This window comes from Phaseolus vulgaris, chromosome 8 (genome assembly GCF_000499845.2).
Source record: "Phaseolus vulgaris cultivar G19833 chromosome 8, P. vulgaris v2.0, whole genome shotgun sequence".
Classification (NCBI taxonomy): domain Eukaryota; kingdom Viridiplantae; phylum Streptophyta; class Magnoliopsida; order Fabales; family Fabaceae; genus Phaseolus; species Phaseolus vulgaris.
Window position 1 is genome coordinate 28,082,556 of NC_023752.2, and position 72,089 is coordinate 28,154,644.

General features: G+C 40.6%; 2 protein-coding genes across 4 annotated transcripts; both read right to left on the reverse strand.

Annotated features, from left to right (window-relative positions):
• Positions 1 to 1,558: 1,558 nt before the first annotated feature.
• On the reverse strand, positions 1,559 to 33,482 carry LOC137826906 (wax ester synthase/diacylglycerol acyltransferase 11). Of its 3 annotated transcripts, none has more exons than XM_068633063.1 (7): positions 33,237 to 33,482; positions 30,669 to 31,235; positions 4,187 to 4,253; positions 3,575 to 3,681; positions 2,527 to 2,736; positions 2,127 to 2,264; positions 1,559 to 1,888 (listed from the first exon to the last, which is right to left on the reverse strand). In XM_068633063.1, exons 1-7 carry the CDS (start codon positions 33,402 to 33,404, stop codon positions 1,724 to 1,726), a joined length of 1,422 nt encoding a protein of 473 aa, XP_068489164.1. In that variant the 5' UTR covers positions 33,405 to 33,482; the 3' UTR covers positions 1,559 to 1,723. The 3 variants fall into 3 exon arrangements, 2 of the variants coding, with proteins under 2 accessions (XP_068489164.1, XP_068489165.1); XR_011083618.1 differs by having other exon boundaries at positions 1,735 to 1,888; positions 2,535 to 2,736; XM_068633064.1 differs by lacking the exons at positions 3,575 to 3,681; positions 4,187 to 4,253 and having other exon boundaries at positions 1,578 to 1,888.
• A 29,887-nt stretch (positions 33,483 to 63,369) lies between these two features.
• On the reverse strand, positions 63,370 to 63,993 carry LOC137824877 (uncharacterized). The gene has a single exon (XM_068630557.1). It carries the CDS (start codon positions 63,991 to 63,993, stop codon positions 63,370 to 63,372), a length of 624 nt encoding a protein of 207 aa, XP_068486658.1.
• Between the last annotated feature and the right edge of the window lie 8,096 nt (positions 63,994 to 72,089).

Sequence of the window (72,089 nt, forward strand, 5' to 3'; positions counted from 1 at the left end):
CATTGTTTCATTACTAGCTGGTCACAAACCCATAGGATACTGATGGGTTTATAAAATAAAATACAGGTCCAATGGGAGCATCAAACGATATAAGGCGCGCTTAGTCGCCAAAGGCTACACACAAATGGAAGGGATTGACTATATTGCGACTTTATCTCCTACTACTAAACTTACGACATCACATTGTCTTCTGACTGTTGCAACTGTTAGAAATTGGTTCACCTACCATCTTGACATACAAAATGTATTTTTGCATGGTGACCTTCATCTTTCATAGTTGTCTTGCTCTGTGTCGATGATATACTTTTAACAAGAAATGATGATATCGAAATCAAGCATCTCAAGGAATTTTTTTCTCCAACACTTTTGAATCAAGGAACTTGACACCTTAAAATATTTTTTGGGAATTGAATTTTCTTGATCTAAACATGGCATTTTTATGTCTCAAAGAAAATATACGTTGGACATTTTGGACGATGGGGCAAAATCGGAGAAGTTCCCCATGAGCAAAATTTAAAAACCACTATGACTGATGGTGATTTATTACATGACCCAACTAAATATCGCAGGTTAGTTGGAAGACTCATTTACCTCATCGTCACAAGGCCATATATTATCTACTCAATTAGAAATTTAAGCCAGTTTATGAAAGAGCCTCACAAAACACACTAGGATGCAACATTACGGGTTCTGAAGTACATCAAGGGGACACCGGGTAAGGATTATTACTTCCCTTTGATAACGATCTTAAGATGAAAGCCTATTGTGATTCAGATTGGGGAGGATGTCGTACTACTCGAAGATCAGTCAACGACTATTGGATTTACCTGAGAAATTCATTGGTATCTTGGAAGTCTAAGAAACAAACCAACGTGTCAAGGTCATATGCCAAAGCAGAATATCAGACCATGGCGAATGCTTTTTTGGAGCTAACATGGTTACATTATATCCTGCAAGACCTAAAGGTTTCAATTAGCATGCCTACACCTTTGTAAGCGACACTCCATATTGTAGCGAATCCTATATTTCATGAGCGTAGGAAGCATATCGAGATAAATTGTTACATCGTACGAGACAAGTTGCAAGTTGTGACGATAAGTCCATCACATGTCTCTTCACATTGTCAGTTAGCAGATATATTTACTAAGCCTCTCGAAAAAGATCAGTTCGTGACTTTGCGAAACAAGTTGAGAGTCAATGATATTTACTCACCAACTTGAGGTCGAGTAATGAAATTATTATATTTTTCATATATATATATATATATATTTAGAAAGTGTATCAATGTATAATGTGCGTAATAAAAATAAGACAATAGTTTAATGTAATTGTTGATAGATAGACATAATATATGAAGTAGTAAATTATATGGAGCATATCTCTCCAATATGATTGTATATAAATAATAGGCATACGTTGAATAAATATAAAAAATATATTTTTCATAATATTTGATAAAAGAGAGAGAGGTAAATTCAATCTTCGAATTATTTTCTTATTCTAAATTTTATAATATTGTATATACGTACGTTCATGGTTTGATTTGTGATTGAATGGATGGAGTAAAATATACTCTAGTACTTTTTCCAAACTGTATGAAATTTACGAGTAATGTATACAACAAAATATAAGCTCCGAAGTTATTCATATAAATTCTACTTCAAATGAAAAATAATAAATGCCTGCCAAATTTGTTTAAATCTCATTATTTAATGTTGTACTACTAAACTAGATCGACAATGTTCTTTCTCTGGACAGCATCAGTGATGAGTTTGAGCGATTGTTCTAAATCATCACAAAGAAGATAAGGATCGGGAATAACAAGTGGGTCCACTGCTAGAGAAATGGTCATCTTGTTTGCATAACTCTGGAAATGGATTGTAAGTGCCTGTCAAAGAAATAAAGAAGGACTTGCATTATTCTCATAATTTTTGTCCTCTATCAAATACCGAATTGTTTAACAAGTTAGATCAAATATATATTATTAGAAAGTGTTTAAACTTAACTTAATTTTATAATAAATTAAGATTTGTACTCACAATATTATTTTCAAGTTAAGATGTACTAATTTATGTTTAAAATTATATATTTATATGAAGAGTACATATAAATGATTCAATACTTACGTTAGAGAGTCCATAGACCGTAGGAGCAATGTATGCCACGGGATGACCATAGAAGCTAATTTCTTCCACGGGACCAGCCACATTAGAGAAGGCTATGGTCGTGTTTAAGAGAAGTCTTTCTGTCATCGCAGCAGCAACCTACAAGAAAGTCCAAAATAAAATAATAATATTTTTTTAATATAAAATTTTGATGTTAATCATTATCAATATGATATTTCAGTTAATTGATAACTCAAAATTCAATAATCATTAATCATTACATGAAAAAATATTAATAAATAAAAAAATAATTTATCTAAAATGAAAAAAACATAAAGTAATAACCGTGTTACTTCATAAATGTAAGGTTTGTTTCAAGTAATGCAGAATGTGTAGCACTGAGATATAGCTGAATGTTTACCTTGGCACCTAATAAATTATGTACTGCCTTTGAACAAGTGTAGGAGCAAATTGCTTCCAATGAGTGCTTCTTTCGGTCGATTCTATCCTTAGCTTTACGAATATATTCTAATGGATCTTCATACAGAGCAATATGGAATGGGAGGATGATGTATCCCATACGATTTCCCCATTTTACTTTCGATTTCTCTGCCATCATATCAGCTAGATCCTAATTGGCACAACAATCGTTAGGACTTTTTTTTTCAACATAAATTAAAAAAATAATAGAGGACACTCTAACTGCTTCTGATTTTACAAAATATAATCAGAAAATACAAAACACCACAGTGTAAAATGTATTTACACTATCATTTCTTTACAAACTACCATATATATGCTAACTACTAATTTGTTAATATTTACCTTGTCATTTGCATTTATATGACACCGTAAAACTATTATAGAATGAAAATTATATATATATATATATATATATATATATATATATATATATAAAGATAGAGAGAGAGAGAAAGATAGGGTTTCAATAACTTTTTGTCTGTGAAGTTTTTAAAGGACTTCTGAACAAAACATCATTTCCTTTCTGTTCCAATGCTCAATCAAAATTTTATTTTTGTTTTGATCCTTATTATTTATTAACTTTTTATGTTAAGAAAAGAATTGTTCCTTAAATAACACGTCAGCATAACATATAATTTTTTTTCCATTTTTCATCCTTAAATATTTTGTTCTATTTTTATGCTTTATAAACATTTATAGTATTTTATACTTTATTATTTATTGACATATTTAAAGTGAAAATGTGAATGGCTAAATTATTTTATGAGAAGAAAAAATAATCAATATGATATAATAGAATAATAAATCAAAAATATCAATAAATTTTTAATATAAAAAATATTCAATTGTATGATAATTAGAAATACTTCATAATACATTGTGGTAAAGCTAAACTCCACAAAGGCAATATTAAACTATTATTTGTTGAATATTTCATATAAGAAAAGATTTCCAAATGGAACTTAATATTCGATAACTACACTCACCTGTATTCCACCAATAGGTCTAATGTTAACAAGAACTAATGCCCTAAGGCGAACCTTCTTTAGGAAACTTGATCTCTGTTTCGCAACATTGACATTTGATTCCAGATCTGCTTAAGGTCAAGTACGAAAATAATTTCTTATTTGTTTGAGGACAGATAATTTGAAAGCAGGTATAAAATCATTTAATACTAATTAATTTAAAAAAAAAAATAATTAATTACTATAATAATTAAGTTAGATATTAGTTTATAATTAAAAAAATATTAATATTTAAAATAGTTTTTATTATTAATAAAATTTTATAAAATAATTTTTAAATTTGATATAAAAATTAACTATCAAAATTTTAATACTGATTACTTTAAATTCTAAATTAATTTTTAATTTAAAATTATAAATTAATTTAGAATTAAAATGATTAGTAACTAAAACTTTAATAGTTAATGTTTGATACCAATTTAAAAATTGTTTTAAATATTAATATTTTTTTAATTTCTAACATAATAATATAGTGATTATTTATTGTTGTGTACATAAGTTGTTATTAAATGATTTTTTTACAATTAGTATAAGTTTCAATAAAATTGAACTGCAAGAAATATAAAAGATTACCATATGCTCGATTCAAATAGCGAGTGAGAGCGGCTTGTGTTACTCCCAACAAAACATCATTCACGGTCTAATTCAAAACATTTAACAAACAGGAAAAAAATTAACAATAACTTGTCTTTTTCAGGGATAGTTGTGCATAATTACAACATGTTTACGTGCAAATACATTATAAAAGAAGAATACTAAGGCTTCAAAAGATAATTTATTTAAGGTAGGAGTGTGAAGTAATCTTTTTGTTTCTTTAAGAAAGGAAAATATCCTGTCCACACTCATTATTTTTAACAACTTCTTATAATAAAATATTATATTAAAATAATAATTATAATAGATATCAATTAAATATTATAATAAAAAAATAATATATAAAGTTTAACTTGGAAGTAAGAAAAAAATAATGATGTTTATTAATTATTAGATCTTAGTCAATGCATTGGACCAGAGCGCTCAGAGAGGAAAAGTTCTGTTCGGTTGCGGCACTAAGAGGGTGTGCCTTGAGCAGAATATTTTCTTATTGAGTATGCTTTCAGTTGAGATTATATTCTCGTGATAGAAAGTTGTTACAAGAGGTAGGCTATAAAAGGAACTTGAGATTTCAGGTTAAAGGTACGTTGTTTCTAAGACTGAAACTAGTTACTTCTTGTTTCTTGTAAGTCTTGTACTGACTAGATCGTCAGAGTGCAATCAACAGGTAGAACCCCCTCTGTTTCAACGGAGCCGTGTTCCGACGCAACAAAGGGAAGAACATGTTCCAATAGAGACAGACGGAGCTAGAGCTTGTCATTAGAGTCAACCGGCGAACAGGTCAACCAGCAAGAACATTTGGCGCCCACTATGGGACCCGATAAAACCAGGTCCCACCCGCAATTGTGCTCAAGCTTTTAGGCATGATGAGGAATACAAGGCAAGGTCTATCAGGACCAGAAGGGAGTAACAACCCCACCATACAACAACTCATGGAGACCGTTAGCGCTCTTCAAGAGACAGTGGCAACATCTAAGGCTGACCAGAAGAGGCTCATGGCGAAGGTTCAAGATGAACAGGTACTTAGGCAAGACCAATTCAGGGCTGAGCTAGATGCGTCACGAGCAAACAACGAGGAGCTACGCAAAGCCAACGAGGAATTGCGTAGGGACGTATAATGGCTGGGAGAGCGCTCCACAGGAGAGCGAAGCCCAACTATTCAAGCAAGGGCTCGCCCCATGCCATTCTCACATGCGATCATGGACATCGTCGTGCCGACTAGTTTCATGACGCCTAAGATTGTTTTTACAGGTACAGAAGACCCGAAGGCCCATCTCACAACATTTAACGCTCAGATGATGATCTCGGGAGGAACGAATGTTATGCATTGCAAGATGTTCATGGGCACATTCACAGGCACAGTGCTATAGTGGGTCGTTGGCCTCCCAGATGACCACATCACCTCTTTCGATCAGTTTTCTTCATTGTTCAGGGAACAACTCATCGTCAACCGAGCTCAACCGTCTGTCCCTTTTGACCTTTTCAGGGTGAAACAGAGGTAGGGTTTGTAGGGAAAACCTTTGAAGGATTTCTTGGACAAGTTTGGGGCGTTCGTGGTAAAGCTCCAGACCTAGGACGAGGCTTTGATGGTCCATGCCTTCGGGCAGGGGATCATGTCAGGGTCATTTAGTGACTCATTGATCAAGAACCGGGCAAGGACCTTTGGGGAGATCCGACGACGAGCTGCTGCCCACATCACCGCAGAAGAAGCTATAACAGTAAAACGTGAGAGCACCTACACAAGGCAAGTCAAACCGAGAGAAGGCGGTCGAGCCCAACCAATGAGAGTGCATGAAGCTGTGACCGAGAAAAGGTTAGACACCCGGCGAACACCTTATGTGTCGAGAAAGAATCAGTCTTGGTCGAAGGCGAAGGACGACTTGCCTTTCCGACCCAAGTTCAAAAATGACTTACAAGGAGTTGCTGGCTATGCCAGGTATGGCAGACAAGTTGTGGTTCCCCCAAAATCTGATAGGAATTTGGGGCCACGCAAGGAGATCTGGTGTGAGTTCCACAAGGCCTTCGGGCATGATGTGGAACACTGTATAACCCTGGGCTACCAGTTAGTAGGACGGATAAAGGATGAGTTCCTGAAGGAATACCTGGAAAGGAGCCAGGAAGGATCGAAGGAGGAGCTACCATTAGCGGACCAAAGGCACGAGGTGCCTGTCCATGGCGAGATTAATACCATATCGGGAGGATTTTCAGAAGAAGGATGCACCGCCTCTAAACTTAAGAAGTACGTGAGGGAGGTGATGACGGTAGAGACGCAAGAGCCTGATCAGCCGGCCGAGCCCGACCTCTGCTTTACCAACGCTGACTTGAGAGATGTAGTCCCACATGAGGACGATCCAGTGATGATCTCGGTCATTACTGTGGGAAGAAGAGTACACAGGGTCCTCATCGACCAGAGGAGCTCGACCGACGTGATGTTTTCGGTGACTATAAACAAGTTGCAGTTGTCGTTTGACCAGCTGAGACCATACAGCGGCTGTTTGTTTGGTTTCGCTGCAGACTAGATGGAAGTAAGGGGACATGTGAAGTTGAGGACGACTTTCTCAAATGGCACCTCATCTCGCACAATCAGTATAAGGTATTTAGTTGTTAACAAAACTTTGGCTTATAACATGCTTTTGGGCAGACCTGCCTTGAACAGGTTAGGCGCGGTTGCCTCAATGAGGCACATGAAGATGAAGTTGCTCTCCCTTGAGGGAGGAGTAATCGTTATCAAATCTGACCAAAAGGTGACGAGGAAGTGTTATGAGAATAGCCTGAAAAACAAAAGAGGAGTATGTGTGGTCGCCGCCCAACCACAGGGACCCGATGAGACCACTCGTGTAGAAGTCACCAGCGAGAGGTGACCTGAGCCTGCAGGTGAGGTTCAGGAGAAAGAGATTAAAGGGAAGAAATTCAAGCTTGGCACGTCACTGGACCAGGAGATGCAAGATCAGATCGTCGGGGTAATAGCGAGACACTTAAACGCTTTTGCATGGTCTGCTTCAAACATGCTCGACATTGACCCTGACTTCTTGTGCCACCGACTCACGATGGACACAAAGGTTAGACCCGTGATACAAAGGAGAAGGAAGTTCAATGATGAGAGACGCCTGGTCATCAAGGAAGAAACCCAAAAACTTCTAAGTGCTGGCCACATAAGGGGGATCCAATACCCTGAGTGGTTAGCGAACATAGTGTTGGTCAAGAAGGCCAATGGGAAATGGAGAATGTGTGTTGATTTCACGGATCTGAACAAGGCATGTCCTAAGGATTCATATTCTCTACCTAGTATTGATGCCTTAGTCGATAACGCTTCGGGTTGCCGACTTCTCAATTTTTTATACGCATTCTCGGGGTACAACCAGATCCGCACGCACCCCTACCATGAGAGCAAGACTGCATTCATGATGAAGCTCTCCAGTTACTGTTACAAGGTCATGCCCTTTGGGCTGAAGAACACTAGCGCAACCTACCAGAGACTGATGGATAGGATTCTCGCCCCTACGATTGGGTGAAATATGCAGGCATACGTGGATGACATGGTCGTCACCTTGTAAGAGAGAGACCAACATGTTGCGGATTTGGAAGAGCTATTTACCATAATAGCTAAGTATGATCTGATATTGAACCTAGAAAAGTGTGTATTCGGGGTAGAGGCAGGGAAGTTCTTGGGATTCCTACTCACTAAATGGGGGATAGAAGTAAACCCCAATAATTGCATGGTGATCATAGGGATGAGGAGCTCTGCCACTGTAAAGGAAGTACAACAGTTAACTGGGCGAATGGTCGCCCTATCCCGGTTCTTATCAACAGGAGGAGATAAGGGGTATCCTTATTTCTAGTGTTTGAAGAAGAACAACCGCTTCGTGTGGACTAGCGAATGTGAAGAGGCGTTCCTTAAGTTGAAGGAGTACTTGGCTAGCTCGCCTGTCTACTTTGCAGTTACAGATCGAGCGATCAACTCGGTCATCGTGCAGGAACATGATCATGTTCAGAAGCCCATATACTTCATCAGCAAGGTGCTATAGGGGCCGAAGGTACGCTATCAGGCTATCGAGAAGACAGCCTTGGCAGTCGTATTCATAGCTCAACGACTCTGCCACTATTTCCAGAGCTTCACAGTGATTGTCATGACCGACCTTTCAATTCGTAAGGTCCTCTAGAAGCCTGACGTAGTAGGTCGGATGGTGTGATGGGCAGTCAAGTTATCCGAGTTCGATGTACAGTATGAAACCAGAGGGCCTATTAAGGGCCATGTTTATGCTGACTTTGTGGTGGAGCTCTCCTCGGAAGCCACTCAGGTAGATGGTGGAGATTTTCAGTGGGTTCTCTCCGTGGATGGATCTTCTAACCAGCAAAGTAGCGGAGCTGGTATAATACTGGAGGGACCAAATGAATTGTTGATCGAGCAGACCCTTAGATTCGCTTTCAAGGCCAACAACAACCAAGCTGAGTAGGAACCGCTGGTAGCTAGGATGTTGTTGGCCAAGGAATTGGGCGCTCGAAGTTTGCTGGTAAAAAGTGATTCATTGTTGGTGACCGGGCAAGTCACAAGTGAGTATCAGGCCAAAGATCCGCAGATGTCTTCATACTTAAGGTATGTCACACTTTTAAGGGAGACTTTTCCCGTGTTTGATATAGTCCATGTTCCGAGGGAATATAATGCTCAAGCAGACCTGCTGGCCAAACTCGCTAGCTCAGCCAAGGAGGGTCGCCAAAGGTTAGTCATTCAAGAGACTCTTAAGTCATCCAGAACCATTGTAGGTTGTGCGGGAGAGGTCCAACATGTGGAGACTTTGGAGGACGTAAGAAGAGGCATTGATCATTGACAAAAGAAACGCTAAAGGTGCCCAAGGTAAATGCCTATGGATTGTTGGGAGAGGAATCGACGGATGTTTGCCAGGTCGACGTGGGCGAAACTTGGATGACACCATATTAGTGTTACCTTGTTGATGGCATGCTCCCAAGGGAGCCTGTGGAGGCTAAGGTGATCAAGAAGAACTCAGGCAGGTATACCCTGGTAGATGGAAAACTGTTCAAATATGGCTACACTCATCCTATCCTCACCTGTGTAAGCAGGGATCAGTGTACGCGCATCATGACAGAGCTCCATGAAGGCATCTGTGGAAGTCATGTTGGGGGACGAGCTCTCTCTTTAAAATCCGTTCGGGCGGGGTACTACTGGCCGACCATGAAGGAAGACTGCAGAAAGTATGCACAATGATGCGAGCAATGTCAAAAACATGCTGATTGGCATCACACACCCCCGTAGGAGTTGCGATCCATACACACCCCCTGGCCTTTCTACACATGGGGAATAGACATCTTAGGCCCTTTCCCACCAACGATTCGTTAGATGAAGTACCTGGTGGTCGTCATTGAGTATTTCACCAAGTGGTTAGAAGCTGAACCAGTTGTGCAGATAACTGCCCACAGGGTTCAGTACTTTGTATGGAAAAATATTGTTTGTCGTTTTGGGATCCCAAAACATTTAGCGTCTGACAACGACACCCAGTTCGCAAGCTAGCAGCTATGCAAGCTATGGACAAAGCTCGACATCAAGCAGGTGTTCTCCTCGGTAGAGCTTCCTCAAACGAACAGACAGGTTGAGTTCGCTAACAGAGTCTTGCTCAGGGGCTTGAAGAGGAGGTTGGAGAAAGATAAGGGGACCTGGGCAGAAGAGGTGCCTCGAATCTCGTGGGCCTACTACACCAGTCCATAATCCACCACAAAGGAAACGCCTTTCAGTTTGTTGTATGGATCAGACGCCATGATCCCTGTAGAAATCCAGGAGAATTCGTTGCGATTCCAGAACTTCGTGATAGAGGAATCTAATGAAGGGAGGAAAGTGAACTCAGACTTACTTGACGAAATATGAAAGCAGGCACACGTCAAAGTCGAAGCTTTGAAGAGAAAGGTCGAACAGAAACAAAAGTCTAAGCTGAGACCTCGACAGTTTCAGATTGTCGACCTGGTGATGCGAAAGGCTCACCTCTACTAGTTGGAGAATAAGCTGTCTCCCAAGTGGACCGGCCCATTCCGCGTGGTAGAAGCACTCGGAAATGAAGCTTATAGGCTCAAGACTCTGGAGGGTGGAGCTATACCCCGAACGTGGAATGGGGCCAACCTCAAGTTTTATTTTAGTAAATATATTTTGTCGATCTTTATGAACAATTTGAATAATTAAGGAGACACTTTTTTTTCCCTTATGGGGGTTTTTTAATGAGGTCGCCCAATGAAAAACTATTCTTGGAAGATGTTTCGCCAGAATACTCCGTTAACACAAAAGAAGGTGACTTGACCGGTATGTTATCCGAGTAAGCGCAATGTGTGAATGATTGACAATTAAACAAGGTCGCCTATTCCTCTGGTAAGATTATGAGGTCTAAGTGACTTGACAACCATACCATTCAGATGGGTAAACCTTTTCTCAGTAAGATTTTGAGTCTAGAAACCCTGAATGGACTTAAGATTATTTAACCAAGGGAAGGTAAGCCAACCTACCCCGATGTGGAAGAGTAGACTTGGTGTGTAAGCCAACACCTAAGTCAGATACTCCAAGAGATAAAAGTTGTTTAAGGGTAGACATGGTGTGTAAGCCAAGACAGATACTCCAACCGAAAGGCTCTAATAGAGTAGACATGGTGTGTGAACTGACACCCACGTTAGGTATTCTAAAGGCAAGAAGTTACAAAGAAATGTCGATGACTAGATACTAGGTAAGACTACCTACCTTGGCAAAACGCCCAAAATAGGCTCCCTATGCGACTTATCCCAAGAAAGACAGCCTTTCCTTGGTAAGATTCCAAGCCTAGGAGCGTCAAAGTCCATGCCGATTCATATGAGATGGCTTTTGCTTAGTGAGACTCTGAGCCTAGGTACCCATAATCGTAGATAGCCATAACTAAGATTGTTTGGCTTAAGCTGGGCAAGATACCTGTTTCGATAAGATACTGAGTCCAGGTACCCTAAGTATATGTCCCGAAGTAGTACGCTTTCTCCTCAGTAAGATTCTGAGTCAAGAGGTACAAAATCGCAATTAACAACAACTAAGAGCGCGTAGCTAAAGGTATAGAAAGAAACCCACCTCGGCGTTGGTAAAACCTACAGAACATGGAAGCTTTGATGAACCAAATCTGTGAGAAAGGCTTGATGCTTTGCTGCTTTGATTGAAGCTTAGTTCTAGGGGGTTTAGAATTCTTGTAAAGATCATTCTTAATCCTATGCACAAGCTAAAGCAATATGTTTTAAAAGAGAAAAACAACCGGTTGAGTTCACGATATAATCGGTTGTTTTACACTTAGCTTATTTGAAGGTTTCAAAATTGTTTTTGACTTGGTTGACTAACTGTCAAAACCAATTCAACCGGTTAAAACGACATTTCAACCGGTTGGTTGTCACATTTCTTAACAGCTTTTCAAAAACCTGTTAAATCTGTTTTCAGTTGAATTAAAACTGATTTGGCTCATGATTAACTGCCTAAAACAACTATATTTAAGAACTATAAATATGGTTTCTCTTTGTATTAAATAAAACACAGAAAGTGAGATTGAAAACATTTTTTAGAAGAGATTTGTTCAGAGTTTTGCAATATTGCCTAAAGGTTGTGCATTGGTTCAAGAACTAATCATAGGAGCTCTATGATTCCTAAAATACCAGGTGTAATCTGTTTCTTTTTTATTCTTGCAATTGTTACTTTTCTATACTAGTAAAGTTTGTAAACCTGTAAGGCCAGAGGGTGTTCTGACCGTGGTTGTGTGAAAGGAAAAGAGGGTAAATGTTCTTGGGTTATCAAGATCACCTCTTTGTGGCTTTGAGTGTGTGTAATCTATGATTGATTGCTAGTGGGAAACCCAGTGGTTGTTCCGGGAACTGGATGTAGCTCAGAGGTTGAGTGTACCAGTATAAATTGATGGTGTAATCTCTCTCTCTCTCAGTCATTATAAACTGTTTGATTTGTTTTGTTGTTTCTGCTGCTATAAACAACCAGTTAAAACGAAGTTTCAACCGATTGTTTTTCTGCAAACAGTTTCAATTGCTTTGTTTGTGTTGGCTTCCTTGATTACTCTTTCTGTGATTGTTTGTTTTGCAAAAATATTTTGTCAAAGAATCCACCCCCCTCTTGTTTAGGCCATTAATTCTAACAATTGGCTTCAAAAGCTAAGTTATTGAAAGTTATTCAAGTTCTGTTTTTTTTTTTTAAATCCTTTAATGGCTAGCAAGTTTTCTTTTGGGGAAGGTGCTTCTTTAAATAGACCACCTCTATTCTGTGGTGAGAATTATCAATTGTTGTGTATAAGAATGAAACTTTTTGTTGACTCAATAGATAGAAAAATCTGGGATGTCATTACAAACAATGCTTTCATACACCTGCCTGAAACTAATGTTGTCTTACCTAAAAATGAAAAAGATCATCTTGATTGTGTAGCTAAGAACATCTTTATTTTTGCTCTTGATTCTAATGAACTTCTTAAAGTTTTAGAATGTGTTTCAGCTAAAGAGATGTGGGACAGTGATTCAAGAAATTGTTTTTTAGAATGTGTTTCATAAAGATTCAAGAAATGGTTGGTTGGACAGTGATGAGTCCTCTGCTGGATCATCCTATGCAGATTCTAAAATGGATGTTTTTCTGATGGCAAGAGAAGAGTCTGCATCAAATAATGTAAGTATATCTACCTCTACCAAATGTGATTGTTATTATCAACTTCTTGAGGCTTTTAAAGAAACTCATGAAGAGGCTAACAAATTAACCCTTTCAAACAATCGGTTGAAAAGTAAAAATAACTGGTTGAAAAATAGAATCAAGGTTTTGGAAGAAGAATTCAACAACTCAAAAACTGATTTTGAAAACTTAGAAATGATTTATCGAAGTTCTTCTTGAAAGTGTGAATCTAATTCTTGCAAAAACTGTGAATCTCTTCAAAAGAAAGTCTTGTATCTTGTGAAAACTATTGACAAAATTTTAAAAGGTAAATCCAACCTTGAGAGTGTTTTAGCATCTCAGAGTTGTGTTTTTAGAAAATCTGGTTTAGGGTTTAACCCGCAAAGCAAGAACAATGGTTGTTTGAAACCTTTTTCAATCATTACAGAAAATCAACCGATTGAAAAGTCCAAACAACCGGTTGTTTGTTGTTTCTACTGCATGAGAAAGGGTCACTTTGTCAGATTTTGTAAAATCCGCAAAGTTTCTGTTCCTAAAGGTATCCTAAAGTGGGTTCCCAAGAATCCTAAGGTTCCTAGCAATTAGATTAACATCCATGGACCCAAATTTATTAGGGGACCCGATCTTGCCACCTGTTTTGTTTTTTGCAGGATTTCTTAATGAGAAAACAACATGTATGGTACTTGGACAGTGGCTGCTCCAAGCACATGACTGGAGATGCATCAAAGTTTGTTAGCATCACTCTTAAATAAGAAGAGCATGTGACCTATGGAGACAATAACAAAGGAAAGATCCTTGGAAAAGGCACCATAGGTAATGAAAACATATTTCTAATCCATGATGTTCTCTATGTGGAAGGGCTCAAACATAACCTACTCAGCATAAGCCAGTTTTGTGATAGAGGATACCAAGTCACATTTAGAACCAACTCATGTGAGATTCGTCTACCAAACTCAAAGGAAGTACTGTTGGTTGGTAAGAGATCAAATAATGTCTATCTACTTGATATCTCTAAATCTACATCTATTGGTTGTCTTTCGACAAAGAATGAAGAATCATGGCTTTGGCACAAAAGAATTGCACACATACATATGCATCACTTGATAAACTGATTTCAAATGATCTTGTTATTGGCTTACCCAAACTCAAGTTTGAGAAGGAACATGTGTGTGAAGCTTGCCAAAAGGGGAAACAAACAAAACAATATTTTAAACTGAAAAACCTTGTTTTCACCTCAAAACCCCTAGAACTATGAGCCTTGGAGGGAATTATTATGCCCTTGTTGTTGTAGATGATTTTTCTAGGTTTACATGGACCCTATTCTTACATTAAAAAAGGGAGGCCTATTCTGATTTCAAGAAGCTAGCAAAGAAGCTACAAAACACCTGTTGTAGCAACTTTGGAGTAATTAGGAGTGATCATGGTCAAGAATTTCAAAATGAGAAATTCAACAACTTTTGTGACAAGCTAGGCATCTTTCACAACTTCTCTGCACAAAGGACACCTCAACAAAATGGAGTGGTGCAGAGGAAGAACAAATCACTTGAAGAATTAGCAAGAACAAAATTGAATGAATCATCCTTACCTAAGTGTTTTTGGGCTGATGCGGTAAGTACAACATGCTACGTGATGAATCGTGTTCTTATCAGGCCAATTCTGAAAAAGACTCCATATGAGCTGTTAAATGGAAGGAAGCCTCAGATAGGACACCTAAAGGTATTTGGATGCAAATGCTACATCCTAAACAATGGTAAAGAGAATCTTGGTAGTTTGATGCAAAAGCTGACAAAGGTATTTTCCTTGGTTACTCCCTATCTAGTCATGCAAATAAAGTTTACAATAAGAAACTTATGACTGTTGAAGAATCTGTGCATGTTGTTTTCGATGAAACTAACAAGTATGAGCAAGGTCTAGCAAAAATCAGTACAAAAGAAGATGAGCATAATATCTTTTTGATGGATCTGGAAAACTGTACAGAAAATCAACCGGTTGATTCAACGAAACAATCGATTGGAAATACGCAACAGTGTGATGTTCCAAAAGAATGAAGGATCCCTAGAGATCTCTCAGTTGAAAATATCATTGGATAGATCAACAAGGGTGTATCAACAAAAAGGAATGTAGCAAACATCTGCAATCATACAACATTTGTCTCCAAGATTGAACCAAAGACAATCAATGATGCACTTCTACCGACCAGTCCTTAGACTTGGGCGTTGACAAAAGTCATGGTGGGGCCCCGAAGACTGGGTCCACTGGGAGGCTGGGAGGATGGGCCAGAGTCTCGGGGAGCTCGCGGGTGAGGGTAGCCGAGGAGGGGGCAGCATCAAGGCACGGGGCGTGGAGGCCTCATACCTCGGTAACCCAAATAATAAAGATGAGCCGAAAAAGGTGGTTTCCAAGCCACATTCCAGGACTCAGTAAGGGAGAAGTCAATGTCACAGACGGTCCGTGCATGGGGGTGTGGACGAGGCGGTAGGGTGCGCCACAATCAAAGAGCCCCTGGGAAAGAGACGACTGGTAAGAGTCACGTCCCAGGGGTGATCTGCATGCATGGCACGTGAATAAGATAGGGCACTCCTAGGGCGGATGACCCAGAGGTTGGGTGCATGAGTTGACACCCAAGTAAGGGGATCTTGCACACTAAATGGCCCTAAAAGTGGGTGATAGTGACGCAAAGACGCACCTACAGTAAGCCTAAGTCACAGTTAGCGAAAGAAGCAGAAACACTAAAGAGTATATAAAGGGTAACGGCCAATATAATAAGGTAAGCAATTCTAATGCGAAAGCATACATAAAGCTCTCAGAGTTTAGAGTTTTTTGGTGTTTCATTGCCCGGAGTTTGACTTGAGTGTCAGAGTGCAAACGGCCGCGAGGGCGCCCGTTGTCTCTTGTTTTTTAGGTGATCCACAGGGAGGAAAGCACTGTTAGAGTGGAGGGAGTCCTGGACGCAAAGGTGGTTGTGAGTGCACGAAGACGTTTGGGTGAACCGACGAGAACTACACTCAAAGATGAAGACTAAACTACTGCTATGCATGAAGAGTTCTGTACAACATGGAAGCTTTGATGATCCAAATCTGAAGTGTAGGGTTGATGCTTTGCTGATTTTGGTTGGAGCTTAGTTCTAGGGTGTGTAGAATTCTTGTACATATCATTCTTGTCCTATGCACAAAGCTAAATTAATCTACGTTAAAAGAGAAAAATGTTTTTCTAAGCAAAGAGAAAAATAATCGATTGAAATCACGATATAATCGGTTGTTTTACACTTAGCTTGATTGAAGGTTTTCAAAACTGTTTTTGACTTGGTTGACTAACTGTAATAACCAATTCAACCGGTTAAAACGACTTTTCAACCGGTTGATTGTCTAATTTGATAACAACTTTTCAAAAACCTGTTAAATCATTTTCAATTGGATTAAAATTGTTTTGGCTCATAACTACCTGGAATCACTAGTTTTAAGAGCTATAAATATGGTTTTCTTTGGATTTCAAACACAACAACACATAGACAAGAAAATGAGATTGAAACTGTTTTTGAGAAGAGATTCAAATCAAAGTTTTACAAGATTGCTAAGTAGTTGTGCATTGGTTCAAGATCTGATCATAGGTGCTCTGTGATTCCTGAATTACCAGGTGTAATCTATTCCTTTCTTATTCTTGTAATTGTTCTTTTCTAAACTTGTAAAAGGTGTGTAAACCTGTAAGGTTAGAGGGTGTTCTGACTAAGGTTGTGTGTGTTGAACAAGATGCTCTGATGTCTCCAAATCCAAGAGGAAAGATTGAAGACCTTGTTGCTGGATGTGTGTGTTGTCTAGTTGTTTGAAACTTGTTAATTCACTCCTTAAGATGATCCAAGTTCATTTGAATCTTTAACCTTTTGAAAAGATGAGTTTTCTAAAATGCTATTGAAATTTCAACAGGTTGAAATTTTGAATAGGTTGTTTTACCTTAGTAGTTTTTGAAAAGGTTTTGAAAAGCTTGACTTTGCTGTCAAGTCAATTCAACCGATTATTTTTCTAAAAACCTGAACAAAATTTTGATAAGTGGTTTTAATATGTTTTAAATGACCCTAACTACCTTGGCTCCTTTATTAAATTTTTTAGACCACTTGGTTGGTCTATATAAAGGTGGTTTTACGCTCCTAATCTTGGAGTAAGAAAAAAAGTTTATCAAAAACAGTTTTCCAATATTTGAAAGAGCTTTGGATCATTCTTAAGTGTGTGGAATAGGATTGGGTTGTAATTCTGAACTTTAAGCTTTGTAATACCCAGGTGTATTTTATTCCCTTCTTCCTTGATTACTGTATTTCTGTATTTGTGTTGCCAATGAATGTTATGTGTTCTTGAGGTGTTCAAGATCAACACTCTTGGTGTGGTTTGCCAAAGGTAGTGTGTTTCTTGAGGGGTTCAAGGTCACTACTTTGGTTTGTGGTGTTTGTAATCTGGTTTTGATTGTATAGTGGATTACCTAGTGATTTCTAGGGACTGGATGTAGCTCTTGGTGTAGGATTGAACCAATATAAATCTGTTTGTGTGATTCTCTCTTTCTCTAATCTCACATATATCTGTTTTAAGTTGTTTTTATTGACTGCTAATAAAAACAACCAGTTGAATCACAAAAACCATCAGTTTATTTTCTGGAAATCAACTAAAACAACTTTGTGCATTGCTTTCCTTAGTTTCTTTCTCTGTGATTCTTCATTGACTTTAATTATACCTTCAAAGTTTGAAATTTAATAAACAATTCACCCCCTTCTTGTTAAAGGCCACATATTCTAACAATTGACATCAAGAACAAGGTTCTTGAAAGTTATTAAGCTTTGATCCTAAATCATTTTTAAATGGCTGAAAAATTTTCTTTTGGGGAAGGTGCTTGTTTAAACAAACCACCTTTGTTTTGTGGTATGAACTATGAACTGTGGTGCATAAGAATGAAATTCTTTGTTGAATCTATAGATAGAAAAATCTGGAATGTTATTACAAATAGCTATCTCATGCCTATATCGGAAAATGTTTCTTCTGAAAGAGAACATCTTGATTGTGTAGCTATGAACATCATTGTATCTGCACTTGATTCCAATGAATTGCTCAAGGTTTCAGAATGTAGTTCTGCCAAAGAAATATGGAGTACCCTTGAAGAGTATCACAAGAATCCAAGGAGTGCCTTGATGGACAAAGAAGAATCTTTTGCTGAATTTTTCTCTTCAGAATCCATAAAGGAGGTTTGTCTTATGAAAAAAGAAGAATCTGTATCAAGTCAAGTTGCTGGGAACAAAAACTGTCAAAACTCAAGTGATGAGAGTGAAGAGGAAACATTTAGGTTGCTGTTTAAGAAATTCAACAAGTTCCTAAAGAAGAGAAACAACAAAAGTGACTCATCCAACATGTATGATAGCAAGAAACCTACCGAGTTTAACACTAACAAATATACATGCTTTGGATGCGGTTAATAGGGTCATATTAAAACTGAATGTCCCAACAAAGAGAGGAAAAACTTAAAGAAGTATGAGAAGAAAGGAAAATCAAGAAGAGCTTACAATGATGACTCATCAAGCTCCTCTTCAAGTGACGAAGAAGAAACAAATTTATATCTAATGACAAGACAAGAAAGTGACACAAGCAGTGTAAGTTCAAGCACTTCTATTAATTTTGAGAATTATAGTCAACTTCTTGATGCCTTTAATGAAACTCATAAGGAAGCTAATAGGTTGGCCCTTTTAAATAAACGGTTGAAAGGTTTAAACAACTCGTTGGAAAATAGAGTCAAGATCTTGGAAGAAGAGTTGAACAATTCAAAAACTCTTTGAAAAACAACCTGTTGTTTTGTCGAAAAAACCGGTTGAAATTTGTCATTACTGCATGCAAATGGGCCACACTATTAGATTCTGCAGAGTAAGAAGGTTTTCTGCTCCCAAAGGTATTTTGAAATGGGTTCCTAAGGAATTTAAGGTTCCTACTAACATCATTGGACCCAAATTTATAAGGGTACCAAATCTTGCTTCTTAATCTTTTCTTATAGGTATCCTTGGCAGCCAAGAATCTTTTTTGGGCTTGAAGAATGACTGCTAAAGGGAAGAATATCAAGAGTAAAGACAATCTTTGTACCTACACTTTTGAATTCTATATGTCTTGAAGGGTTCTTTGAATGTCAAGAGACATCCTTGGCACATGCATAATGTTGATCAAAAGAAACTTCAAAGAGAGTATGTGTGTTTTTATTTCTCAATTTATGTAAGTATTCTTGAATCAAGTGTGATCAAAGCTTTGAAGAATCCAAATCCTAGCGTTTGATGGATGGTTGAACTGGCTTGGAGTTGCTGATGTGTTTTAGAGTAGGATCTGGGGTAGTTTATCTCCGTAATCCACTCTTTGTTGAATCTAAAGTTTAAGTGTTTTCAAATCTTTCAAGTTTAAAGTGTTTTTCAAACTAAGTGAAAAACAACCTGTTGTTTTGTCGAAACAACCGATTCTTTAATACTTAGGTGTTTTTGAAAAAGTTTGAAAACTGTTTTAGATGGTTGACTTGCTGTCAAACCAAAACAACCGATTGATTCACTATTTCAACCGATTGTTTGTTTGAAATCCTAACAGGAATAGTTTTGTTAGTTAAGTGAGCTTTAAATGATTTTATAACTGAATACGCTCCTGCTTTAAATGCTTTGACCAAGATTTGAATGATATAAATAGTTTGTTAATGTTTTATAACAAACAACAAGAAAGAAAAACAGATTTGAGTTTTTCAAAGAGCTTTTCAAAGATTTGTGTTTTCACTTTGAGCTTTGGTTATTCAAGAGAGAAGTGGAATAGGATTTCTCTGTATTGATTTGAGTTGATTATGTAACAATGTAATTCGTTCTAAAGAATTGTGTACATTCTGGTGTTGTAAAGCCAAGAAGGGTTGTGTGCTCTTGCGGTTGTCAAGATCAACATTCTTGGTGTGTGTGCTGAGCCAAAGGAAGTATGTTTCTTGAGGGGATCAAGGTCACTTCTTTGGTGGTGTGTGTATGTAATCTGGTTTTGATTACTTAGTGGATTCTCACTGGTTTCTGGGAAACTGGATGTAGCTCTTGGTTTAAGAGTGAACCAATATAAACTGTTTGTGCATCTCTCTCTTCCTTAAACTCTTTAAATTCAGTTGTTGTTATATTTACTGGTATAAACAACCGATTGTTTCTGCGAAACAACCGATTGTTTTTCTATTGCTTTACTGTGTTGAGCTTTGTTTCTTGGCAAACTGAATTCCTAATCTGGTTTCTTGTAAAGAAATTCATTCTAGCTGAAAAAGTTTGTGAAAACCCCCTTTAAACAATTCACCCCCCCTCTAGTTTAAAGCCATACATTCTAACAAGTATGCCTTGTGACCATATGAACATCTCAAAGTCTTCTTTTTGGGTGAATCTATTGGGGTTCTCTGTGCAAAGGTATGAACAAATTGCATACTGCATTTTCATCAATTTAAAAGGTAATTTTTGGTTATGAAAAATGTTCTTTTTGCTGTCACAGTAAAACAATCGATTGTTTTTTCGAAACAACCGATTATTTTTCCTTTGGCACCTTTTTATAATGCTGCCAAGTTTGCTTATGCATGATTAAACCATTCCTCTTTTTCAAATCTTGATTTTGGAAAAATATACATTGAATGTGCCTCAGAATATGATAATACAAGATTATATCCACTTGTTTTCTTGAAAGCTCTATGTCATGTTCTATTCTTTAAATGTCAACATTGTTTGTACTGCTGGACTACTGTATTATCATTCTGATTTTTGCTTTGTACAACCCTTCTCATTGTCTATTTGTGAGAACAAATAGGGGGAGAAGTCTATGCTTGATTTGGTTGTATAGATAGCTTTAAAACTGTGCATTATGTTGTTGCTATTATGCACTTGAAAGCACTTGAACACTTCACTTTTATCTGGTTTTTCTACTAATGTTGTATATGCAGAAAACCAGTTTGTGTGTGTCTTGTTATCTTGCTGCTATACTTGCTTTGTATATGCATCAATTCTGTGTTGCAGGACCTTTCAAGTACAGATACTATGTTGAAGACTAATCAAAGCGATGCTTCTTATTATGGTTTAAGAGCATACACCTTACTCATATTCTTGAAAAATCAAAACTCATGACCTATGTAAAGAAACTTCAAGAATAAAGAGTCTGATGTGGTGTTGTTGATTACTTATAACTGTGCAGGAGTCTGTCCATGTGGTGTTTGATGAAATCATTCATAGTGATTAGGGTTCTACAAAGGTTTAAGCAGAAGAAGATGAGCAGAGCATCACCTTGGAGAACCTGGAATCCTGTCCAGAAAAACAATCGATTGATTATGCGAAACAACCGGTTGAAATTCTGCAACAGGAAGAGCTGCCAAAGGAATGGAGAATTCCAAGGGATCTTTCAGTGGAGAACATCACTAGCCAGATCCTGAAGGGTGTTTCTACACGTAGTACTGTATCTAACTACTACGAGCATATGACTTTTGTCTCACAAGTTGAACCTAAGTCAAATGAAGAAGCTCTCAAGGATTATAAATGGGTTGCTGCCATGCACGAGGAACTATATCAATTCACAAGAAATGATGTTTGGTTTCTTGTTCCAAGGTCTGACCAGATGAACATCATTCGATGCAAATGGGTTTTCAGAAACAAGCTAGATGAATCTGGAGTAATTACAAGGAACAAGGCAAGACTTGTGGCTAAAGGTTATAATCAAGAAGAAGGCATAAATTATGGTGAAACCTTTGCTCCAGTTGCAAGATTTTTGGGGTCTATGGTACTTTGATTCTGCTACTATCATAGCTCCGATACACCATAGATTTTGCTGCAATTCTGATATGATATCAAAGATTTGTTGCTGCAATGGTGCTGCTACACACACTGGTTTTCTGGTTTATTATATTGCTGCTATATGCTGGTTTTCAATGTTGGAAAACACTTATGCAAACAGGTTGTTCTATTTTTATCCCTTCTTTCATTCTATTTGTGAAGACAAATAGGGGGAGAATTGTGTGGTTTTATGTGTTGTATTGTTGCTGCTACACTCTGGTGTTATCTGGTTTTATCATGGTTTAAATTTTGTTGTTGTCATGCTCTTATTCACCATAGTTTTGCTGCACACAAGTCTAATTTTGGTATTGGTTTTTATGGTTATTTGATTGGTTTTTCTTCTTAAAGGTTTATGTAGAAAACTGGTTTTGTGTGCCTTGGTATCTTGCTGGTATACTTGCTTTGTATATGCACAAATTCTGTTTTGCAGGACCTTTCAAGTTAAAAAACAACAACACAAACAAACCAGGGATTTGTCTTCATCAAATAGGGGGAGATTGTTGAACAAGATGCTTTGATGTCTTCAAATCCAAGAGGAAAGCTTGAAGACCTTATTGTTGGGTGTGTGTGTTGTCTAGTTGTTTGAAACTTGTTAATTCACTCCTTAAGATGATCCAAGTTCATTTGAATCTTTAACCTTTTGAAAAGATGAGTTTTCTAAAATGCTGTTGCAATTTCAACAGGTTGAAATTTTGAAACAACAGGTTGTTTTACCATAGTAGTTTTTGAAAAGGTTTTGAAAAGCTTGACTTTGCTGTCAAGTCAATTCAATCGATTGTTTTTCTGAAAACCTTAACAAAATTTTGTTAAGTGGTTTTAATATGTTTTAAATGATCCTAACTACCTTGACTCCTTTATTAAATGTTTTTGACCACTTGGTTGGTCTATATAAAGGTGGTCTTACGCTCATAATCTTGGAGTAAAAAAAAGAGTTTATCAAAAACATTTTTCCAAGATTTGAAAGAGCTTTGGATCATTCTTAAGTGTGTGGAATAGGATTGGGTTGTAGTTATGAACTTTAAGCTTTGTAATACCCAGGTGTATTCTATTCCCTTCTTCCTTCATTATTGTATTTATGTATTTGTGTTGCCAATGAGTGTTGTGTGTTCTTGAGGTGTTCAAGATCAACACTCTTGGTGTAGTTTGCCAAAGGTAGTGTGTTTCTTGAGGGGTTCAAGGTCACTACTTTGGTGTGTGGTGTTTGTAATCTGGTTTTGATTGCATAGTGGATTACCCAATGGTTTCTAGGGACTAGATGTAGCTCTTGGTGTAAGAGTGAACCAATATAAATCTGTTTGTGTGATTTTCTCTTTCTCTGATCTTAATATATATGTTTTAAGTTGGTTTTATTAATGGCTGATAAAAACAACCTGTTGAATCGCAAAAAAAAACCAGTTGATTTTCTGGAGATAAACTAAAACAACTTTGTGCATAGCTTTCCTTAGTTTCTTTCTCTGTGATTCTGCATTGACTTTCATTATACCTTCAAAGTTTGAAAAAATCTTTAATAAACATTTCACCTCCCTCTTGTTTAAGGCCACATATTCTAAAAGTGTGAAAGGAAAAGAGGGTGAGGGCTCTTGTGGTTTCTAGAACACCTCTTTGTGGCTTTGAGTGTGTGTAATTTGTGATTGATTACTAGTGGAAATCCAGTGGTTGTTCTGGGGACTGGATGTAGTTCAAAGTTGAGTGAACTAGTATAAATTGGCTGTGTAATCTCTCTCTCTCTCTCTCTCTCTCTCTCTCTCTCACACACTCCTTATAAACTGTTTGATTTGATTTTGTTATTGTTGTTGCCATAAACAACCGGTTAAAACGAAGTTTCAACCGATTGATATTCTGCAAACAGTTTCAATTACCTTGTTTGATTGGCTTCCTTGATTACTTCTTCTGTGATTGTTGTTAAAACTTCATTCTTATCAAATCTTTTCGAAAATCTTTTGACAAACAATTCACTCCCCTCTTGTTTAGGCCATTAATTCTAACAATTGGCATCAAGAGCTAGGTTCCTGAAAAATATTCAAGTTCTGTTTTTTTTTTCTAAAACTACTCTAATGGTTGATAAACTACCTTTTGAGGAAGATGCTTCTATAAACAGACCACCACTGTTTTGTGGTATGAATTACCAGTTTTGGAAAGTTAGGATGAAGATTTTTATGTATTCCACAGATAAAGGTATTTGAGAAGCAATTTAAAATGGTCCTTTTATACCTCAAGTTAAAAAATATGTGTCTTTGTTGATAAGCCTCCATCTAAATGGACTGAGGCTGTTGGCAAGAAAGCAAAGTTTGACTGAATTGCTAAAAATATTATAACCTTTGCTTTGAGTTGTGATGAGTTTTTCAGGGTATCACAATGCATTTCAGCAAAAGAGATGTAGGACATCCTTGAAGTCACACATGAAGGAACTAATGATGTAAAGAGGGCAAGAAAGCATGCTCTCATCCAAGAGTATGAGTTATTCAGAATGCAGAAAGGGGAGACAATCTCTGACGTGCAGAAACGGTTTTCCCACATTGTGAACCACTTAATGAGCCTTGGGAAGAACTTTGACAAAGAGGAGCTGAACATAAAGATCTTGAAGTCTCTTGATAGGTCTTGGCAGCCATGACAACAACTTCTTTGTTTGGTAAGCTAAGGGAGCATGAGCTTGAGATGAATAGGTTGGTTGTCCAAGAAAGTGAGGACAAACACAACAACGGTATTGCACTTAAAGCTGCCAACTAGAAAAGGCAACAAGACTCCAGTGATAATGATGAAGACACTATGAGTTGTTGTCAAGGAAGTTTAGCAAATTCTTGATAAAGAATAAAGGCCAATCTTCAAAGAGGTACAATTATAAAAATATAAATGACTTTAATCCTAACAAATATACTTGTTATGGCTGTGGTGAACAGGGACATATCAAAACTGAATGTCCTAACAATGAGAGCAAAGAAAAGGTTGATTTCAAAGGAGAAAGGAGAGGAAAAACCAAGAAGGCATACATAGCTTAGGATGATAATGAGATATCCTCCTCCAGCTCTTTAGAAAATGAAGAAGCAAATCTATGCTTAAAAGCTTCAGCATCATGCAGTGTAAGCTCATCTTCATCAATCAAAGGTAACAACTACTACCAATTACTTGAAGCTTTCAATGAAACACATGAAGAAGCTAATAGGTTGGCTCTCTTGAACAACCGGTTGAAAGGATTGAACAACTGGCTTGAAAACAAATATAAAACACTAGAAGAAGAGTTAGAAAAATCTAAAGTCGATTTTGAAAACCTGGATTTGATTTACAAAAATTATGCTTACATGTGTGACTCTAGTTTATGTAAAAACTGTGAATCTCTTGAAAAGAAGGTTCACTGCCTTGTGAAAACTGTGGATAAGCTTAACACTGGAAAATCCAACTTTGAGAATGTTCTTGCATCTCAAAATTGTGTCTTTGGAAAAACAAGCTTAGGATTTTATCCAGAGAGTAAAGAGAATGGGATTACAAAACCTTTTTCATCAGTGCCAGAAAATCAACCGATTAAAAGAATGAAACAATCAGTTGTTACATGCTTTTACTGTATGAAGAGAGGTCATTCTGTTAGATTCTGTAGGTTTCGTAAATCTCTTGTTCCTAAAGGTATCTTTAAATGGATTCCAAGAATATTTGATGGTTCTAAAGATAAATCTAACATGAAAGGTCCCAAGTTCTTTAAGGGATTAAATCTTGTGATATGATAAGCTTTCTTTTGCAGATTTTTGCCTCCACGTGAAGGATTTGTAAGATCAAGATCTCATGGATGCAATTAAGCAAGGCAATGCCTTGTTTTGAAATTGTGTACTGCTTCATATGTATACCATAAGTCTTGAAGAATAACTCTTTGTTATTCCTATTCTTGACATTTCTTTTCAAATTCAATTCTATATTTCTCTTAAGGTTATGGATTAATTTGTCTTGTATTCATCCTGTTTCTATACAAAACTATGTGCCTTAACCTGAATCCTTGTATGTTCAATGTATGTTAAAAGAATTTGGATTTTTCAATTTTTTTCACCTGTTGCAGAAATTCAACCGGTTGTTTCTTCCAAACAACCGATTGTTTCAACTTTGTTAACACTGGTCAAATATGTTTTTTAATTTAATGTGCCTTGATTTGATTTTCTGTTCAAACCCAGTGACGAGTGTGGTCAACAATGCTTTAATTACAATCTTGAATACAAAATTCTCTCTGCAATAACTGCTCTTCATGGAATATATTCTTCGAAATCTTGGAAATTAAAATTGCTTTTTAAGTTTGGTCAAATCAGCATGTGTTTTCTGTTAGGTCTGTCAGAAACTGCTTTATTGTTTTGATTTGATTCCTTTTTTAGTTTGAATTCTACCCACTAAATGCCAACTTTGACTAACTATTCTGGGTATATATATGTGAGGTTACTTGTTGCACTTAATCACAAGAAATAACCTGTTTTTCTTCTTTTTCTCTCTTCACAAAATCTATTTTGCAGTGTGCTTCATTCTCTTTCTTTATCTAAACCATGGCATAAACACCTCCATCCTCCAAAAGAATGAAGACAAGGGCAGTAAGGAGTGGTGGAAAACTAGAAGGCCGATTTTTAGGAGAATTAGAATTGATAGAAAAGTACCTACATGAAACTAGTAGGAAGATTGTTAACACTCCAAATCTTGTTTCTTTCACCTGGATAAAACAATAGAATCTTACTATGGTGAGGAGTCTTCTAAAGGAGTAAAGGCTGAAGAGATTCCTTGAGCTTTCTGGAAACATCTACCTAGATTTGGTGAAGGTATTCTACACAAACCTTCAATTTAATCGTGACACTCTCAACTCTCATGTGAAGGGGGTGGATATTGTAATCACCAATGATGTGTGGACTGCTATAACTGGGCTAAAGTATTCTTGATTAAGAATAAACAAAGACAATCTTGGAGTGATAGAAGAATTCAACAAAATGCAATTCTACAAGAATTGTCTCAAGAATCCTCTCTCAAAGGTGAGAAATTTTTCTGTGAGAGGGTTGAAGCTTGGTGAAAGGCTCATTGCCTTCATAGTTTCTTGGATTGTCACACCAAAGGGGAGCAATCATTCTACTCTCTCTAAAGAAGACTTGTTGTTAATCTACTGCATCAAGGACAAAGTAAAACTCAACTGGATTCACATCATCAAAGACCATATGCAAAAGGCTATAAGGTTAAGTGACTTCCACTATCCCTATGCCATTTTGATTTCTAAATTTCTACATTATTTTGAAGTAGATATTGAAGAAGAACTGGCTGAGATTGTAAAGCCTTCAAGTGAGATTAATAGTGGTTCCCTAAGCAAAATGAGGTTTACCAAGATTGGTGGAAGGTGGATAAGCAAGGATGGTGACCAAGCTAACCCAAGTGGGACTCATGATGAAGAAGAGACTGAAGCTGCAGCAAACCTAGAAGAACCTATTGTTGAGACTCATGGATTTGATCTAAGTACTTATCACATGGGAGAAAGGATGACTTAAATGTCTCCTTTTGAGAGGCTCATGGTAAACCAAATGGATAGCCTTGCTGAGAACCAGAGAAATCTTCATGAGCTGTGTGAATCAAGGTTTCAGCATATGGATTCAAGGTTCCAGATCTTGGATGAATAGATTGAAGTAGTTCAAAACCAACTCCTTGACCTGCAATATGGAAGCAATAACTTAAGCAAGTTTTAGGCCTTCATTTAAATTTCTGTTTTACTTTTCTGAACACTTTTTTCCTCTTTTATGCTATTTTTTAATCCTTCTATCTCTCTATTTGTGAAGACAAATAGGGGGAGAAGTGAGTTGTGGGTTGTAATGTTCTAATATCTACATCTATTTTTGTTTTGCACTTTTAATTGAACATTGCTATAATTGGTTTTTTTAGTACATATTTTAACCGGTTATTCCTGCGAAATAACAGATTGTTTTTCTGTGTTGCACCTATTCATGTTTGACTGGTTTCTCACATTGATTTGGCTAATGTTCCTCACTTTAAATCACCTAGTGAAAACTAGTTTGTTGTGCTTGATTAACTGGAATAAATTATCCTGTATTTCTATGTTTTCCTGTGAATGCAGGTTAAGCAAGATTCTAAACAGAACATTCCAAAAAGCATCCCAAGGATTTGTCTCCATCAAATAGGGGGAGATTGTAGAACATGGAAGCTTTGATGATCCAAATTTGAAGTGAAGGGTTGATGCTTTGCTGATTTTGGTTGGAGCTTAGCTCTAGGGTGTTTAGAATTCTTGTATAGATCATTCTTGTCCTATGCACAAAGCTAAATCAATTTATGTTAAAAGAGAAAAATGTTTTTCTAAGCAAAGAGAAAAACAATCGGTTGAAATCACGATATAATCGATTGTTTTACACTTAGCTTGATTGAAGGTTTTCAAAAAACTGTTTTTGACTTGGTTGACTAACTGTCATAACCAATTCATCCGGTTAAAACGACTTTTCAACCGGTTGATTGTCACATATCATAACAGCTTTTCAAAAACCTGTTAAATCAGTTTTCAGTTGGATTAAAACTGTTTTGGCTCATGATTGACTGCCTGGACGGCTGGTTTTAAGAGCTATAAATATGGTTTCTCTTTGGACTTCAAACACAACAACACATACACAAGAAAGTGAGATTGAAACTGTTTTTGAGAAGAGATTCAAATCAAAGTTTTGCAAGATTGCTAAGTAGATGTGCATTGGTTCAAGATCTAATCTTAGGAGCTCTGTGATTCCAGAATTACCAGATGTAATATGTTCCTTTCTGATTCTTGTAATTCTTGAACATAGGCTTTGATGTCCCCAAATCTGTGAAGATGCTTGGATGTTGTGTTGTTGTTGGTTGGGTTTAGTTTCTAGTGTTTAGATTTTGTGTTATATCACTCTTGAAAAGCTTAGCTTAGCTAGAGCAATCTTGTTTGAATAAGAAAATAAGTTTTTCAAAGCTAAGTGATAAACAACCGATTGATTTCACAGTTTAATCGGTTATTTGACACATAGCATGTTTGAGAGTTTTTCAAACTAACTTTGACTTGGTTGACGACTTACCATTCAACTGATTATTTCGAGATTTCAACCGGTTGATTGTTGTATCTTTAACAGCTTTTCAAAAATCAGTTTAACCTGTTTCTGTTGGCTTTTCAAACTGTTTTTGGGTCGTGATTTCCTGACTATAACGTTCATATCTAAGAGCTATAAAATGTGCTCTCCCTCATCCTTTGAAATAGATGAATGATTGAGAAAGATTCAAAATCTAATTTGAGAGGGAGTTTTAAAAGAATTTTTGCAAGTGTTCAAGAAGTGATTCTAGGAGCCCTGTGATTTCTTGAAGTCAGGTATAATCTGCTCTTACTTAGTTTCTTGTATTTGAATTCTAATATTGTAAAACTGTTGTAAAATCATGTAAAGTCAGTGTGATTCTGGCTTGAGGTGTGTGTTGTGTGCAAGGAGGGTGAGTAGGCTTTGTGGGATTCCAAGTCACCTCTTTGTGGTTGTGTAAGTTGTAATCTGTGATTGGTTACATAGTGAAATACTTAGTGGTTTGACTGAGGACTGGATGTAGCTCTGGGATTGAGTGAACCAGTATAAACCTTGTGTGTAATCTCTCTATCTCTATCTCTTTAATAACTATTTGATATTTGCTCTGCTGTCATAAACAACCGGTTATCTCTGTATTTTAACCGGTTGATATTCTTGCTTTGCAAATTGTTATACTTGCTTTTATCTCTGTGCTAAAAACAAATGGTTATATCGAAATATTAATCGATTGTTTTTCTGTCATTTGTTTTATCTACTCTTTTCTGTTGGTTGTTCTGATCTTTCTTTTTGTAATTCATTAAAGGTTCATTCTTAATCAATCCTTTTCGAAAATCTTTCACTAAACAATTCACCCCCGCCCTATAATTCTAAAAACAGTGAGATGAAGTTTTTCGGACATTATAAAACACAGTGTTGGGAAGAGCAAACAATAATGCTTTTCAGCCGTAGATAAAGGCCACGTGTGCGCTCATGATGGAGTGTGGTGAGATGTCCACTCAGAAATGCTTCGTGCGTCGCGCCACCGCGCCACTACTCACAAGACACGTAAGCCACCAAGGGCAAGCAAATAACCTCTTCGCTGAAGCAAGCTCAACTCGAGCCTAGGGTCTTGTGTACTGGACCAGAGAACTCAGAGCTCAGCGCTCGAAGGTTGAAAATCAACATTTGTTGTAGGCAGGTCAGCTTGACTCTTGGGTCAAGCTGGTGGACCATGTGATTGGGCCCCAGATGTATGTGATACTTCATTTCTCATATAAACCCTTATGCATAAGGCCTAGGCGGCTAAGCGAGGGGTAATTTTGGACCTTGGGGTGTACTTAGTACGTAGGAGGTCTAGCTTAAGTAAATGTTTCCTTTTAAAACCTAAGCCCATGTGTGCTATGGCACAAAGAGGTTAGGTTGCATGTGTTCAAAATGCAACCTATGAGAGTGTGTCCAGAGAGGAAAAGTTTTGTTCGGTTGCGGCACTATGAGAGTGTGCCCTTGGGCAGAATATTTTCTCATTGAGTATGCTCTCAGTTGAGATTATATTCTCTTGATAGAAAACTGTTACAAGAGGTAGGCTATAAAAGAGACTTGAGATCTCAAGTTAAAGATACGTTGTTTCTAATACTGAACTAGTTACTTCTTGTTTCTTGTAAAGCCCTGTACTGGACTTGATTGTCGGAGGGCAATCAACTGGCAGGACCCCCTCTGTTTCAGCGGAGCCGTGTTCCAACGTAGAAAAGAGATGAGCAGGTTCCAACAGAAACAGATGGAGCTAGAGCTTGTCATCACAGTCAACCGGCAAGAACAGTCAAACTAGCATCTTTTTTTTAAAATTTTCCACGTTTTAGTTATTAGTTAAATGTGTAACACTGTACTAGCATAACTCTTTAAAGTGATATTTCAGAAAAACAGTTCATAGTTTGAATGAAAGAGATGATGAAAAGGGAAGAGAAAATAAATTACCGTTTGCATTTGATTCTTGACTAGCTTGATATCATCCATACTAACCGTGCGATTCACAAAGCGCTTGATGTTTAAGCCAACTCCAGGAGCACCTTTAAGAGGAGTTGGGGTGTCTCTGATGAAGAAGATGGTGAGAAGAGAGAGTAGCATATCGACGAGAGTGTGCCAAATGAGAAGTAGTCCCCACCAAATAGCGAAGAAGCATGAGAATTGACTGGAAGAATGGTGCGAGGAGTCTCTGTTTTGAGTTGGCACCGTTGGCAGTGCATGAGGGTCAGAGGTTTTGCGAGTGACAGCAAGGAGGAGTGATATGAGAGAGGCACCATCACCCAGGGAATGATGGATCCGAAATATAGCAACAGCTTCTGCATTTGAGGTTTTGATGTTCAGGAGGTGCACTTCCCACAGTGGCTTCGACTGGTCCAGTGAGGTTTTGGTGAAATGGGAGATGTAATCTTCAACAAATCTATCTGGATCTTCTATGTTAGAATCTATTTCAGGAACTATGATGTGCTTCTCTAACTCAACTCTTGTTGGGATCCATTTTATTTTCCCTCCCTCCTTAGCCTGATCAACATACACAACAATAACTATTTATTTTTCACTCCAATTTACTTCAAATATAACTATTTTACTTCCTTTATTTTTTATTTTTTTATATAAAAATAAAATAACATAAAAAAATTTAAAAATTAATATTCTACAGTTTTATGATACATATATTATTTAATATATATCGAAATATACTGTTCAAGTTTGAGTCTCTATTTAATTAGCTCAACTTAACTTAGTTTTTTCTTATAAAAGACATGCAAACATGTTGAAGAATTTTTTTAACTTTTAAATGAAATTTACTCACAGTTTGTGGTGCACTTTAGTTCTTTTGTTTTTTTTTTCTTGTTAAAAATACATTTAAACCAAACATGAAAATTATATAAGTTGTGGTGCGTGAAACGTTTGTAGAGACACGCACTAGCAAGTTTGTCTTTTTACCATCACATCGTCTAATCAATCATGAATTTGACAATTTAAATTACATTTAATGAAATGAAAACATTCTCCGTGAGAGTCTTGGAGAAGCTTTTAAATAGATCAACTTACTGTTGATCACTTTTGACAAGCTTAGACATAATTATAAGTAAAATGATATCTCACTTTTATATGTTTAGCCTTAGAATGTTAGATATACAATTTTGGGGCTGTAAAGTTCTATTGGGAGTTAGAAGCCTTTGTTTGGTTTTTTTCTTAGTCACAAAAGGTTTTAGCTTTGTGATTTTTTTTATACGGGTTAGATATCCTAAAGTATTCCTGTTTAATTTAATTTATTAATATTTGATAAAAAAATCAAAGGTATTTTATTTTGGATACTAGATTAATCCTTTAACTAGTACATTATCCATGGAAGTTGAGAGCAACAACTTGTAAATGGCATGTACTGTGCTTTCATTGTAGACAAATTTATGTCATTTAGCTTCTTACTTGACAATGAGATCATACAAAGTACAATGAATTGATATTCTCCACTTGTGTTTTTCTATCTACTTAATCTCTAGCATAGCTCGCACCATATAAAATTCTTCTAATATGAAACTTGTAATGTTTTTTATAACACAAACAAAGATTATATGACCCTAATCCTTTTCACAGTCTTCAAGTGAAACTCTTTAGATCTATGTGAAATCTTGCACACAAACAAAAACTATATTATTTAATAAAAAAAATTACATCCACCTCAATTATAAAAAGAAAAAGAAATTGTATTACTAAATGATTATATTGATAGATGATTTTAAAATTTTGGAAACAAAATAAGAAAATGTTTATTTGAAGAATAAACTATAAAAGTAATGTAAAATATTGGAGACACAAACAACACCACTCTTCTTCAGGAAAAAAAAAAAGAAAAAAGAAGAAGATAACAATCACTAAAAGAAAATCATGAAATAGAAACTAATTTTATAGACAAAAAATAATTAGTTGCTATAATGACTAAATTAGAGACCATGTTAGAAACTAAAATAACTTTTGGTTTCTAAATTAGTTTCTATTATTGTTAAATGGTTTATAAATTGGTATCTAATTAGCTACCAAGGTTTTTGCTACCAAATTTAGAATCTAAATAATTGGTAGTTAAAATCTTGGTAGCTAATTAGATACCAATTTAAAAACTATTTAACAATAATAGAAACTAATTTAAAAACTAAATTTTTTTAAAATATCTAACATGGTCTCTAATTTAGTCACTATAGCAACTAATTATTTTTTGTTTCTAAAATTGATTTTTATTTCATAATTTTATTGTAGTAAACAAAATGGATAAAAAAATTTATTATCATCCAATAAGCAACCGAATATAAAAATTATTTAGTTAAACTAAAGTAAATTATAAATAGAAATTTAAGATATCTCATGGCACTACAAGTATAGCTCAAGTAAAATTTACTGAAACAGTCGTAAATCTAGATTTTGCAGAAAACTTTTGTTGTAGAAGCAAAAATCTAGAATTTATATGAATCAATGTTTTGAACAAAATGTTAGGAGAGGGTAGAGTGATAAGTAATTACTAACCAGCTTGCTGGTGAATCTTGAATGCTTGAGCAATGTTTGAGATAAACCTTCTCTAATAACCTGAGGATCGATCCTTGTCTTCAAACCTATGGTGGCAATCACGTAACAGTTCATAGATGGTTCAAGAAGCATTTTCCCTGCTGGACTCAGCTCTTCACCTGATGCCATATTTTTCTTTCTGCACCAAAATGTCTACAATATGGAAAGTGTGTTTGTGCTGCTCTCACAAACCTTAAGACCATTGCGATTGCCGAACAGGGTAAGCTACTTCATATAAATGTAATCAAAATACCTAAATTAGTAAATTTTACATATGTTTATTTCAAACTAGTGGCAGTGTTTTGAACAACTTTTGCATTATTTTTTTCATAAGCTAAATTAAAATTTGTGAAAGTATCCTTTGTAAGTTTTATTTATACCGGTTTTTTAATACTTAATTAAACATATTTAATAAAAAAAGAATCGATTAGAAAACAATAAATTATCTAATTTTTCAATAAATTATACTAATATGTTGAATAAAAAAAATTGCAATATGAGTGATATTCTAACTTTTCTATAACAAACAAATAGTTCTAATAAATAGAAAATTTTATAAAATATAAAATATCAGATACCTTTGGATATGCTTTAATTTTGCATGTTGTTGATCACAACCATGCGTGTGAAAAAGTAAGCTAATATATGTGACAACACATACGTATTAAAGATGGGGTTTTCAAGTTTCAAAGTGAGTGGTTGCGATTTCATAAAGGAGAGGGTTGGGTGAAGAAGTTAAAGGTGAGAAAGAAGCGCTTACAAGTTACAATTAATTTAAACCCGTAATTGTACAGTTTATGGAGTACTTTATGAAGTACAAACTTTGGAGGGGAGAGTAAGTTCAAGATTCGTTCTCATTTTGCCTTTCTGACTTTTCATCCGTTAACTCATTTTCTCGACCATTTGTGTTTTTGGAAATATCTTCTGGTCTCTCCGTATGAGGTGTTGCATGTGCAGGAATTTTCTAAAGCTTAAAGTAAGTATTTTTTCTTAATCATTCATTTAAAAAAACTAATAAATGCTTTATCTATTTAAAATATTCATTAATGAGCCTATTTGACCTGTCACTTCATATTAAAACATCTGTTTATCTTTCATTAGTTGATTTTCTATTTTGTAATTCTATCCTTAACATTTAATTAGCATTATTTATTGTATTTACGTGTTTCTTATTAAAACTGACATATGTGTATGTCTTCCCACGTAAAATGTCCACTTACGCATCTTTTTTTCTTTTTCTTCTTTCGGCTTCTCGGCCTTTCAGCATGACCACTTCACTAGCCTCCCAAGATCAAGAAAAAATTGTCTTTGACAGAGATCCTCAAAGAAATTGTATCCGTTATAAATCGCTTTATTGATTTTGGTGATGTTTATTACGCAACCGTTTTTGTTCTTGAGGTTGGTGCACATTAATTACACTTTTCATATTGATTTGAAAGGTCTTCACTTCTGATTTAAACTAAACATGAAAATTATATAAGTTGTCGTGGTGAAACGCTTGGAGAGACATGTCCTAATAAGTTTGCGTAGACACAATTATAAGTAAAATGATATCTTCCTTCTATATGTTTAGTCTTGGAATGTTAGATATACAATTTTTTAAAAGATTGATTGGATCTCTATTGTCACAAAACAAAGGTATATTGTTTTGGATACTAGATTAATCCTTTAACTAGTACATTATCTATGAAAGTTGAGAGCAACAACTTGCGAATGGCATGTATTGTGCTTTCTTTGTAGACAAATTTATGCAATTTAGTTTCTTACTTGACCATGAGATCATACAAGGTTTAATGAGTTGATATTCTCCCCTTATATTTTTTCTATCAACTTAATCTTTAGCATAGCTTGCATCATAAAATTCTTCTAATATAAAACTTGTATTTATTTTATAACACAAACAATGATTATAGGACCCTAATCCTTTTCACTTTCTTCAAGTAAGACTCTTTAGGATCTACGTGAAATCTTTCAACTATGAATAATAGCAAACATGCTGGTAGTAAGATAATGTAGAGAGCCTATATATCATACCTCAATATATCGTCTGATATATTTTCTTACCACATTTATGTTCTTTCCAAGGACTTCATACATATGCATAAGAATCTTCATAGGTTTTTCATCTAGCATATTTGATTTCTTTAACATCTTCCTGATTTACTGGATGGTGGTGTCCTTTTCTCTTTTCTTGATTTGTAGATCAAGAAAGAACTTGAGCTCACCTATCACACTCATCAAGAAATCTCCTTACATTAACTTAAAGAAAATCCTTGCAAAGGGATTTTTTTAGTAGCATCGAATATTATGTCATTAACATAAACTTGCACAATTATAAAGTGCTTGTTATGTTTTTTTGAAACAAGGTTCTATCAACATTTCCTCTTTGAAAACCATTTCCCAAAATAAAATTGCACAGTTTGTTATACCAAGCTCTAGGAGCTTTCTTAAGACCATACAATGCCTTTTAAGTTTAAAAACATGGTTTGGTTTAGAAACATTTTCAAAATTTAGAGGTTGTTTTATAGAAACTCGCTCTTCTACTAAATCATTTAAGAAAACACATTTTTTTACCTTGATGTATTTACTTTAATCAGTCGGGTGGCCTTCGATACCGAATGTTACCGGTTTGTCTGACCCCAACCAGTACACTACTCCCCCGGGCTTGAGAGAAATTGATGAGAATCAAATAAAAGAGGCTTTTATTAATGAAGGAAGAGGACATTCGCCTTCACATTTGAAGTTCTTCCTTCTAGTCTTCTCAAAATTAAAAGAAGACATAAAATAAAGATGAGGCCCAAGCCCAAAGCCCAAGCCCAAGCCCAAGAAGGCCAAAGCCCAAAAAGCCCGAGTCCATCCCATGAGGGGCAAGGCCAAGCATTAAATAAAAGAACATCATTTGATTTACTCTTGTAGGAGGTGTGGATATTAAATAAAGGAGTATGAATATGTAAAATAAAGTCACATTGTCCATGTGACTTAGGAGAGTAGGTGTAGGTGTAGTTTTTAGGAGGTGTCATAGTAGAAAAAGGTCACACCTCCCATGTGACTTGTTTTTGGTGGGAATTTCAAATGAGTTTTATTTGAATTTTCCCACCTATTTTCCAGCACCCTCACACTATAAATAGAGGTGTGGGCTCTTGTAAAATTCAGAATTGAAATTGGTAATAGAGAAACTCTACTCAATTTGGGAGAGAATTGTGAGAACTTTGTTTTCTCCTTCACCTTGTCTTATCTTGAGTGCATTTGGTTCTCTCAAGTGGCGGCATTAGCTCACTTATCTTGGAGCCTTCACCATCTAAGTGGCGTGATCACCAAACCAAGTCCTTCATCTCCATAAGTTCTTCTCTTCTTCATCTTTTCATTTCATCTACATGTCATACGAAATTTCTAAACATGTTTAACTTCTTTATGTTCGGTAATTCAGCTTATTTCTAGCTTTGTTCGGTTCTTCTTCCTTTGCTTTGCTTTTGGTTCGGTGCTTTTCAATTTTAAGCAATTCTATTTGGTTCATTTGCTTTTATACACTTTTTAATCGGTTCAATTGGCTATAGATGGATCTTCCATGTGAGTTTGGTGTTTGGTGCAAGTTTTGGTGAGTTCTTGAAACATAGAACATTGATCCAATTCTATTAAAAGTGCCTATTCTTTATCCAACTCAAGTTGATTCCATAGAATGTCAAAGAATCATCTCTACTTTGCTAGTGGAATCATATCAGAAATTCTTCTACAAGAGTCTAAATGTGACCATTTGGTGTTTTGAGGTTGGAAGGGACAATGCTAAGCATTAATTACTGCAAATTCGGCATTTATGGGATGTGTTTCATGATGTGTCCTGAAATTTTAACCTAACTGCCCTATTTGAGTATATCTAAAGGTTCCACTGGTTGTGCCATTTTGAGTATAAACTATTAGACCCGTTAGATCTGAATATATTTAATGGTTCAGAGGGGCATGGCGTTTTGCTTATTCTCTCTAATTCCGAATACTAAGTGATATTTTGAAATGTTTTTCACTCAGTTAAAAAAGGTTAGTGATGTCTTCTTATGAGTCTTTGTCCTCTTCACCTTCTTCTACATCTTATGGGCGAGTCTTGGTCATATCGAATAATGTCCCAGAAAGGTTGGTTGGTCCAATCAGGGCGGCCGACCTTGCTAGCCGACTGCCTCGTCATGTTTGTTATGACTAGGTACGTGTTGATGGAGTTTGTGTCAAGAGTAACTATGTTAAAGCCTGACTCACCGTCGGATGTGATTACAGCCGATAGTCATAGTCCTTCTACAAGTGTGTCATAGCCAAGAAGGGCCAGACCAAGATTTTATTTATGTTTATACCTTTCTTTTTATCGATCTTCATGTTACTCTTTCTTTTGATGAGTTCACAATGCGAGTCCTTAGGATTCTCAATGTAGCTTCGTCCCAACTCCACCATAATTCTTAGGCTACGTTACAAGCCTTTCGGCTTATTTATGACTTGTTTAGACTAAGGTTGTCTCCTTAGTCTTTTTTTTTTACTATAATTCTTATCTGACTAGTCTCGTGGGTTGGCTTTATCAGTCAATTCTCCCATGCAATATCCTTTTTGCCCTTTTCACCTCTTCCTACAAAAACTTCAAAGGTAGATATTTCAAGCTTTTTTATTGAACAGGAAGGTAAACCTTATTTTTTCGATGCTAAGGGAAAGCCAAAGTTTCATTTTTATTGGATTCGATATCGCACTCAGTATAAGTCTTGGCCGAGGTCATCCATGATATATAAATTTTCTATGTTTTTTACCAACTTCCTAATAGACTCCCTAAGGTTATCCTTCAATGCTTGATGCCTGAAATTCTTCTATTCTATATCTGAAGTTACGGTGGTATCAACACTTTCTAGAGGTATCTACATCCTTAGGACTTTGCAATTTTGAGTGGGCATCAAGTCGGCATTCAAGGCCCCGTCCATAATATTTCCTCCGTCATCATTCAGTGGGGTGTAGCTATGGAAGTGAGGTCCCGACTTTTCCTGTACTTATCCTTTTTTCCAGAGATATGTCAACCACTTTTTTTACTTTTCTTTTTTTGTCCCCTCCATTCTCGGCCCGAATCTGGTTCCCGTAATCACGATGCTCCTCAAGTTGCTTGAAGTTTGTGTTTCGTTGTTGTAGTTCGTCCAAGTTTGCTGCCGGTTTTTTGCACAAACTGACGACGAACAGTCCTGATTTTAACGTTGTTACCATATGATGCATGGCTACCTCCAAATTCAGATTTCAGATATTCACATACACTTTTTTAAATCTCTCTATAAAGGTTTAGAGTGATTTTCCTTTCTCTTGTTGTATGTTAACGAGCGGTATAGATGTTAAATGATACAGTCAACTAAGGGCACCCCCTTTTAGTAAAGTGGGAAAGACTCGGCACAACACCGAGTTATCAAATGTGTAAAGGCTCATATGTGTAGTGTAGACATCAACATGCTCACCCGAATCCGTCGTTCAGTCGTATCGGTCAATGTTTAACCCTTTCCAAGTTACACCTCCATGAAGTGGTTTGTAAAGGGATGCCCCTTGGGTGTTCCCTCTATATCGAAAGTACTTACCGAGTGGTTGAGTCTTGATGATGCATGAGTTTTCTGTTGGCGGGTTCAGATCTATCCACAAGGTCGATAGTTTCTCCTGTTGTTGTGTGCCCTTGTACCCCTTTGGGGTGGTTTTTGGGCTCGAGTATAAATTTGGCTAGTTGTTGCCTCATCTCTTCATTTTGTTTTAGAGAATTCGTATTTCCTCCTCATTCTTTTGGCATATCTCCGTCATCTCCCTTTGCAGGGTTAGGAACATGCCCATCTACTCGACAAACCGTCAACCTCTCGTTCACCATCTGCCTTTTCGATACCATTTGTTTGCGCTCTCTAGTACTTTCTTGGCCCTACAGTGAGCGCCAATTGTACTTTTATAGGGTCTAGACAGACCCTGTTATCAATTTGTAGTGTTGTAAAGGGTTCTATCATTGATGAGTCGTATTTAATGTGTATCATAACTTCAATGGAATTACCTGATTTATCTCGTATCTTCTTATTTTACCTTGATGTATTTACTCTAGTCGATCAGGCAACCTCCGATACTAGGTGTTACTGATTCGTCCAACCCCAACTGGTACACGTTAAACCCATTTTTTTTATTGTAGTGTCTAGTCTTTACTTAGACTTTTTGCATAATAGATTCAAACTCCCTATATATTGTTTTGTCTAGGTTTTAGGGAGTTTTTTTTTTTCTATCATGAGTTTGGTCTAATCATTCCATATTTGTTTGTTTTTTTTATTTATTTATTCTATGTTCTATTTCATGTGATGAAAAATAATTATCGAGATATGAGATATTTACCTAACGGATATCATGGATGTTTCATAATAATGTACATGAATTTATGACCTCATGAATGATGACCCTGTTTATCTAAATGTATTGAAAAGTATAAAGATCGTTCTGATCAATAAGATTTTATTATAAGTGTAATATTTTTGAAAATCAAATAGTGAAAAAAAATAATCTATGAGGGAAAAGGTTCACATTTCTTACTATCAATTAAATAGTTATTGTGTGTACCTTGAGTAGATTGATATAAAATGGGAAGTAACAAGAAGGGCATTACATTGTACCTTTTTAACTAACTTTGGTTATATAGGTAATTATATTTTTTTTGAATAAATCATTATGAAAATAAAACATTCTTTTAAAATACCCTTTTTTTTTCAAAGTAATTATATTTTAACGATATCAAATTCTAATGTCGAGTATTTCATGTTAATTAACTTTTAAACATTATAAAATTAGTTTTTAATATATAAGTTTTAAAAATAAAGGGAAATAGTTTATATTTTTAATACTTCTATCTTATGATTTCTTTAAGTATTTTTTCCATTCGTGGAAATATTTATTATTATTATTAGTTTGACTAATATATTTTGAATATTTATTAATATGCTTAGAACCTATTTGAATAATTTATAAACTGATTATTATTTATATTGGATCAGACTTCAGACATTGGCACCTGTGGAGTAGGTTGGTTTGATGGTCTGGTCGAGATAGTGGGTCACGTAAGTGGGCCTTCAAAGATACGTGTGTTGAAACCCGTATATATATAAAGGCCTAGTCAGGGAGAAAGTGCATGTGGTGTGTATAGTACATTCGGGTCTAGCACAAGCAAATATCCCCCGAAGACGCCAAGGCCCAAGAGCGCTAGGGTTTTCAGGGGAAAGTTGCATGCATGATACGTAAAGGACTAGGGCGCCTACAGAACAGATGGGCCTCGTAACGCTGGTACATGAGTTGGTACCCTGGCGGTCATGTTGTTAAGATTGTGCACTCCAAAGAGGAAGATTCTGTGCGATTGTTGTGCGAAGATTGTGTAACAACGTAACTGAATGTCCTCCAAACAAACCTAATTTCACTAAAGATAAGGCTCTGATGAGAGAGGGGTTGTTACAATGAGGTAACCTAAAAGCAGTCTGTAAAAGGAAGTTGAGATCCCTGGTAAAGGTATACTATTTCTAAGACTGAAACTTCTTACTTACTTATTGTTTCTATAAGCCCTGAACTAACTTGATCGTCGGAGTGCAATCAACAGGTAGGGCCCCCTCTGTTTCAACGAAGCTGTTTTCCAACATCCAAAAGGAAGCACATAATCCACCAGAAATAGGAGGAGCCACCGCTTGCCTTTGAAGTCAACCGGTGATCCAGCAACATGAGAAATACACAATCGTGTTCAGAGCCACAATCGTGTTCAGAGCCATCCAGCAACATGAGAAATACAGCACAAGGTACATTTGCACTTGAGAGAGAAGACAATGTCACCATGCATCAACTCATGGAGACCATTCGCGCCCTTCAACAAACGGTGGCGACGTCCAAGGCTGATGAGGACAAGATTCTGGCTGAGGTTCAGGCTGAGCAGATAACTAGTCAGAATCGATTCCAGGTCGATTTGGATGCGTCATGAACAAACAATGAAGAACTGCGCTGGGCCAATGAGGATTTGCGCAGAGAACTGCAATGCATGGGCCAGCGCACAACTGGCAAGCAAAGTCCGCCCATTCCAGTTAGGGCTCGCCCCATGCCTTTTTCCCAAGCGATCAGAATGTGGTAATACCCACCAACTTCATGACTCCAAAAATCACCTTTACAGGTATCGAAGACCTGGAGGCCCACTTCACGGCCTTCCACACCCAAATGATGATCTCGGGAGGAACTGATGCTATGCACTGCAAGCTGTTTATGGGAACATTCTCGGGCACAGCGTTGGACTGGTTCATCAATCTCCCCGATGGACACATCACTTCATTTGATCAGTTCTCAACATTTTTCAGGGAGCAGTTCATTGTCAATCGGGCTCCACCCCCCATCTCCTTCGACCTTTTCGATGTGAAAAATACCAAGGAGAGCCCTTGAAAGACTTCCTAAATCGGTTCGGGGCATTAGGCGGGGAATGCTATCAGGACCTTTTAGTGATTCTCTGATAAGGTTTCGTCCAAAGACGTTTAAAGAGATCCGTCAACGAGCTGTGGCCCACATCAGCGCAGATGAGGAGGTGATGGAAAAACATGCAAGCATTGGACCGAAAAGACCTCTGAGAGTTGGTCGTCCTCAACCCATGAGGGTGCATGAGGCTATGACAGAGAAGAAACCCCCGGCTAGGTAGGCACCATACGAGCCGAGAAAGCATCAGAGCAGGGCACGAACGAGGGAAGGTGTGCCCACCAAGCACAAGTTCAAAATAGACCTCAAAGAGTTGATCGTCATCCCCAACGTGGCCGACAAGCCGAAGTCGCCTCCAAAGACCGATAGAGGATTGGGACCAAGCAAGGACACTTGGTCCGAATTCCACCAAGCCTTTGTTCACAACCTGCGCAACTGCTTGGCACTCGGAAACTAGTTGAATGAGTTGGTGAAGGATGATTTTCTAAAGGAATACCTAGAAGAAAATCAAGAAGCCCCGACGTTAATAGCCCAGCAGGAGATCAGGGCCATGATGAGGGAAGAGGCCCCAACACCACCTTTCATAAAGGGCACCCACAAGAGCGTCTAGGACAACCATTGCATGAAGGCAACCCAAAAGGAGCGACTAGGACAACCATTGCATGAAGGCAACCCAAAAAGGAGCGTCTAGGACCATAAAGGAGCGTCTAGGACAACCATTGCATGAAGGCAACCCAAAAGGAGCGTCTAGGACCTCAAATGAGCGTCTAGGACAACCTTGCATGAAAGCAACCACAAAGGAGCATCTAGGACAACCTTGCATGAAGGGCAACCATAAAGGAGCGTCTAGGCCAAGAGCAAGGGCGTTACAAATAAAAGGGAAATATTCCCAAGAAGCCCTTCAAGTGTAGCTTAGTCTTAATTGTGGTGTAAATAGCATAGCCTTATGAACCTTTGATTAAATTCTGCAAATTAGGATTAAGGAGGAGTTAACCTAGATTAACTACGGTTTCTAGAAGCTCTCCACTAATCTAGAACGTCCATGTGCAAGTTAGGAGGCCATGTGCACCCATGTGCCATGTGCTCCATGTGACTCCATGTGCTACTCTTTTGCATTTCATTTGGTTTGCATTTGCTCATCATTTAGGTCATCATTTCAGGTCCTCCTTAGCCTATAAAAGGAGGAGCCAACCTCACAAGGCGAATATACTCGGGTAGTTGTATCCACACCGAGTTAGGTCAACTTACCGCACGCTCAAATAACTCATCAAGAAAATTAATCACACATAGCGCCTAAACTCGAGTATACGTACTTATACAGAGGTAGGTCGACTTACCTGTGCTTGACTAACTAAACAAGCAAATTAATCACACAGAGCGCCTACATTCGGGTATACATACTTATACCAAGGTAGGTCGAATTACCTTGTGCTCACATCAATAAACAACTTTATCCACAGGGCACCTATGCTCGGGTAAACATACTCATACTGAGGTAGGTCGTTTTACCATGTGCTCAAATCAGTAAACAACTTTATCCACAGGGCGCCTATGCTCGGGTAAAGATACTTATATCGAGGTAGGTCGTCTTACCATTTGTTCACATCAATAAAAAACTTTATTCACAGGGTGCCTATGCTCGGGTAGACGTACTTATACCGAGGTAGGTTGACTTACCGTGTGCTCAAGTAAATCAACAACTTTATCCACAGAGCACCTATGCTCAGGTATACTTACTTATACCGAGGTAGGTCGACTTACCATGTGCTCAAGTAAATCAACAACTTTATCCACAGGGCGCCTATGCTCGGGTATACTTACTTATACCGAGGTAGGTCGACTTACCATGTGCTAAAGTAAATCAAAAACTTTATTCACAGGGTGCCTATGCTTGGGTATACTTACTTATATCAAGGTAGGTCGACTTACCATGTGCTCAAGTAAATCAACAACTTTATCCACAGGTCGCCTATGCTCGGGTATACTTACTTATACCGAGGTAGGTCGACTTACCATGTGCTCAAGTAAATCAACAACTTTATCCACATGGCGCCTACTCGGCTAACCGAGTTACATCTTACCATGCCTTATTGTTTACCAATGCAACACGCCTACTCGACTAACAAAGTTACGTCTTACCATGCCTTATTTCTTACAATGCAGTGCACCTACTCGGCTAACTGAGTTATGTCTTATCATGCCTTATGTTCGTGGATTTCCAACAATGATTAACAAAGAACAAGTTTATTCCTGGGGGGACCTCATTAAAAAGCCTCTAGGCTTGCTGCATTCCATGTTCATGGGATGACTCCACCGTCTTGAATTTCAAGCCGATAAGCTTCGTTGCCCAACAGTTCTATGATCCTCCATGATTTGTTGAGAGAACAGCTTGGGGTCACCTCTTGATGAAAAGTCCAGGAGACGTTCCCAGGTGGGACGATGGCCCTGTCGGTGCAAGTTCCTTCGCAATTCCTCGTTGGTCTTGGGAAACTCTTCATTGGCCTGTGCGTGTTCCTCCCTCTAGGGTCTCTAGCCAATAAGCTCCATGTTCGAGTACCTCCACTACATTCTTCAAACTACTCTTGTAGCACTTTCTTGTCGTCTTCTGATCGGCTTTTATGGTGATTACTCTTCCCTCAGTAGAAGGCAACCTCATATTCATATGAGTCATTGAGGCTACTCGCCCAACCTGTTCAGGGAGGGTCGTCCTAAAAGCAAGTTGTAAGAAGATGACACGTTAACAACAATGTACCTGATGGCGATGGTTCTAGTCGTGTTTTCATCAGATCCCAACGGTACTTGCCTCATGTTCCTCATCACATCAGAAGGCTCAATAGAAACTGTGGATGCGATCAAGTTTTACTAGGTTCCATGGTGGGCGCCAAATGTTCTCGCCAGTTGAACTTGGTTGGACTTGATGGAGAGCTCCGCTTCGGATCTGTCTCCTCTTGCTTTTCTAGGACGTGGCTCCATTGGGACAGAGAGGACTCTACCTATTGACAAGACTCCGACGATCAAGTCAGTGAGAGCTTACTAAGTATAAAATCAGTTTCAGTCTGTAGTACTCAGAAACAGCGTACCTTTACCGAGGGTCTCAAGCCCCTTTTATAGCTTATCCCTTTAACAACTCTTACTCACGAGAATATAATCTCAACTGAAAGCATTTAATCACAATAGAAAAACCACTTGTTCACGTGCACCTCTTATCTCTAGGTGTTGACAACAGGAAAATATTTTGTTCACGTGGGCAGCATTATTTTTTGGTGCTAAATATTTTATTCTTAACAAATTTTATTTATAACAAGAAATAAAATATCTCTTTATCTTTTATCTCTATTTAATTAGCGTATATCATAACAACATTAATGCTCCTTCTATCTTAATTATTTTTTTCCAACTGACCTCTAACATCTGGATCGAGCTCATGACCCACCTTTTGGGTTGAAAACCGAGCTCACTATACCTAAATGCTTGGACCAAAGTCACGAGCATTCTTGTCTAGTACAATTATTATTTTAACTTTAAGTTACAAACTACTTCAACTCATTTGTAACTTATTTAATATTTTTTATTATTATATATGATATTTTAATACATTTTCTTATTATCTTTAATTTAATATTTTTTATTTTTATAAAAACAATTAAAAGATTCTATTTCCAATATTTGTTGGTTTTTTAATTTGTTATGTAATTCAAATTAAAAAACATTTAATATTGTACTAAAGTTGCCGGTTGACCTAGCGCAAGAGCGTTGCCTCGTCACGTTCTCCCTCACCAGCTTGACACCACGTGCCCTTCAAGTCCACACCACAGATAACCTCTCTGAGAACCTGAAAAACACAAGGTGGCGTCTCTGTGGCCGGTGGCGCTCCGACGCTCAAGTCAGTGACCAGAACACCCAAAAACTAAGAGAAAAATATACTCTGCAGAACCATACTAAAGTGCCCTCAACCCAAAGCAATGAGCCGTAATGAAAAATGTACCTCTGCAAATTCTGTTACGCTTACCTTTATACCTAGGTTTTTTCTCTCTCCAGGCAGTTACGCTTTGGACGCGTGGCTCGCATCCAACGCTGCATGTGTCATCATCTGGGCTGGGATAGCAGGTAGTACCCAGCCCTACACGTGTCATCATCTGGGCGGGGATAACTCGAGCGTCACTTCTGTGTAGCATCCAACCCTACGCGTGTCGTCATCTGGGCTGGAGCAACAGGTAGCATCCAACCCTACACGTGTCGTCATCTGGGTTGGGGTAACTTGAGCGTCCTTTCTGTGTAGTAACCTGTCGCGCGGCTAAGTCTCTTATTCAAGGAGTAATCTAGCACGTAATACATTCCAGAACACCACCTGACAAGGCGACTATCGAATGCAACAAAGTGCACCATCTCTGTGATATCGCTTGTCGCAAGTGCCACCTTCCTTATCGCTACGCCATGCATGTTCTAGCTAAGGAAACCTTGCCACTAACGAATGTCCACTCTGGGAATCCTGTCGCTAATGAGCAAGTTGTTCCCTTCAACCCACTCGACCTTCACGCCCCGTGCTGGCGCAACAATCATCTTACCGAGCTTATACGCTTGAACTTACTCTTTTGAGTCTCCAGCAGCTTTAACTAAGTTTACTGGGAGATCCGGCGATGTGCTCCTTGTGGCGATGTCAGACCACCCGATCTTCCATTATCTAATACGTCGATGACACACAAACCCGGCGACAACCGACTATGCTCGCTTCTGAACCATTCACCTTTCTCTTGTCCACATGTTCTGTTGAGCACGCCCCATATAGTCACGTGCTAGACACGTCATCACACCCGATGACTTGGTCGGTACACAAGGCCCCCAGTCTTGAGCTGCGACTTGTTCAGCGAAAAGACTGAAGGGTCGAATTTTCGGCGACCTACGTGGTCTTGCGCGTTGGCGCTCATACTGTTCACTGATTAGACACTTCACCAACCCCCTGGATCATACGACACGTGGACTCATCTACGGCTATTATTCATTGCCGTTTGCGCTTCTCGCAACGTTCGAAACTCTTCGAAACTCTTAAACACTTCGTGCCACTTCACTGTTTCATTATCTTCTTCCGAAACGCTTCAGCGAACGCTTCGACTCCTTCAATCACCATCTTACTGAACGCTCTTCTGATCATCAAAAGGTAACTTTTTTATCACTCTCACTGATATTTACTGCATTTTAATCGGTTTGCATCATCCATTAACTATCTGGAGCATACGTTGTGGAATGTTTTTCTTTGCTTCGCTTTTTTCTGCGCTTAGGGTTTCTAACCGTCTTTCTACGAGCCCCCCTTGTTCTTCTGTCTCCTTCTTTTTTGTTGAGTCGCTCTATTTACAAACTCTTATCTCTTCCCCTTCTCGTCTTCTTGCAGCTTTTCTGATGGCTCGCTCCAAAGTTACACCAAACCCTCCTCCATCTCCCCGCAACCCTCCGACCAAAACTCGTAGGGCCAACCCTTCCTCCTCCCGCGACCCCCTAAGGGATCCTAACGTCCCTTCGAGCCAGGTCGTGAGACCTGCGTCTTCTCGACCCAGCCAATCGCAGCCAAACCCACCTCACACCAGCACAGTTGTGAGGTCCCTCCTAGACTACAAGAAACTATACCCTTGGGCCTCTTCAGCTTTGCTGGGTGAGACTTCCTCCATCAACACCGACCGCGACATCCTCCGCCTCTGGAAAGGTGACCAGGATCACCTCTCTTTAAGCAAAGAACACGATGACTAGGTATCCGTGCGTCCTTGTCCTCCCGGAGAGCCTATTTGCACCGATAACCAAGGGAACGACGGCGTCCCCTTTTGCTTCGTTTACGCCACAACGTTCAAGAAGGTCAAACTCCGATTCCCTTTCACCCGCTTCGAGAGGGAGCTCCTAAGCGAGCCTGACATTGTCCCCGTCTAGCTTCATCCCAACGGCTGGACGTTTGTCCGGGCTTACCAGATCATCTGTGCGCACTTGGGACATCCAGCTTCGGTGGACGTGTTCCTCTACCTGTTCGAGGCCAAGAACCCGGGCGATCGTCTATGGGTTAGCCTTAATGGGGTCGCTGGGAGGTCCATACTCTCCATCTTCCAGCAATCCTATAAGGACTGGAAAGGGAAGTTCGTGCGCGTCTACTGCAACGACCGAGACCCTACCCTCCTCGACGGATTTCCCTTGTATTGGGTGAACAAGGGAAAGAAAGAGTCCAGCTTCAGGAGGGCTAGGGGGCCAGAAAAGATGGGGGAGCTCGACAGGGACTTATGTAACTTCTGGAAAGGAGTTGCCTCCTCCAACGTGACCTTGCCCACCTCCTCCATCATCACCTATGAGTTCTTCGAAGGCCAACTGGATGTCCACATAGGTTTGTCTTTAAGTCCTATCCCTGGCTCGAATTCACCCAACCTTGTTTTTACTTTGGTGTCGCTGTTCTGGTTAGCGCATAGTTTTAACTTATTCCATGCATTGACTGACACTGCTTATTTTCCTATGCCTCACCGACTGTTGAATCTCTGTACTGATTCGTAATTGTTGGCCTCTTTATGCAGATATGATGCTGGGGAAAGATAGGATGGCTGAGCTGCGCTCCATAGCTAAACTCCACAAGCTTGCGGCGAGCTCTCAAACCGTCCCCAACTCTGTCGCAGAGATCGCCGCTGCCCAAGGCCAGTCCTCACCAGTTGGTCCGTCCAACGCTGCTGCTCTTCCTGCCCCTGAACGGAAGAAGATACCACCCCAAAAGGCTATGAGGAAAGCCCTCAGGGTCGTGTCGGACGATGAGGCGGATGAGAGCACCGAGGACGGGCTGATCAGCAAACGAAAAAGGGGAGTTACAACAGAACCACCAGCTGCCGAGGCTGCCCTTCCCAACTATGTCGAGAATCCCCCAACGCCTCCACTCCTTTTGAGTCCGCTGGGGACGTTCTCGCCTCAAACGCCTCGGCCGTCGAAGCTGCCACAGAACACCCCGCCTCACCGCCTCGCCTCGAGGCTCCCCTCGCCATCCAACCTTGCGAGGGTGGTGGTGAGCACCAACCCTCAGCTCCTCCCTCGGCCCCAAGCCTTCTTGCTCCTCTCCAAGAGGCCTTGAAGTCCTTCACCGTGCGTCTGAACGCCATGGTCGACGGATGTCTTCCCCAAATCGTCGGTGAAGGGCTAAAAGACTCCTTGGACAAATTCGAGCTTGACAACTGCGTCCATCAGGAGGTGGCGAGCACCGCGAGAGCCGAAGCTGAAAAAGTCAAGTGCGACATGATGATGCAAGGCTTAGAGTTCTCGCGGGTCGAAAACGCTCTCAACGAAGAGCTCCGAAGCTTGCGTAAGGACAAAAAGGAACTGCGCCGGAAACTGCACGACAAGCTTCAGGATGCCGTCGAGTTGGAGAGCAAGCTCGTCCCCCTGAAGGAGAAAATTGCCACGCTGGAGGAGGCCCAAAAAGCCGACGCCAAAAAGATGGCCAATCTGGAGAAGAGGTCGACTGAGAGGGAGACCCTTCTGGGGAAAGTTGAACAAGATCGGGACAAGGCCACCAAAGAACTGAGTGAAACTGCTGCCAAGCTCGCCCAAGTTCGCTAGGAGAACAGTGGGTTCAAGACGAAAATCGACGAGCTTCATTTTGAAGCTGCCCAAGTTCTTATCTCCGGCTTCGGGGCAGCTTTGGAGCAGTTCGCTTGCAAATATCCCGACCTTGACCTCTCTGAGTTTTCGATGTACAACGAAGTGGTGGATGGCAAGATCATGCCTTCGACTTAACTGTTGCTCCCACCTGCCACTTCAGCTTTACCGCCTTTGAAACACTCGTATTTAAATTTGACTTGTATGTAATAACTTTCATTCTGCTCAAACTGTTTGATACTCACGTGCATATATATATATATATACATACATATATATATATATATATATATGGTCTTCTAATTTATCTGTTGTGTGATCGCTTGGTATGACCAGCTGGTTTTTATTCGACCCAATGCACTTCACACAAATTGGTACTTAATTATCTGGAAATCACTTTAACTTAAACGAGCGGTTAGTCTGTAACAATAACGTTTAACGCGAAACCACTTACTTGGCAGTAGGGCGTAAGTCGATCTTAGCATCCGAAATCTCGCCCGCCCGATCTGCCAAGGACAAGCGCACTGCTACATTATCGCCCAAAACTTTGCCGATCCGGCTCTCGCTGTGTGATCCCCTTTCTATTTTGATCTCGAAGCCGTGGGCCTTTGGCGACACCGTTTTCCTTTAATTGAAAACGTTCCCTGCGGGGCCACCTGGTGACTTCATCTTTGCTCATCTAGAAGGAGAGCTGCCTTTCGGGTCTCCCTCTACCTTCCCGAGTCTTTAACCTGAGATAACTTAAATCGTTGTCCCCTCATCTGGGGGTAGAGACGCCTTTCGGATCCTTCTCTACCTCCCTGAGTTTTAGAACAATGATTTAGGTGGTGAGGTGTCCTCTGCGAACCTCCCCCAGCCGCCCTTAACCTCTTATTTTTAACTGGTCTTACTAGGTCAATATTGATGTTTCACTCAAGGGGAAAGGCGTCTTCTATCGACCTTCCTTTCCTATCCTTAAGATCATTAACAACCCTGACTTTTCAGTTTCCTCTTGCCTGAACTCACTCGAGGGTGAGAAGGACTTTCTCTGGTGCCTCAACTTGCCCAGGGGCTACATCTCCTCCCCCCCCAAGATGCACTGAGGGCTTTCAACTTGCCTCAATTTGCTTATGCAAAGAGGTTGATGTGATTCCACTAGCACAATTAGAATGATTCTTGACATTCTTAGGAATCATCTTGAGTTGGTTAAGAGCTAGGCACTTTATCATAGAAATGCATCAAGGTTCTATGAACAAGAACTCACCAAAACTAGTGCCAAAACACAAACTCATATAGAAGATCCAATTATTGTCAAATTGAACCAACAAAAAGAGGTAAAAACTTAAATCCACCGAATAGAATTGGAAGGGAAGCAAACTGAACCGAAAAAAATGTAAAAGAAAGGCAAAGAACTGAAAATACTTGCTGGAAAAAGAAAAGTACCGAACCAAACACAAAGAAGAATAAAAACAGCTGCTGGAAAAACTTAAAAACCGAACCAAAAACAACAAGGAAACAAGCTAAGACAAGGAATTAACAAAGAAGAAAGGAAGGAGAAGAGAATTGCTCATGAAGATGGATGAATGATGAATGATCACGCCACTAGAAGTGTGGTTGCTCCTAGATGAGTGTGCTGCCGCCACTTGAGGACACCATGGATCCTTTAAGATAAGACTAGAGAAGAAGGCTCAAAAGCTCTCCAATGCTCACTCCAATTTTGAGTATAGTTTCTTTAGATAAATTCAAATCTGAATTTTACAAAGGGAGCACCTCTATTTATAGCCTAAGGTGCTGAAATGTAAGCTACAGAAATTCAAAAACTCCCTCCTAAACCTATTCTAGAACCGGCGCCTAAAACCATGCATGAGGAAGGTGTGACCTCTTCCTTCACTTTGGCACCTCCTTTTCTACTTCTACACCTATCTACTAACACCCCCCCCCCCTAAAGCTCCTAACTAAATCCTAAAAGATGCTATAACAAAAGAGGTTTCGAATGTTTCCCTCTAAGCACCTTCAACTAAAGAAATTACAAAAAGAGAAAATAAATGTCTCCTAGCTCCTAAAGCTTTGAACATGCTTCTTGTAAGCCTTTGAGGTGGGCTTTGACCTCCATGGGTGTCCTCCATTTGTGCCTCTACCTCTTCTTGATCTTGTTGATTGTCCTCCATGTCCTCTTGAGCTTGATCTCCATCATACTCCCCGAGTTGGAGAGAATTCGACCACGAATTCTGGAGACCTACAGGAAAAGGAGTTAGATCACTGACATTAAAAGTATGACTACCTAAAAATGTATCAGGCATATCTAACTCATAAGCATTGTCATTAATCCTCTTGAGGATTTGGAAAGGTCCATCCCCTCGAGGCATTAGTTTGGACTTCCTTTGAGTAGGAAAGCGATCCTTCCTCAAGTGAAGCCAAACCCAATCGCCCTCATCAAACAACAATGCTTTTCTCCTTTTATTGGCAAGTTCAGCATACTTGCCATCCTTCTTCTCAATTCTCTTCTTGATGTCTTTATGCAAAGTTTTCTCAAAAGAAGCCTTTTCATCCCCGTCTTTGCACAAGACATCTCCAAGAAGGGGAATAGGAAGAAGATCAAGAGGTGTTAGGGGATTAAACCCATAGACCACCTCAAAAGGAGAATGTGAGGTGGTAGAATTTACTACACGATTATATGCAAACTCAACATGGGGTAGTAAATTCTCACACACTCTAGGATTCCCTGAAATAAAACATCTCAATAGTTGTCCCAAAGTTCTATTTACCACCTCGGTTTGACCATCAGTTTGTGGGTGGCAAGTGGTAGAAAATAAAAGCTTAGTCCCAAGCTTGCCCCACAAGGTCTTCCAAAAGTGACTCAAGAACTTGGGATCTCTATCGGACACTATAGACCTAGGAATCCCATGTAGGCGAACCACTTCTTGGAAGAAGAGGTTTGCAATGTGGCATGCATCATCCACTTTGTGGCAAGGAATAAAGTGAGCCATCTTTGAAAAACGATCCACTACCACAAAAATGGAGTCCTTTCCCTTTGATGTCTTGGGTAAGCCTAAGATGAAATCCATAGATATATCTACCCAAGGCATTGAAGGGATAGGAAGAGGAGTATATAGACCATGGGGATGCATTTTAGACTTAGCTTTGCGGCAAGCTATGCATTTATCACACAAACTATGAACATGTTTATGCATATGAGGCCAAAAGAAATGTTCATGCAACACATCCAAAGTTTTAGCAACCCCAAAATGTCCCATTAAACCCCCCTCATGAGCTTCTCTAACAAGAGATAATCTAATAGAGCATTGAGGAACACAAAGACGTTTTCCTTTAAAAAGAAAGCCATCTTGAATAAAAAAGTCTTTGTGTCCTCCCTTAAGACACTCTTGATAGATGAGAGAAAAATCAAGGTCATCATGATAAAGTTCCTTAATGTGATCAAAACCAAGATATTGAGAGGTTAAAAGATTTAGCAAAGTGTATCTTCTAGAAAGAGCATCCGCCACAATATTTACTTTGCCTTGCTTGTGTTTGATCACATAAGGAAATTGCTCAATGAATTCCACCCACTTAACATGCCTCTTGTTAAGTTTGTTTTGGCTTTTCAAATATTGAAGAGATTCATGATCACTATGTATCACAAACTCTTTGGGAAAAAGATAGTGTTGCCAAGTAAACAAAGCCCTAACAAGTGCATATAATTCCTTATCATAGGTGGAATAATTGAGATGACTTCCCTTCAATTTCTCACTAAAATAGGCTATGGGGTGGCCCTCTTGAAGGAGAACAGCCCCAATACCTATGCTTGAAGCATCACACTCAATCTCAAATGTCTTAGTGAAATTAGGAAGGGCCAAGATGGGAGCATTAGTCAATTTTTCTTTCAAAGTCTCAAAAGCATTTTGTTGTGCTTCTCCCCAATGAAAGACCACATCCTTTTTCACTATGTCATTGAGTGGTGCGGCAATGGTACCAAAGTTTGGGACAAATCTTCTATAGAAAGAAGCAAGTCCATGAAAACTTCGGACCTCATTTAAAGATTTCGGTGTAGGCCAATTTTGAATGGCCACCACCTTTGTTTTGTCCACATGGACCCCTTTACAACTCACAACAAACCCTAGGAATTCTATATGATCAAGAGCAAACATACATTTAGCAAGGTTAGCATACAAATGTTCCTTCCTAAGGGTTTCTAAGACTTTCCTAACATGCAACCTATGGTCATTCAAAGATAAGCTATAAATGAGAATGTCATCAAAGTAAACAACAACAAACTTACCAATGAAAGGTCTAAGAACATGATGCATGAGGCGCATGAAAGTGCTTGGTGCATTAGTTAGGCCAAAAGGCATAACTAACCACTCATATAAACCAAAGTTGGTCTTAAAAGCTGTCTTCCATTCATCACCCGGTTTGATACGGATTTGATTGTAGCCGCTTTTAAGATCAATCTTTGAAAAGATTTTCGAACCATGTAATTCATCCAACAAATCATCTAGTCTAGGTATGGGATGCCTATACTTAATTGTTATGTTATTGATGGCCCTACAATCCGAACACATTCGCCATGTGCCATCCTTTTTTGGCACGAAGATGATAGGCATAGCACAAGGACTCATGCTATCTTGCACCCACCCTTTCTCAATCAAAGCCTCAACTTGTTGGCGAATTTCCTTGGTTTCACTTGTATTGGTCCTATATGCTGGACGGTTTGGTAAAGAAGAGCCCGGTATCAAATCAATTTGGTGTTCAATCCCTCTCAAAGGTGGAAGTCCATTTGGAGGATCTTGAAACACATCTTGGAACTCTTCTACCAAATTTTCCAAGCAATGAGGACTATCAACAAGTGATTCTACTCTAAGAGTTCTAGGGATGGCTAAGAAAAGAGGATGATGAGCCACTATTTCCCTTTCAATGTCACGCCTAGACACAAGGAGTGTAGGCTTAGAACTCTTATCTTTTTTATCTTTTTTTATCTTTTTCACTCTCCCTCTTTTTCTTCATGATAACTTGGTCCTCATGGACTTCTCTTGGAGAGAGAGATTTTAAAGTAACCTTGTGACCATGGAATTCAAAAGATAGTTTGTTGGTAAAGCCATCATGTAAAACTTTTCTATCAAATTGCCAAGGCCTTCCCAAAAGAACATGAGTGGGCTTCCATGGGCACAACATCACATAATACCTCATCTTTGTATTTTCCAATGGAGAAATGGATGAGGACTTGTTTATTAACAATTATTTCTCCTACTTCACTAAGCCATTGTAATTTGTAGGGCTTTATATGAGAGATAGTAGGCAATCCAAGCTTATCTACTACTCTTGTACTAGCCACATTTGCACAACTACCCCCATCCACTATCAAGGAACAAATGTTGTTTTGAATAAGACATCTTGTATGGAAAATATTTTCCCTTTGACTTTCATCAAAAGGTTGTGAAACTTGTCCAAGAAGTCTTCTCACAACTAACAAGTCCCCTTCAAGTGGACATTCGCTCTCTTCCTCACTAGATGCATGAGAATGCAATGAATGCTTAGGAGAATCCGAATCATGCTCACTAACTACAATGCCCTCATGCATGTACATACTTCGTTTGGAAGGACAATTTGCAGCTATATGACCATAACCCATACATTTAAAGCATTTAGTATTGGATGTTCTAGTGGGAGACTTAGGTCTAGAAGTAGATGGCTTAGTTTCCTTGGGTTTGAAAGAAGAATCTTTGGAAGGATGTTTAGAAAAAGAATTTTTGTTTCTCCAAGACTTGGAGTAGTATCCATCATTGGAAGCATTTTTGAAAGAGTTTTTCTTAGCAAGTTGGGCTTCCACCTTCATTGCAAGATGAACTAAAGAGCCCAATGATGAATACTCTTGTAACTCAACAATGTCTTGAATATCCTTCCTAAGACCACTCACAAACCTAGCAATCATAGCTTCCTCACTTTCTTCTAATTCAATTTTAAGCACAAGCGTCTCAAGCTCCTTATAATACTCATCCACATTTAGCGTGCCTTGTTGAAACCGTTGGAGTCTCAACATGAGGTCTTTCCTAAAATGTGGGGGTACAAACCTAGCGCGCATATGATCCTTTAAAGAGTTCCAAGAGTCCACGGGAGGACCCTTGTGATAGATAATGTCCTTTACAATTCCATGCCACCATTTCATGGCATAATCACTAAACTCTAGGGTGGGTAGCTTAATCTTATGCTCATCTTGGATCTCAAATATTTGTTCACACTTAGCCTCCCAATCTAAATATACATTAGGATCACTAGAGCCATTAAAACAAGCCTAGACTTTGCATCATGATAGAAGCCATTGCCGTAGTGAGTTCTTTCCCCTTGGTGATGATGTCTTTGTCCATGGACTTGGGGTGGAGGTCTCCTTCTCCTATGCTCATCTTCACGGCCAAAATCATTGGAAGAAGCTCTTGTTGAAGGTCTATGATGCTCATCATGAATTGAAGGAGATGGTCTAGCTTGTTGCACCTCCATCTTTTGCAATTTCTCCTCCAAGCGTCTAATGGTTCTTTGAGCTTCATGTAATTCACCAAGGATTGAAGCTTTAGAAGGAGAATTATGCTTGTATGATGCATCACTTGAAAATCCAGCAATTTTGGAAATAAAAAAAACAGCAAACACACAAAAATAGAAAACAAGTTAAGAAACAAAAATTAGCAAAAACAGTGAGTGTTTTAAGCAAAAATGCCGAAGTGAATTGAGGCAGAAAAAAATAGGTCACTCTCAAAGAAATAATGTTCTTGCACCAATCTGATCTTGAGGCCTTGGAATCCTCAAATGAAAGATGTCAAAGCAAGCACACCAATCTCAAAAGCAACCACCACAAAACCAATGAAACAATAAAGACAAACAAGAAAAGGTATAAGCAAGGAAAGGTAATTGCAAAAGGAAAACTATATGTAAGACAAACTCAAAGAGTAAAGAATGAAAGACAATCAAGAAAATAAAGAACTCAATGAGAAAGTAGGCACACAAAAGAATACTTAAGGAAAGGCACTAGAGTAGATGAAGAAAACAAAAAATTAGCTACTGAAAATTTTTTTAAAATGCAAACTGTGCTTGATATTCACTGATTTAACTGGAATGATGTAGAGCGAACTGGATTATGAAATTTAAACCACAGAAACTTCAAGATGTTAGATCAATAGTGGCACTGGAATCAATTAAAAACAGTAAGCCAATTAATTGAGATAAATTTTTTAAAATTGCTGCCAGATTACCGTATTCTTTTCGGCAGAATTGTACACTTTTTTTTATTTTATTTATCATTTTTTGTGTACTTTGAATTTTTGAATGATTCTTTTTTCTACTCTTTTCTAACACTTTGAATATCACAAATCCAGAATTTCAGAATTTTCCAGTGAGTAAATCAATTGCAATAAGGAAAAACAGTAAGCACTTTTTTTTTAAAAAAACAGAGGAATCCTAATAGGAATAAAAAACAGAATTATGAACTAGCAAAGACATAATGGAAAATGATGTATTGGAACTTGTATAGGTCTAGAATAAAAGTATGAACTCAATTCTAAAAAGAAAAATGCACAAAGGATCAATATCAATTCAGAAAATTATATGACACTAAAGCAAGAAACAATCAAAAACAATAAAAGTACTACTAGAAGTAATGACAATTATGGAATAACATGACTAAGACAAAACTTGACATGATTCAAAAAGGAAAATACTCAAACATATGATAGGCAAAAGAATTAAAACAGCAAGTAAACTCAAAATAAGCCTAAAACAGAAACTTAAATTGCAAGAAATTAAAAGAGCTCTTGAAATAAAGTGCTACACAACTCAACAATTAAACAAGAACACACCTAAACTTGTGATACCACATGATGTGATTCCACTAGCACAATTAGAATGATTCTTGACATTCTTAGGAATCATCTTGAGTTGGTTAAGAGCTAGGCACTTTATCATAGAAATGGATCAAGGTTCTATGAACAAGAACTCACCAAAACTAGTGCCAAAACACAAACTCATATAGAAGATCCAATTATTGTCAAATTGAACCAACAAAAAGAGGTAAAAACTTAAATCCACCGAATAGAATTGGAAGGGAAGCAAACTGAACTGAACAAAATGTAAAAGAAAGGCAAAGAACTAAAAATACTTGCTGGAAAAAGAAAAGTACCGAACCAAACACAAAGAAGAATAAAAACAGCTGCTGGAAAAACTTAAAAACCGAACCAAAAACAACAAGGAAACAAGCTAAGACAAGGAATTAACAAAGAAGAAAGGAAGGAGAAGAGAATTGCTCATGAAGATGGATGAATGATGAATGATCACGCCACTAGAAGTGTGGTTGCTCCTAGATGAGTGTTCTGCCGCCACTTGAGGACACCATGGATCCTTCAAGATAAGACTAGAGAAGAAGGCTCAAAAGCTCTCCAATACTCACTCCAATTTTGAGTATAGTTTCTTTAGATAAATTCAAATCTGAATTTTACAAAGGGAGCACCTCTATTTATAGCCTAAGGTGCTGAAATGTAAGCTACAGAAATTCAAAAACTCCCTCCTAAACCTATTCTAGAACCGGCGCCTAAAACCATGCATGAGGAAGGTGTGACCTCTTCCTTCACTTTGACACCTCCTTTTCTACTTCTACACCTATCTACTAAACCCCCCCCCCCCCCCAAAGCTCCTAACTAAATCCTAAAAGATTCTATAACAAAAGAGGTTTCTAATGTTTCCCTCTAAGCACCTTCAACTAAAGAAATTACAAAAAGAGAAAATAAATGTCCCCTAGCTCCTAAAGCTTTGAACATGCTTCTTGTAAGCCTTGGAGGTGGGCTTTGACCTCCATGGGCGTCCTCCATTTGTGCCTCTACCTCTTCTTGATCTTGTTGATTGGCCTCCATGTCCTTTTGAGCTTGATCTCCATCAGAGGTCTTGTAATCTGCTCTTGCCTATGCTCGCTCAAGGCGAGGAGGACTTTAAATCTTTTCTCGCCTACACCGCTCGAGGCGAGGAGGTCTTAAAACTTTATCCTATACCTCCGATCGCCAGCCGGCGATGAGGGTTTTAGAACTATGTGCTTTAAAACTTTGCGCTGAATGCATGCGATCTGAATTCGCCGTTGCTTTAAATTACGCAAGGGCATAGAAGTTTCTTTCTGAAAACTTAAAAAACTATAAGCATGCAAACTTAATAACTTGGAAACTTTGATAAACTTCGAAACCTTTTTTATTGGGTGGCCTCGTTAAAAACCCTCCTTAGGGAAAAAAGAGTGCCCCCTTGAAAAACTGTTCAAACTGAAACATCCTTAACTGTTCAAGATAATTGCTACTTACAATGCTTTAACTGTAATAAAACTTGAGATGGGTGGCGTTCCAAGTGTGAGGAATCGCCCCTCCTTCCAGCATCTCCAAGCGGTAGGCGCCGTTCCCGAGTGCTTCGGTTATTCTGAACGGTCTTGTCCACTTGGGCGACAATTTGTTCTCCATCTCATACTGGTGGGCCTTCCTCATCACCAGGTCGCCATCCCTGAACTGCCTTGGTCTTATTCTAGAGTTGTACTTGCGTTCAACAATACTCTTTACTGCTTCAGCCTTTACCCGTGCTTCCTCCCTGACCTCATCCAGCAAATCCAGGTTCATTCTCCTTTCTTCGTTCGAGTCTTTCGCCACGAAGTTCTGGAATCTCGACGAGCTTTCCTGGATTTCGACTGGAACCATCGCATCACATCCATACACTAAGCTAAACGGGGTTTCATGGGTTCCCGATTGCTCAGTGGTGTGATATGCCCACACTATGCGGGGAACTTCTTCAGCCCAAGACCCTTTGGCCTTTTCCAACCTCCTCTTCAAGCCTCTCAGCAGAACCCGATTAGCTAACTCCACTTGCCCATTCGTTTGCGGGTGCTCCACAGAAGCAAACACCTGTTGCGTTCCGATGTCCTTGCACAGCTTCTTCAACAGGTGACTTGCGAATTGAGTCCCATTATCTGATACCAAACGCTTGGGCACACCAAAACGACACACATTATTCTTCCACACGAAACTCTGGATTTTGTGCGCGGTGATCTGGGCTACTGGTTCTGCTTCAATCCACTTCGTGAAGTACTCGATCGCCACAACCAAATACTTCATTTGCCTGATCGCCAACGGGAAGGGTCCCAGAATATCGATTCCCCACGTGTGGAACGGCCAGGGGCTGTAGATTGACTTTAACTCTTCTGGGGGCGCCTTGTGCCAATCGGCGTGCTTCTGGCACTGCTTGCAACGCTGGGCATATCTCTTGCAATCTTCCCTCATTGTGGGCCAGTAATAACCTGCACGGACAGTCCTTGTTGCCAGAGCTCGACCCCCGATGTGGCTCCCACAAATCCCTTCATGGAGCTCGGCCATAATTCACGTGCACATCTCTCCGTGTACGCATACAAGAAGAGGGTGTGTGAACCCAAACCTGTACAACTCGCCATCGATGAGGGTAAACTTGCTGGAGTTCTTCTTTATCATTCTGGCCTCCGTCGAGTCCATTGGGAGCACGCCATCCGCCATGTAGCGCTAGTATGGCGTTATCCATGTATCTGGCTCGTGGATAGCGCAAACTTGCATCGTTTTTACCTCTTCCGCTGGGCACGCTCTGACCCTCGGCGTCCTCAAAGTTTCCTGCGTTAGAGTTCTATGGTTCCTCGTCGTCCTTTCCATCGACCTGCAAATGTGAAGGGCCTGGTGATCTACGACAAAAGCCCGAGGTGTCTTCAAAGTTTCTTGTATGACGGTCCTTTGCCTGCCCCCCTTGCCCGAACTGGCGAGCTTGGCCAGCAAGTCAGCTCGGGCATTCTGCTCTCTCGGAACGTGTATCACTTCAAACAGAACAAAGGACCTCCTTAACTCTCGCACGTACTCCAAGTAAGCTGCCATCTGCGGGTCCTTGGCTTGAAACTCGCCGGTTACCTGCCCAGTGACCAACAACGAGTCACTCTTGGCCATCAGTACCTTTGCTCCCATCTCCTTTGCTAAAAGAATTCCGGCGATCAGGGCCTCATACTCCGCTTGATTGTTGCTTGCTTTAAAGGCGAACCTCAAAGATTGCTCTATCAACACACCGTTGGGTCCCTCCAAAATAACCCCAGCCCCGCTACCCAGCTGGTTAGACGACCCATCCACCGAGAGTACCCAACGAAAATCATCCCCGGCGTTCTGTGTTGTTTCGGAGGATAGCTCGACCACAAAGTCAGCAAAGACTTGGCCCTTGATCGGTCCCCGGGGCTCATACTTGATATCGAATTCCGACAACTCCACCGCCCATTTCACCATCCTCCCAGCTACATCCGGTATCTTCAAAACCTTCTGGATGGGTAAGTCAGTCATCACCAACACTGTAAAGCTCTGGAAGTAATGGCGCAGCCTCCTCGCTGAGAACACAACCGCCAGCGCTGCTTTCTCTAAAGCCTGGTTTCTCACTTCTGGGCCCTGCAACACCTTGCTAACAAAATAGATGGGTCTCTGGACTTGATCTTGATCCTGGATAAGCACCGCACTTATCGTCTTCTCAGTTATGGCAAAATATAACCTGAGGGCGTTGCCACTTAAGGTTTACACAGAACCGGCGGGCTCGCCAAGTACTCTTTAAGCTTGACAAAAGCTTCTTCGCACTCCTTCGTCCAGACGAACCTGTTATTCCGCTTCAAGCATTGGAAGTACGGGTGGCCTTTCTCTCCATTGGCGGACACAAATCGAGACAGGGCGGCCATCCGACCCGTGAGCTGCTGCACCTCCTTTATAGTGGCAGGACTCCTCATCGCCAAAATGGCGGCACATTTGTCGGGGTTTGCCTCGATTCCCCTCTCCGACAAGAGGAAACCCAGAAATTTTCCTGCCTCCACGCCAAAAATACACTTCTCAGGATTTAGTTTCAGCTTGTACCTGGCTATTGTGGTGAACAACTCTTCTAGGTCAGTGACGTGCCTGCTCTTTTCCAGGGATGTTACGACCATGTCTTCAACATACGCTTGCACATTCCTTCCGAGTATAGGGGCGAGTACCTTGTCCATTAGCCTCTGGTACGTGGCCCCCGCATTCTTCAGCCCGAAAGGCATCACTTTGTAGCAGTAGCACGACCTTTTTGTCATGAAAGCGGTCTTTTCCTCGTCCATGGGATGCATCTTAATCTGGTTGTATCCTGAGAAGGCATCCAAGAAGCTGAGCAACTTACACCCTGACGCACTGTCTACTAGGGCATCTATACTTGGCAAAGGATTAGAATCCTTTGGGCAGGCTTTATTCAAATCCGTGATGTCGACACACATCCGCCATTTCCCGCTGCTCTTCTTGACCAGAACGACGTTAACGAGCCATTCTGGATATTGGATCTCCCTGATATGGCCTGCTGCTAGGAGTTTCTGCGTCTCGTCCTTGATCGCCTGCCTCTTCTCTTCATTGAACTTTCTCCTTCTCTGGCGGATTGGCCTGACTTGGGGATCCATAGCTAAACGATGGCAAAAGAAATCGGGGTCAATTTCTGGCATGTCAGAAGCAGACCATGCAAATGCATCCAGATGTCTACTTATAACCCGGGCGATTTGGTCTTGTGTCTCGCTGTCTAAGGTTTTCCCCAGTTTAAACGTCTTGTCGTTCATCTTCTTCTCAAGCCATTCCTCCACCGGCTGAGGCCTTTTCTCGCTGGCGATCAGCGCCCTCGCGATACCTGACTCCCTGGCGGTCTCCGGGCAGCTTCTCTTTTCCTCCACCCGAGCAGCGCTTTCGGACCTCGCCTCAATATCCTCCATTGGCACATCGGGCACATCGCCCTCGACGACCACCTCCAACGCCATATCCATATCTCGCCGGCTTTCTCGCTCAGATTCCACGTCAGGGGGCAGCGTGGATACGTGGCATACAGATCTCTTGTTCTTGAGGCTATTTTCATAGCACTTCTTCGCCTCCTTTTGGTCAGAACGGATGGTGATGATCATCCCTTCCATTGATGGTAGCTTGACCTTCATGTGCCTTGTTGAAGGCACAGCTCCTGTCCTATTGAGTGTTGGCCTACCGAACAGGATGTTGTATGCCGACGGAGCATTTACGACAAGATACTTTATCTTCTCTGTGCGCGAGACCAGACCGTCTGTGAACGTCGTCCTTAACTCAATATACCCCCTGATGTGACTGCAATAACAAGAATACATGATTCTTTGACATTCTTAGGAGCAACTTGAGTTGGTCATGAAATGGCACTTTACTTAGAATTGGATCAATGTTCTAATTCAAGAACTCACCAAGACTTTGCACCAAACCAAAGCTCATATGGAAGTCCATATATTGTAAAATAGAATCAAACAACAAGGAATGAAGAACAATAATGGAAAACCGAACAGAATTGCAAGATTAAGCTACTGTATCGAACAGAAATTGAACACAAAGCTGGAAAACACAATTTCAATTGGTGGAAATGAATGGAAAACACTAAGCATTGGAAACTACCGAATAAAAATGAAAGAAATGAAGGAAGGAACACTTATGGAATGAAGCTTGCTGGATTTGAGACTTTGGAAATTCAGTCACGCCACTTGGAGTCTTGTTCCAAGATAAGTGCAAGGTTGCCGCCACTTGAAGCTCACCATTGGCACATAAGATAAGGCAAAGGAAGAAGAAGACAACAAGACTCACAATTTCTCTCTAAATTTGAGTATAGTCTCTCTACTTCTAATTTCCAAATCTGATTTGTACAAGGGCAGCACCTTTATTTATAGCCTATAAGGTGCTGAAATGCAAAGCCAAATGTCCCCCAAATGACACTCAAATTCGGCGCCAACTAGTGCATGAAGGAAGTGTGACTTTCCTTCCTAGTTTGGCACCTCCTAACTCCTATCTACACTCCCCCTAGCATCCCTTACTACTTACACACCTATTTATTACATCCGCACCCCTACTCTATAAAAGAAATAAGAAGAGCCATCTTTTGATACTCTTGTCCCAAAGCTCTTGCCATGCTCCTAGTGATTCGTTGGGCTTGAGCCCCTTGTTGGGCTTGGGCTTCATGGGCTTGAGCATCCTCTACATGGTTTCCATCACCCCTTAACCTCCACCTAGTCCCCGGCGAAACCGTACAGGCAGCCCCCGTATGGCCTCATCTGGTTGGGGGATAATTGTAACTTCTCAAAAGTCGGCCAAAACATCACATCTGCCGAACTTCCTCGATCGACCAGCACTCGATGAACAGTCCTTCCTGCCGTGATGAGCGAGATTACGATAGGGTCATTGTCGTGGGGCACGACATCCCTAAGGTCGTTCTTGGTGAACGTGATGTCCACGTCGGGCGAGTGGTCTTCAAAAACCTCCACTGACATCACAAACCTTGCGTACTTCTTTTGCTGTGATGCGGTGCACCCGCCACCCGAGAACCCACCAACAATGGTGTGGATCTCGCCGTGGATGGGTACCTCGTGCCGCTGTCCCTCGCCACCCGCCGGTTGGGAGCCCGATGACTGGCCCGCTTGCTTCTCCAGCAAGTAATCCTTCAAGAACCGACATTTGACCAACTCGGCGAGTTGGTACCCCAAAGCCAAACACGAGTTGAGAGAGTGGCCAAAGCTCTTGTGGAACTCACACCATGCGTCTGGCTTCAGTCCCAACACCTTGTCTGTTGTTTTCTCAGGCACTTTGAGCCTGACAGCGATATTTGGGATGGCGATCAGGTCCGCCAACCCCATCACGAATTCATACCTTGGCGGGCGATTAGCCTCTCTGGGCTTCCCCGACCCCTTCCTCTTACCTTTCTTTGGGTTATAAGGATGGCGCATCCTCTGATCCCTCTTCCCCACCGTCGCCTCCATCACCCTCTGCGGCTGGATCCTTGTCTGAGCGGGGGGCTTAGCTGGGGCCACATTTCCCCTCTTTTCGGAGACTTTGCTCTCAACAACGATATAGGCCACGGCATGTCACCGAATTTCAGCGAACGTGGCGGGGTGACACCTGATAAGCGACTCACTAAAGGGCCCAGGAAAAATGCCCTTTTTGAAGGCATGTACAAACATCTCTTCATCTTTGCCTGGTAAGCGGACTATTTGAGCTCTGAACCTGTTCAAGAAATCCTTCAGGGACTCCCCCTGGTACTGCCTCACGTCGAACAAATCATAAGACACCAACGGCGGTGCCTTGTTCACTATGTACTGCTCAACGAACATCATAGAAAACTGCTGAAACGTGATAATGTGGCCAGTAGGCAAACTGACGAACCAGTCCAACGCTGTTCCACTGAGTGTGCTCATGAACACCTTATAGTAGACCACGTCCGACCTCCTCGAGAGCATCATCTGAGTGTGAAACACCGTGAGATGAGCCTCAGGGTCCTCCACTCTGGGAAAGACGCCTTCACCACCACCGTATTTGCAGGGACCACCGAGTCCATGATCTCCTAAGAAAATGGCATGAGAAAGCTGCGCGGTGGGGACTGGGGTGCAGATCTGCCCCCAACCGCGCACTCCTCCCGTTCTTGAAGAGCTTTACGCAACTCTTCATTGATCCTGTTGAGCTCTTCATTCCTAGCTTGTGAAGCCACCAGTGCCTCGTGCATTCTTTCTTGCTCAGAACGTGATGCAGCTACGTTCTCCTGCAACGTCCTCATCATATCCATCACCTGTGTCATAGACACAGCATCCTCATCTGTTGACGGCGCGACTGAACTGGACCGCGTTGTCCTCATTCTTTCTCAGCAAGCTCAGCAACTCAAAGAAACTCCGAACGAACAGTAAAACTTCGTAAACCGACTACGACAACAAGCAGTCGAACAGAAAACACCAAAACTTCAACAAACTCGAACTGTGGTTAGGAATCACCTTTTATACGGCACCACGGTGGGCGCCAGATGTTCTTGCCGGTTGACCGAGCGCAAGAGTGTTGCCTCGTCACGTTCTCCCTCACCAGCTTGACACCATGTGCCCTTCAAGTCCACACCACAGATAACCTCTCTGAAAACCTGAAAAACACAAGGTGGCGCCTCTGCGGCCGGTGGCGCTCTGACGCTCAATTCAGTGACCAGAACACCCAAAAACTGAGAGAAAATTATACTCTGCAGAACCGTACTAAAGTTCCCTCAACCCAAAGCAATGAGCCGTAATGAAAAATGTACCTCTGCAAATTCTGTTACGCTTACCTTTATACCTAGGTTTTTTCTCTCTCCAGGCAGTTACGCTTTGGACGCGTGGCTCGCATCCAACGCTGCATGTGTCATCATCTGGGCTGGGATAGCAGGTAGTACCCAGCCCTACACGTGTCATCATCTGGGCGGGGATAACTCGAGCGTCACTTCTGTGTAGCATCCAACCCTACGTGTGTCGTCATCTGGGTTGGAGCAACAGGTAGCATCCAACCCTACACGTGTCGTCATCTGGGTTGGGGTAACTTGAGCGTCCTTTCTGTGTAGTAACCAGTCACGCGGCTAAGTCTCCTATTCAAGAAGTAATCTAGCACGTAATACGTTCTGGAACACCACCTGACGAGGCGAGTATCGAATGCAACAAAGTGCACCATCTCTGTGATATCGCTTGTCGCAAGTGCCACCTTCCTTATCGCTACGCCATGCATGTTCTAGCTTAGGAAACCTTGCCACCAACGAATGTCCACTCTGGGAATCCTGTCGCTGATGAGCAAGTTGTTCCCTTCAACCCACTCGACCTTCACGCCCCGTGCTGGCGCAACAATCATCTTATCGAGCTTATACGCTTGAACTTACTCTTTTGAGCCTCCAGCAGCTTTAACTAAGTTTACTAGGAAATCCGGCGATGTGCTCCTTGTGGCGATGTCAGACCACCCGATCTTCCATTATCTAATACGTCGATGACACACAAACCCGGCGACAACCGACTATGCTCGCTACTGAACCATTCACCTTTCTCTTGTCCACATGTTCTGTTGAGCACGCCCCACATAGTCACGTGCTAGACACGTCATCACACCCGATGACCTAGTCGGTACAACTTCTAATATAATGTACTGACCAGTCCCCGCGCGTTGACCAACCACTGGTAATGTTGGTGCCACATAAGCGGGCCGCACGAGCAGCGCGGGCCAGTACCCCACAAAACACGTGTGCCAAAGGAGCCAAGAGTGGTCAGACATCGGTCATCAGGATGCACCGACTTGCCACTCAACAGTGTGGAGAGGTCGGGCATCGGAAACCCAAAAAGTAGAGATGGGCCACGAGAGGTGGATCCCAGATCACACACCAGTTATCAGTAAGGGAGAAGCCTAGGTCACGAGTGCCCATACGAGTAGGGTGGACGACGCGTTCAGGCGTGACACCAAGTATAAGAGCCACTGGAAGGATATGGCCAACAAGGGCCACGATCAGGGGCAAGCTGCATGCATGGCATGTGAACAACTAGGGCACTCTCAGAGGCGGGTGACCCTAGAGATCAGGTGCACGAGGAGGCATCCAGGTGGTCATCCCGTCAGAGGTTGCACTCCAGTTAGGGACCCCACGCGCTAGGTTATCCAGAGTAAGGTAATAACAGTGTTGGGTCCGCCCATCAGAAAGGCCCATTTCAGGTAAACAGGAAACCCTAGTTTTCAGTCTATAAATAGTAAGTTAACAGACTTGGCAAAGAAGAACTCTCTTACACCGTTAACATACACACAGTAACAAGAATATACAGTTTTTGGTGTTTCCTAGCCCTAGTACTAACTTGAGCGTCGGAGTGCAAACGGCCGCTAGGGCGCCCATTGTCTTTGTGTTTCAGGTGTTCATCACATGAGAACCATACTCAAACGCAGGGACACTGAGCGTGAGTGTGACGTAGACGCATGAAGACGTTTCGAGTCAACCGGCAGGAACATATAATAAACTAACTTCCTACTTCAAAACTTATAAAAGTAAAAGTTTATTAGTAGTTAAATTAATACAAGTTAGTTTATTAACTAGTTTTCTCAAACATATTATTTAATAAAAAAAAATCACATCCACCTCAATTATAAAAAGTGTTCCGTCCGGTTGATTGGGACGTCTTCGTGCGCGACCTCAACTGTCAGCTAGGGACTCCTTCCCACTGATTACCTGTGGATTCCTGCAAGAAAGAGGACAAAGAGGCGCCCTAGCGGCCGTTTGCACTCCGACACTCAAGTCAGCCAGCAAGAAACACAAAAACTATGCACCTCCGTCCCTGAGCATCACGTATGGTACTCTGAAGGTGGTAAAAAGAACTGTGTATTGTGTGTACGTTTTCTCCCTCAGGCAAAGATCTTTCCCCAGTCCCTTGTACGTAACCTCAAGGCACGAGCAAGCAACTAGAGAGTTCTGGTAAATTTGCCAAAAGTTCGAACCCTGTTTTCAACATTCTCCGCGCTATTTAAACTACCCAAGCATTTAAAGCGCCTTTAATTACAAATGTAACGCACTCAATCAGCGTATCTAATTAGAAAACGTAGCGCATTTAAGACGTTGAAATGCTTGGGAGCCATTATAGTACCTGAATGCTCGAAACGGAAACTGTATTGAATGACTTTAATTACCTGGCACCTGACTAAAGGGTGTTTCTATTCTGACATGGCTGTCGCACACGTGGAGGGCCTCACGACGCCGTGACCCCATCTGGGGGCGTTTTTGCCCATCTGGGGACGTTTCTACATGTGAGTCCTCCTGCTTGGGAGTGCTACTGCGCTGGGGGTGACTTTTTGGGTGCCAACTCATGCCCCCAATCATCTAGTCACTTACTTTGATAGCGTATCTGCCTTCCTCTCGTACCCTGCACCCGGCTACCCTGGGCGTGACCTTCCTCTTGAGTCGTATCTGTCCCAAAGGCGTCTCTGGGGCGGCAGGGGTACTTCACGAGTCAGGCTGCCCTACACTGGTGCTATCACTATGGCCTTGAAGCCACCTTTTCCTTCTCTTTATCGCTGCCCCGGGTTATCGGGACCTGAGGCCTTCCCACGGCGTCGCTCCCTCCACGGTCTTTCCTACCCATGGGTATCGGGGAACCACACTGTGATTGCCTTGCTTTAGTACTTGTTTGATCTGGCGACGCCCTGGTTGGGCGACGCCTTCACCTAGGCGACGCCTTGCCTTGGCGACGCCTCTTCTTGGTGACGCTGGCACTTAGCGTCTCTTCACCTAGGCGACGCCTTGTGTTGACTTTGACCCCTGGTGTTGACTTTGACCTTGACTTAGTCAACGCCCGGGTACGGGACAGTACACAAGCCCCCAGTCTTAAGCCGATGACTTGTCTCCAGCGTAAAGACTAAGGCCTCGCCCACGCCGTCCACGTGCCATCCTGATGACGTGTCGCTCCCTGCTGACTCAACATTTCTCGAATTATTGACGTGACGCTCTCTGAACCGTAGGAGCGCTCTTAATGACTGATTGGACATCCTCTGAAACGGGGATGATAACACCTTTTGGGGCTACCCTTGATCGCGCGCCACGTAGCCCATCGCACGGCCAGCCTCTAGAGACCCTTGCGTTTCCCTTGGGCGATTGATCCTTTGACACGTGGTACGATCTCACGGCTCTTAGTTAGCGCCTCTTGGGTTGCAAAATGTAACGTTTAAGTTACCCCGAAACCCCGCGCTCATCCCACTGTTACATTCATTCCCTCTGCATCTCTGCACTGTTCGTCGTCTTCAAACCCCTTTTCTCTGCAATTGTTGTTCTCTCCTTCCTGTGCTCTTCTTCCGCCTTCACTTTGATAACAAAGGTATGATTTTCGAATACTCACGACTCTTCCCTTTCGTCGCATTGTATGATTTATTGAACTGCCTGGGACTGTTGACATTCATGCATTACTGCGTTCTTCCGCTTCTCCTTCCTTCTCTGTTCCCTTCTCCTTCTTTCTGGGTTTTCTCGCGTGGGTGATGTTTCCTGGGGTTCACTCCCCTTCCTATCATGGCTACACTTGTTAAAACCTTTTTCTTCTCTTCTTTCTCCAACTATTTATTTACACCATGACGCGCACGAACGCGGAGCCTGATTCCTCCCCAAAGACCCCCAAGTCCAACTACAAAGCCTACTACCCATGGGCCCCCGACGAGCTCTTGAACGAGTGTACCAGCCTGACTACCTACCAGGACCTGGAAGCTCACCGTGGGGATCCCCATTTGTATAACTTTAACGCTTTCTGCCGCACTCACGACGCTCACATATCCGTCTGTCCCGGCAGGCCTGGGGAACCTGTTTGTTTGGACGACAGACCTAGAAAGGGGAAACCCTTCTTCTTCATGTACCAGACCGTGTTCAAACGCGTAGGAGTGCGTCTCCCACTCACCCCATTTGAAAGAGAACTCCTCACCGAAATTAATACCGCCCCCGCCCAGCTCCACCCCAACAGCTGGGCATTTGTAAGGGGTTTTCAAATTCTTTGCGGACACCTGGGCATCCTCCCTTCCGTAGACGTTTTCCTGCATTTCTTTGAGGTGAAAAAGCAGGGGAAAAGCTTCTGGGTAAGCTTTCCCGGGATCGCAGGCAGAATCCTCCTCTCCCTCTTCCAAAACTCTTACAAAAACTAGAAGGGGAAATTCTTTAGAGTGTGCAGTGCCAAGCACGACCCCACAGACTTGGACGGCTTTCCCCTCTATTGGACGGAGCGCCCTAAGCTGCTTAGGGCCAAAACCCTGGAAGAGCTATCTCCTGCTGACAGGGAAGTAAGCAAGGCCTTGGCTGGGTTGGGGATCGTTTTTGATACTTTGAAGCTTGTTGCTAGCGAATACAATGTTCACGCCCTGACAACATACTTCGGTAAGGAGACTTTTCCCTCGTCCCCTTTGCTGTGAACTCCCTGCTACCGGATGTTTGTTCCCACTGCTTCCTCCCCTGTTTCCCATGGTGCCATGTTACTTGCATCTCACGCCTCTATGCGCTTTGTAATTTTGTATAGTTGCTTTGGCCCTAATTTCTGCTGTTTGGTCTATTTTGATGTAGGATCGGTGATGGACGCCTCTAAAAGGGTGATGCTGGCGAAAGCAATGAAGGAGGCTCGTGCCGCCAAGGCAGGTGCCTCCTCCGCCCCTGCTGCTGATCCAGTCCCCCCACCAACTCTGTCACCGCCACCTCCGATCACTGCCGAAGCTCCCCTAAGCTCATCTCCGTCATCTCCACATAGCCCCGAAGCACTTCAGAAGTCGTTGGGCAGCATCGCTAGGGTCAATCACCGCATCCGAGGTATTGTCCGCTTTGGAGGTCGGTGCTCCGTCACGGTTTTGTCCTTAAAAGGCGCCTCGAAGGGTGAAGGGAGGAGGGAGTATATAAACTGCCCTTGGCCTCAATTCCTGAACGATGTGGGACTGTATTGGCATACGGGAACAAGCCCCCCAGTCGAGGTCTAAGGGGAGTTTGTCACCCTAGTTGAGGGGCGAAGGAGCCTCTTCGGCCCCACGGTGGGCGCCATTGTTCCGACCTCATGTCGTTGGACAGCATCACTAGAGTCAATCATCGCATTCGAGGTATTGTCCGCTTTGGAGGTCGGTGCTCCGTCACGGTTTTGTCCTTAAAAGGCGCCTCGAAGGGTGAAGGGAGGAGGGAGTATATAAACTGCCCTTGGCCTCGATTCCTGAATGATGTGGGACTGTATTGGCATACGGGAACAAGCCCCCCAGTCGAGGTCTAAGGGGAGTTTGTCCCCCTAGTTGAGGGGCGAAGGAGCCTCTTCGGCCCCACGGTGGGCGCCAATGTTCCGACCTCAAGTCGTTGGGCAGCATCGCTAGGGTCAATCACCGCATCCGAGGTATTGTCCGCTTTGGAGGTCGGTGCTCCGTCACGGTTTTGTCCTTAAAAGGCGCCTCGAAGGGTGAAGGGAGGATGGAGTATATAAACTGCCCTTGGCCTCGATTCCTGAACGATGTGGGACTGTATTGGCATACGGGAACAAGCTACCCAGTCGAGGTCTAAGGGGAGTTTGTCCCCCTAGTTGAGGGGCGAAGGAGCCTCTTCGGCCCCACGGTGGGCGCCAAATGTTCCGTCCGGTTGACTGGGACGTCTTCATGCGCGACCTCAACCGTCAGCTAGGGACTCCTTCCCACTGATTACCTGTGGATTCCTGCAAGAAAGAGGACAAAGAGGCGCCCTAGCGGCCGTTTGTACTCCGACGCTCAAGTCAGCCAGCAAGAAACACCAAAACTGTGCACCTCCGTCCCTGAGCACCGCGTATGGCACTCTGAAGGTGGTAAAAAGAACTGTGTATTGTGTGTACGTTTTCTCCCTCAGGCAAAGATCTTTCCCCAGTCCCTTGTACGTAACCTCAAGGCACGAGCAAGCAACTAGAGAGTTCTGGTAAATTTGCCAAAAGTTCGAACCCTGTTTTCAACATTCTCCGCGCTATTTAAACTACCCAAGCATTTAAAGCGCCTTTAATTACAAATGTAACGCACTCAATCAGCGTATCTAATTAGAAAACGTAGCGCATTTAAGACGTTGAAACGCTTGGGAGCCATTATAGTACCTGAATGCTCGAAACGGAAACTGTATTGAATGACTTTAATTACCTGGCACCTGACTAAAGGGTGTTTCTATTCTGACATGGCTGTCGCACACGTGGAGGGCCTCACGACGCCGTGACCCCATCTGGGGGCGTTTCTGCCCATCTGGGGACGTTTCTACGTGTGAGTCCTCCTGCTTGGGAGTGCTACTGCGCTGGGGGTGACTTTTTGGGTGCCAACTCATGCCCCCAATCATCTAGTCACTTACTTTGAGAGCGTATCTGCCTTCCTCTCGTACCCTGCACCCGGCTACCCTGGGCGTGACCTTCCTCTTGAGTCGTATCTGTCCCAAAGGCGTCTCTGGGGCGGCAGGGGTACTTCACGAGTCAGGCTGCCCTACACTGGT

Excerpts from the sequence above, each read along its gene's own strand:
- LOC137826906 (XM_068633063.1), bottom strand. The coding sequence starts at position 33,404 with ATGGCATCAGGTGAAGAGCTGAGTCCAGCAGGGAAAATGCTTCTTGAA. Across the intron at positions 31,236-33,236 it reads CAAGATTCACCAGCAAGCTG|GCTAAGGAGGGAGGGAAAAT; the intron begins GTTAGTAATTAC and ends TATGTTGATCAG. Across the intron at positions 4,254-30,668 it reads TCAAGAATCAAATGCAAACG|ACCGTGAATGATGTTTTGTT; the intron begins GTAATTTATTTT and ends GTTTTGAATTAG.
- LOC137824877 (XM_068630557.1), bottom strand. The coding sequence starts at position 63,993 with ATGGGGTTGGCGGACCTGATCGCCATCCCAAATATCGCTGTCAGGCTC.